The sequence below is a fragment of the Mus musculus genome, chromosome 10, assembly GCF_000001635.26.
Source record: "Mus musculus strain C57BL/6J chromosome 10, GRCm38.p6 C57BL/6J".
NCBI classification, from domain to species: Eukaryota; Metazoa; Chordata; class Mammalia; order Rodentia; family Muridae; genus Mus; species Mus musculus.
Window position 1 is genome coordinate 37,518,189 of NC_000076.6, and position 72,089 is coordinate 37,590,277.

The following is a 72,089-nucleotide window of genomic DNA, read 5'->3' on the forward strand; positions in this document are numbered from 1 at the left end:
GCAATAGTCATTTGCTTGTTTTACATGCTTAGAACACAGGGAGCTAAGATATGCCAGCAGCAATTGCTTAAGTTTTTTGATTTTGTAGAGGAAGTATGTCTCTAGTTTCCTGGAAGAAGGGCCATAAATTTAGAAGTATGACAAAAAAAATGGATGATCATTATAATACCCATGGGTATGAGAAAATTCCAGTGGACATTTTTAGCTGTGGGCTCTAATTAAGGACAGCTTGGATCCTAGCCATAAGAAAGAGAAGGTCCAATTGATGTTAGATCTTCTAGCAGTGATTACTGATAAGCCCAAATTTAATAAAGATAGTACTATCAAGCCTTTCTCTTTATGGGGATACTAAAAAGGTTATAATAACACTGAAAGAGGAGTCTTTTGATCCTGAGGAAGAAGAAAACTTAGAGGAAGAAGCCACAAAATATCATAATAAGGATTGGCCTTTACAGGCTTTTGTGGTAACTCATAGACATAAGCATAAGGATTAATAGAAGGAGCAACTTCAATAATCTATACAATATCTTACCCATTTAGTGGAAAAAAAGTTTAGGAAAGTTACAGGCTGAAGGAAAGGATAATGACGATCAGGAGGAGGATATTATTACACCTAGTATTATAGCAGGTTTGTATCCACATATAAAGAGACAGGATCCTTTGGTAGCATTGATGCATCCTATGACAAGTTCCTTGCCTTCAATTAAAAAAAAAATTATGTCCTCATTGCAGGCAGGATTGAAGCATGCTGTAGAGCAGGGAGAAGATATACAAGGATTTCATTTACAGTGCCCTGCATTTGAGGAGCAAGATGTACAGGGAAATCTTGTTATCATTCATTGATCTATACTTTTTAAACAATTAAAGGCTGAATGTGCCCAGTATGGGTGTACTGCGCCTTTCACTATGGCTGTACTTGAGTATTTAGCTAAGGATGCTTTACCTCCTGATGACTGGAAACATCTGGCTAGAGCTTGCTCAAGTGAAGAGGATAATTTACTTTGGAGAACAGAATTTGATGAACATTGTCAAAGAACTGCTGAATGGAATTCCCATGTTAATACTGCGGGGGTAAATTATGAAATACTGGCTGGAGAAGGACAATATGCAGGGATATCCCAGCAATTGATGTGTAAATCTGGAGTCTATGCACAGATTAGCACTGCTGTGCATAATGCTTAGGGTACTTACCTACAATTGAGATGCTTCATCACGTGTCAAAAATATGACAATGGCCAGATGAGCCTTTCAAGAATTTGTGGATCAACTCCTAAAAGGTGCTGGCAGAAATTTTCATGATTCTGATGCTGACATTTTACTAGTAAAGCAGCTAGCCTATGAAAATGCAGATTCCATTGTTAAGGAGCTATTGACCATATAGAAAGAATAGAGTTATTTCTGAATATATCCATTTATGCATAGATGTAGGACCATTGTTTACTTAAAGGATTGGCTACTACAGCTGCTAGCTTGCAGGGGAAAACTATTAAACTTTGTTTCAGCAACAAAAGCCTTGAAATTTTCATAGACACCCTGGACCTCCAGGGAGTTGTTTTGGATATGGAAGAATGGAGCATCAAATAAAGTAATGTCCATAGAGGAGTGATAATGTAGTCTAGTATTGCTTTGATAAAGAATCCAGGATTGTTTCCCACTGTAAAAGAGAAAAACATTGGGCTAAATAGTGCAAATCTAAGAGAGATAACCTTAGGAAAGCAGGGGCAGAGACCAGCCCCAGTCCCCAGAACAATGCTATATGGTTATAAGTCTGTCCCAAAGTAAGGAAATCTATTCAAGACCTCTGTTGAGCCACCTCAGGAAGCCCTGAATTGGACCTTGGTCCCTCCACCTATAAAATACTGACCCTTGAAGTGGGTACACAGCATTGCCTACTGATATCTATGGTCCTATCCCATAGGAAACAATACTTTTTCTTAGGTAGAAGCAATACCACCATGAAGGGGATTATTGTAGCCCCAAGGGTGATTGACTCAGATTATGGAGGAGAAATAAAAATTATGACTTCCTCTCCAGGAACCATATCTGTGCTGCAACCAGGGCAGAGACTAGCTCAATTACTCTTATTACCCATAATAGATACATATAATAGAAGTAAGATAAAACACAGAGGAAATGCTGGTTTTAGATCCTCTGAAGCCTATTGAGTGCATACTATTTCTTCTAAATGACCAGAGATTATTTTAAAAATAAATGGGAATAAAAAAAATCTATTCTTTTAGATACTGATGATGGTGAATCTGTCATTGCTGCTGAACAATGGCCTGGTGCCTGGCCTAAGCAGGCAAGTATGATTCTAATTACAAGAGACAGGGAGTAGTCAAAACCCTGAAAAAGCAGTGATCTCCAAAATTGGGAGAATTTAGAGGAGGATAATAGGTAATTTCAGCCATATATTATTTCAGGACGACCTTTAAATTTATAGGGAAGGGATTTAATGAACAAAACGGGTGTTATATTGTTTAGCTCTAGTGATGTAGTAAAACAACAAATGTTTAACCAGGGATTTTTTACCAACAGGAGGTCTAGAAGTACAGGACCAGGAGAGAAAGGACCCTATTATACCTGGAACTTGGTGATCCCAAACCAGGTTGGAGTATTTTCAATAGAGTTCATTGACCAAATACACACCATGCTGATAAGATTACCTAGATCAATGATTCACCTGTATGGGTATATCAGTGGCCTCTTGATGAAGAAAAAAGTCACTAGAACAGCTAGTGCAGTAGCAACTTGACATTTGTCTTATTGAACCCTCCAATTCTCCTTGGAACTCTCCTATATTTGTGATTAAAAATAAAACTGAAAAGTGGATACTATTGCAAGATCTAAGAAAGGTCTATGAAACTATGGAATTAGTGGGGGCTTTGCAACCTGGATAACTTATACCCTATGCTGTTCCCTCTAATACAAGATTATACTAGATTTAAAGGACTATTCTTATATCATTCCCCATTCATTCCCAAGATTTTAAGGAATTTGCCTTTAGTGTCCCATCTACCAACTTTAAAGAACCTATGAGGAGATACCACTGGAAAGTTTTGCCGCAGCACATGGCTAATAGTAGCACTTTATGCCAAAAGCCTGTAGCTCAAGCACTTGCCATTGTTAGACATTTATATTCACACATGAATATAACTGATTATATGGATGATATAGTGTTAGTCTAAAAATTAAGGTTCTTTGCTGCAAGCCTATGTCCAATTACAACAGGCTTTGAAGAAAAAAAAAGAATTGGTTATTACTCCAGAGAAAATTCAGCATGAGCCCCTATATGTACATGGAACATCAATTATATTAAAGAAAAAACAATTGTACCTCAACAATACAGATGAGAAAAGATAAATTAAAAACTTGAAAGGATTTTCAGAAGCTATTAGGAGATATAAATTGTCTTAGAACATTCCTAAAAATAACTACAGAAGAATTAAAGCCATATTTGACATTTTAAAAGGAAATCCTGATCCTTTATTTCCACAGTCTATAATTGAGGAAGGATGTCAAGCATAATCTATAGTTGAAAAGGCTATAGAGCAACAAATAATTTATTATATTAACTATGCTAGACTACAGGGAATTTATATTTATCCACTTCACATATGCCTACTGTGGTGTTGTGGCAGAATGGACCCTTACTCTGGATACATCTACTGGGTCTCTCTTGCTAAAGTACATTGCATGATAGTGCAGCTACCCAGAGGAGAATCATGCAAATATGTTGGAAAGCATCCCAATGAAATCCTTGTGCCTTTTACTAAATTGCAAATTGATTGGCTCTATCAAGATACAGATGTATGACCTATATTTTTTACCAATTTTTCAGAAAAAAATGATAGTGATTATCAATTTAGTGCCATAAATTTTTACAATTGGCTAGTCAGCATGAGTTTGTATTTGATCACAATTTGAGCAGTACTCCTATAAAACAAGCTGCTTTTGTCTTTACTAATGGATCCTGTAATGGAAGAGCTGCCTATATATTGGATTCAAAAAAGGTAACTTTGCAATTTGACCTTGCATCTGCTCAGATCATTGAATTAAAAGCTGTTGTTGTTGCAATTATGTTCACACTATTAGCATAGTCTCCTTTTAATTTATATGCAGATAGCCAATACATTGCTCAACCTTTATAAATGCTGTAGACGGTCTCTTATCTAAATTCTCAGAACAGCCAAATTTTACAATTGTTTCAGCAAATTCTATCTAGCATGAGGAACAGAAAACATCCACATTATGTGGGACATATCAGGGCCTATACTGACATCCCTGGACACCTGTCAGTGGAAAATTCAGTGAATGTGTTAGCTTGTGTTGCTGCTATTTCTCTAACAACGTTTGAACTTGCTCAATGATCACAAGCTCTTCATTGTCAAAATGCTACAGTTTAAGAAAGCAATTTCTTTATATATATTGGATATTAGTCCCCTATCTGATTTAAAATAGGTAAAGATCCTTTCCCAATCTGTTGGTGGTCTTTTTCTCTTATTGATGGTGTCTTTTGCCTTGCAGAAGCTTTGCAGTTTCATGAGGACACATTTGTCAATCCTCGATCTTAAAGCACAAGCCATTGCTGTTCTGTTAAGTAGTTTTTCACAATTGCTCTGTAGTAAAGCTTTAGGTCAGGCATGGTGATTCCACCAGAGGTACTTTTATCCTTGAGAAGAGCTTTTGCTATCCTAGGTTTTTTGTTATTCCAGATGAATTTGCAGATTGCTCTTTCTAATTCATTGAAGAATTGAGTTGGAATTTTGATGGGGATTGCATTGAATCTGTAGATTGCTTTTGGCAAGATTGCCATTTTTACAATGTTGATCCTGCCAGTCCATGAGCATGGGAGATCTTTCCATCTTCTGAGATCTTCTTTAATTTCTTTCTTCAGGGACTTGAAGTTTTTATCATACAGATCTTTCACTTCCTTAGAGTCACGCCAAGATATTTTATATTACTTGTGACTATTGAGAAGGGTGTTGGTTCCCTAATTTCTTTCTCAGCCTGTTTATTCTTTGTGTAGAGAAAGGGCATTGACTTGTTTGAGTTTATTTTATATCCAGCTACTTCACCGAAGCTGTTTATCAGGTTTGGGAGTTCTCTGGTAGAATTTTTAGGGTCACTTATATATACTATCATATCATCTGCAAAAGGTGATATTTTGACTTCCTCTATTCCAATTTGTATCCCCTTGATCTCCTTTTGTTGTCGAATTGCTCTGGCTAGGACTTCAAGTACTTTGTTGAAGAGGTAGGGAGAAAGTGGGCAGCCTTGTCTAGTCCCTGATTTTAGTGGGATTGCTTCCAGCTTCTCACCATTTACTTTGATGTTGGCTACTGGTTTGCTGTAGATTGCTTTTATCATGTTTAGGTATGGGCCTTGAATTCCTGATCTTTCCAAGACTTTTATCATGAATGGGTGTTGGATCTTGTCGAATGCTTTTTCCACATCTAACGAGATGATCATGTGGTTTTTGAGGGTGGACTCCAGAAAATCAAATAGCCCCCTTAAAAGATGGGGCTCAGAGCTGAACAAGGAATTCTCACCCGAGGAATACCGAAAGGCTGAGAAACACCTGAAAAAAATGTTCAACATCCTTAATCATCAGAGAAATGCAAATCAAAACAACCCTGAGATTCCATCTCACACCAGTCAGAATGGCTAAGATCAAGGATTCAGGTGACAGCAGATCCTGGTGAGGATGTGGAGAAAGAGGAACACTCCTCCATTGTTGGTGGGATTGCAAGCTTGTACAACCACTCTGGAAATCAGTCTGGCGGTTCCTCAGAAAATGGACATAGTACTACCGGAGGATCCCGCAATACCTCTCCTGGGCATATATCCAGAAGATGTCCCAACTGGTAAGAAGGACACATGCTCCACTATGTTCATAGCAGCCTTATTTATAATAGCCAGAAGCTGGAAAGAACCCAGATGTCCCTCAACAGAGGAATGGATACAAAAATTGTGGTACATTTACACAATGGAGTACTACTCAGCTATTAAAAAGAATGAATTCACGAAATTCCTAGGCAAATGGTTGGACCTGGAGGGCATCATCCTGAGTGAGGTAACCCAATCACAAAAGAACTCAAATGAGATGTACTCACTGATAAGTGGATATTAACCCAGAAACTTAGTATAGGGAGATATAAGGTACAATATGTAAAACATATGAAACTGAAGAAGAACGAAGACTAAAGTGTGGACATATTGCTCATTCTTAGAATTGGAAACAATCACCCATGTAAGGAGTTACAGAGACAAAGTTTGGAGCTGAGACAAAAGGATGGTCCATCTAGAGACTGCCATATCCACGGATCCATCCCATAATTAGCCTCCAAGTGATGACACCATTGCCTACACTAGCAAGCCTTTGTTGCAAGGACGGTGATATAGCTGTCCCTTGTGAGACTAGGCCGGGGCCTAGCAAACACAGAGGTGTATGCTCACAGTCAACTATTGGATGGATCACAGGGCCCCCAGTGGAGGAGCTAGAGAAAGTATCCAAGGAGCTAAAGAGATCTGCAACCCTATCGGAGGAACAACATTATGAACTAACCAGTACCCCAGAGCTCTTGACTCTAGCTGCATATGTATCAAAAGATGATCTAGTCGGCCATCACAGGAAAGAGAGGCCCATTGGTCAGGCAAACGTTATATGCCCCAGTACAGGGGAATGCCAGGGCCAAAAAATGGGAATGGGTGGGTAGGGGAGTGGGGGGGGGGGCTTTTGGGATAGCATTGGAAATGTAATTGAAGAAAATACGTAATAAAAAAAAGAAAAAAAAAAAGAAAGCAATTTCAAATTTCTCCAAAAGCTGCTTGAACCATTGTTAAACAATATTATCAATGCCCACAACCCCATTATGATGTGAATCTGTGAGGACTAGTGCCTAGTCAACTATGGCAAATGGATGTTACTTGTACTCCTGACTTTGGGAAGCTAAAGTATATTCATATCATTATCGATATGTATATATTTAGGATTGTATGCACATCTTTCTTGACAGGGAAAACTACTAAACATGTTATATTGCATTGCTTAAAATGCTTTACTATTTTAGGCTTCCCTAAAATCATTAAAACTGACCTTTTGACAGCAATTCAGTATTGTCCAAGAAACAGAAATTGCCTATAATCCACTGTTGGACCATGAATAGCAATCTGTGTTCTGTTCCAGTTAGGTTTATTCAGGAGACCCAGTAGGAAAATCTGCAAGAGACTGAACCATAAGCTATGGTCCCAGCCAGACACAAGCACCTGACACCACATCAACTCCTTAACTCCATAATCTTGTGACTATCAGCCACATAGACAATGTCCCAAGCTCCTGGTATTCTGGCTACAGCCAGGTAGTCTCCTCCCCACAGTTACCTGGCAATAGCAAGGTAGCCCAGGCCACTATAAATGGGGCTGCTTGGTCCCTCCTCTCTCTCTTAAGCTCTTGATTTCTCCTTGTCTCTTACCTTTTGCTTTCCTTTTCCCTGTCTATTCCCTCCCCCTCCACATGGCCATGGCTGGCCTCTACTTCTTTACCTTTTCTCTCTCTCTCTCTGTTTTCTACAATAAAGCTCTAAAACCATGGACTGTCTCTGCTCATCAAGACCCACTGTGTTAGAGCAATGGTACAGGTCTCCCTATAAGGAGCCACATGTCTAACCTCCCACTGAAAAGCATTTCTGTGCTCCAGCCATGGTCAGCAGCCAATCCAAGCTGCCAGCCCAGCTAGCAGCCTGAGCTAGCCAGACTCTCTCACCCCCACATTAGCCTGCTAGAACTCTCCCCCTTTGGCTCCCGAGTCCGTCCGTGGTCCTGTTCTCAGCTAATCTGTGACATACAGAGGTCCAGGATGTCCAAGAGGGAGAACCAGTTGTCCCGGGCCACTGTGAGGCCCAGGGACCCCCAAACCAGCTCTCCCACTATACCCAGTGGTCTGTGGTGCACGAGAGTTGGACCCAAGATTACACCTTCCCCACCTCCCAGAGTAGGGTTGTGCGGCCTGAGAGGCCTGACACCTGTCCCGGGGTGGTTCCATGGGGTCCCTTGTTATTCTACCTGAGCTCTGGCAGTATGTGGGTCTCCCACCCCTTTATTTCCCCACATGCAGCACCCCACAATCCACAAGCACAAGGAATTGATGAAAGACCTCATGAAGTATGGAAACAACAAACGCTAAAGATAAAAAAGGCATAGTAACCCCACCACCACCACCACCACCACATCACATAACTATCTTCATCATGTTCTATTTATTGTAAATTTTCTGATCTTGGAAAGAGCAGGTAAATCAGCTGCTGCTTTCTGGCATCCTCAAACTCAACATGATTTTGCTTATATTAGATGAACATATCCTCTGACAGGATTATGACATCGACCTGATCCTGTATTAGTATGGGGACCAGGGGATGTTTGTGTTTTGATATTTTGATTTTTTTTTCAGGATACTAAAGGAGCACAGTGGCTGTCAGAGTGATTGGAGAGACTGGAGAGACATGCTGATACTAGAACAAAGAATGATGCTAACTTTGATCTTGCTGAGTGTCATATGATGGTGAATGGAAACCTACATTAGAAATTTGTTCCTGACCCACCTTTGCTACATTCTTCTTTATGGTCAAGGCCAGAAGTACTGGTGACCTCTAATAATACTCAGCTATCAGGATTCCCCTTGTCTAAGAGTAAAAATATTCCAAATTGGTGAATTGCACTGCTATGGGTCAGGACCTCCCTATTTGTTTTACTAGAAATCGTATCAATGTTGGATGTGTTTCTGTGCATCCCATGACATGGAAGAAGAATATAGTGTAAAGCATTAAGATGACAATGCCTATATCCCAAACTGGACAAGCTGCCGTGACTCAAGTGTTTAGAAAATATGTGGGTCAGAAAATATGGAGACTGTGGATTCTGCCTTCAAAAAAACAAACAAACAAACAAAAAAAACCAACCAACCAAACGAACAAACAAAAAAACGAATGGAGAAATCGTTACAATGATCCTCCTCTTTCCTTTAATGTGACCAATTATTCAGTTATTCTACCTCAATCATGGCCTGCTCTGGAAATCAATCAAATATTGAATAAAAGATTAGGTGGGATAATGCAGGATGTCACATTTACCTTAACCCCAGAACCTGTTCCATTTTCATCTACACTAAGCTTAACATCATACAAGGCAGTTGCCATTTTCGAAATATGTCTCTGAAAATGTCTAGAATCAGCTCTCCAAATGCTCACTGTAATTCCCTTTTTCTCAGTAACTGGACCAGAGGAAAAAAATCCACATGATATTTGGCATAATGCTAATACACGTAAGTGTATGGTGCTCACAAGTGCTGTGATTAAACATGTTCACCACTATACTCAACTTAACACTTTGTATGTACTGAAAGATATTTAGGCTCCACAGCAATCTTATAAAGCTAAGAGTATTATCCTTTCCTTGAAATAATAAAGTAAAGTTATTTTATTTTCTTTAATATTCATTTTATGAAATTCATTTTAAACCTCGTGTTCTCCATAAATTTAACATCTAGTGAAGAAAATCGGTTTACAAGCACATATATGGTTATATAGAGCAATACTGTGAGAAAGGAGAGAAAGAGACCAAGTCAGAAGATACAGACATGGGATGTGAGACACAGGGTCATTAGAAGATCTCCCCAGAAGAAGCATGCTTAAAAAGAACTTGACCTTGTAAGGTTGTCCTTTATTGCAAATTTCTCTACCCTTTCCAGAAGGAAGTTCCATTATTTTGCAAAGTCAGATTTCAGTGTGTTTTCTACATTATGCTAATGGTATAGTTTTAATTTGTGAGGGACCACAGTTAGATTAAATCTAGATTTGATAATAATGAGGCTGCTGGGGAAAAAAATCACTTAAATATTTGGACCTAAGATTTTCTCATTTATGAAGCAAAACAGGTTTGCTCATTGATTCTGTAATAACATCTTTCCCAAACTGAATGGCAAAGATGCCTTTAAATCATACCAGCTATCTCTATAGACACTGTCATTCTATTGAGTATCATAGCCCAGAGACTGTGGTCAGTTGTGAAGCAGTGCAGTTGGGTAAAAAGGGAGCTGGTCACATGGTGAAATTTCATTACATGATGTTTTGATCATTGTCAAGACATCAGAATTTATATGCCCAGATGTATTTACTTAAATATAGTCTTGGAGAGACAGTAATATTTGATCTTCACTAACAACAGGGAGACAGTTTCACCAAATGCCAGAAACTTGAAGACTAGTGAGCTTCATCAGATATTTAATTAGTATCCATAGAAGTTTTACATATAGAGCGAACCAAAAGGAAGCAGCAGCCAACAAACACATTTTTACTGAGAAAGGCCAAAGACTGAAAAGTGGCTCAAAAAATCAGTCTTTGGATTCAGATTTTCCAAGAAATCAGCCTTGTTTAAAACTTATTGTTTCCAGAGTGCTTGTACCAGCTTGCAATCCCACTAACAATGGAGGAGTGTTTCTCTTTCTCCACATCCTTGCCAGCATCTGCTGTCACCTGAAATTTTGATCTTAGCCATTCTGACTGGTGTGAGGTGAAATCTCAGGGTTGTTTTGATTTGCATTTCCCTGATGATTAAGAATGCTGAACATTTTTTTCAGGTGCTTCCCAGCCATTCAGTATTCCTCAGGTGAGAATTCTTTGTTTAGCTCTGAGCCCCATTTTTTAATGGGGTTATTTGATTTTCTGGAGTCCACCTTCTTGAGTTCTTTATATATATTGGATATTAGTCCCCTATCTGATTTAGGATTGGTAAAGATTCTTTCCCAATCTGTTGGTGGCCTTTTTGTCTTATTGACGGTGTCTTTTGCCTTACAGAAGCTTTGCAGTTTTATGAGGTCCCATTTGTTGATTCTTGATCTTACATCATAAGCCATTGCTGTTCTATTCAGGAATTTTTCCCCTGTGCCCATACCTCCCAGGCTTTTCCCCAATTTCTCCTCTATAAGTTTCAGTGTCTCTGGTTTTACGTGGAGTTCCTTGATCCACTTAGATCTGATCTTAGTACAAGGAGATAGGAATGGATCAATTCGCATTCTTCTACATGATAACCACCAGTTGTGTCAGCACCATTTGTTGAAAATGCTGTCTTTTTTCCACTGGATGGTTTTAGCTCCCTTGCCAAAGATCAAGTGACCATAGGTGTGTGGGTTCATTTCTGGGTCTTCAATTCTATTCCATTGGTCTACTTGTCTGTTACTATACCAGTACCATGCAGTTTTTATCACAATTGCTCTGTAGTACAGCTTTAGGTCTGGCATGGTGATTCCATCAGAGGTTCTTTTATCATTGAGAAGAGTTTTTGCTATCTTATGTTTTTTGTTATTCCAAATGAATTTGCAAATTGCCCTTTCTAATTCGTTGAAGAATTGAGTTGGAATTTTGATGGGGATTGCATTGAATCTGTAGATTGATTTTGGCAAGATAGCCATTTTTACTATATTGATCCTGCCAATCCAAGAGCATGGGAGAACTTTCCATCTTCTGAAAATCAGTTTGGCAGTTCCTCAGGAAATTGGACATAGCACTACCAGAGGATCTCACAATACCTCTCCTGGGCATATATCCAGAAGATGTTCCAACTGGCAAGAAGGATACATGCTCCACTATGTTCATAGCAGTCTTATTTATAAAATCCAGATGCTGGAAAGAACCCAGATGTCCCTCAACAGAGGAATGGATACAGAAAATGTGGTACATTTACATAATGGAGTACTAGTCAGCTATTAAAAAGAACGAATTCATGAAATTCCTAGGCAAATGGATGGACCTGGAGGGTATCATCCTGAGTGAGGTAACCCAACCACAAAAGAACTCACATGATATGTAGTCACTGATAAGTGGATATTAGCCCAGAAACTTAGAATACCCAAGATACAAGTTGAAAAACACATGAAACTCAAGAAGAACAAAGACCAAAGTATGGACACTTTGCCCCTTCTTAGAATTAGGAACAAAATAGCCATGGATGGAATTACAGAGACAAAGTTTGGAGCTGAGATGAAAGGATGGACCACCCAGAGACTGCCACACCTGGGGATCCATCCCATAGTCAGCCTCCAAACACTGACACCATTGCATACACCAGCAAAATTTTGCTGAAAGGACCCTGATATAGCTGTCTCTTGTGAGGCTATGCCAGTTCCTGGCAAATACAGAAGTGGATGCTCACAGTCATCTATAAGATGGAACTCAGGGCCCCCAATGGAGGAGCTAGAGAAAGTACCCAAGGAGCTAAAGGGGTCTGCAACCATATAGGTGGAACAACAATATGAACTAACCAGTACCCCCGGAGCTTGTGTCTCTAGCTGCCTATGTAGCAGAAGATGTCGGCCATCATTGGGAAGAGAGACCCCTTGGTCTTGCAAACTTTATATGCCTCAGTACATGGGAACACCAGGGCCAAGAAGTGGGAGTAGGTGGGTAGAGGAGTGGGTGGGGGAGGTTATGGTGGTCTTTTGGGACAGCATTTGAAATGTAAATGAAGAAAATACCTAAAAAAATATTGTTCCACTCTAATAACATAATGATGATGATGATGATGAAGAGGAAGAGGAGGAGGAAGAGGGCAATGAGGAAGATAAGGAGAAGGAAGAGGAGGGGAAGCAGAAGACAAGAAGGAGAAGGAAGAGAGAAAGGTTTGTGTGTGTGTGTGTGTGTGTGTGTGTGTGTGTGTGTAATATAGCTCTGTAGCTAAAATACAGAAAATATTTCCTTTCTGTCTTTACTTTTTTGAAAAATTAACTCCGATTTATTCCTTAAAAATCATTAGCATATCATCTTTGAAATGATGGGTTTCATTGGGACATTTTTAGTTATCTATGTCATACATATGGCTCTTGCTCATCATGCATTACCTCTCTTGTCCCTTTTAACCTCTCTCCTCCCCTCCGCTCCCAACCTTAAATAGTTACCCTTCTGCTTAAATGTCATATGTATACTATTTGTTGATATATATTTATTATATCAATATATATATAGCGTAGATTATACAAACTAAAAAGAACACAATAGTTCCTTCTGAGCCTGGCTTATTTTGCTTAGCATGATGTTTTCCAGTTTTATTCATTTACGTGCAATTGAAATACTTACATTCTTTATGTCTTATGTACTGGGCTTCCTTTATGTGGTCTGTTGGGGGAACAAAGGTCCCCACACTAACAGAGAAGCCCTAAGAGAACCAGGAATGTTAATCAGGTAGGGGTGTCTCCTCAATAGAGGAGATAAAATCAAATGCCTGCATTTCATTCAAAAACCTGAGAGTGGATTTTGTTAATGACCTACTAATCTTTTTACCATCTGTGGAGGCAGACATCCCCCACCTTTTGCTGTAGATTCAGACCTCACCCAAATTCCCCAAAATAATTATCTCAGACTCTTTCCTGCCTAGACTATTACCCATCCTTAGGGGAGATGTACTTTGCTTTCACATTGACTTTAGAATGTCCTGCTCTCTATGCTATTGCTCAGATACCAAATCAGATTCTAAGTCTTTTAGCTATAAAACCACCCTCATGGTCACATGTACATTGTAAAGGAGTTTCTATATAGTCACGGCTTAAACTTTATTGTTCATTAGAATGATTGTTGCCTGGAAACCTTTTCCCAAATTCTACTGTGTTTTAAATATGCTGACAGTGAGCCACCTGACATTATACTCTCCAAAATCTGATCCAGGTTAACTAAGTCAATCTGTACCTGGGTTGTCATTCTTATATCTTTTCATGGTTCACTTCTTGGTCTGATACCTTTAGGGATCCCCCTCAATAGTCACCCAATGATTGATATCTAGGCATTTCTTGACGAGTATTATGAATAGTGACAGCGTTCATAATAACATGGATGTACAGATGTCTTTGTTGTATGCTGACTTCGATTCTTTATAACAGAGCGATCATTTGAAATTTTTATGAAAAACAGTGGGAAAATCTGGCTGTTTGATGACATTTTCGGGCAGTTAATCACTTATACTGGACTTTCAGTACTATTTTCTCAGCATTATCTATTGACATAAATTAAAATACGTAATTATATATCCAGAGGACACTGTTTTCATTCCTGACCTCTTATTCTTGCACTCTTTCTACCCATTTGTAGTTAGGTAGGCTACTGATACTTCTTCTATCACTTTGCCATGGTGTGGATTTCTGCATGAAAAAGGCCACAATCATTTTATCTGTTCATAAAGCTGAGCAAACAAATCTTGCAAGAACAATTGTGCCATTTAGTTCAGTCTCTTCCTCTTTGAAATTAATCTCTATATTAGCAATCTGCAAAGCCCTTAAAATTGAATTCTTGCACAGAGTAGCACCATGGACTATGGTGGTAGTACTGCTTAATTGTCACACAGATGTCACCTCTGCCTGTCCTACAAGGCAGTGAGTAAAAGGGATTTAGACTGGTTCCTTCCTCACTGTCAAATCAAACACTAAATTTGAGTGTTGATAATAGTCTGGAGGTGCAGCGATATGAGCTATAGGTTATTTACTATGTGGAGTCCACTGAAGTTCATTCAAACATTTGCCTGTTTTACTGCTTGTTTGTTCCTGAATATTTACTTCCCTGTAGCTTGCTTGGTCATATCTCACCTATCTAAAGTTCATACAATTTAGATCATTCATCTAGGGGTTGAAGAGTAGTGTCAAGCTTGCCCCAACTTTGCACAGCTAGTCCTGTCCTGTTACCTTACCTAGTGCCATTCCTTAGACACCATGGGAAGAAAAATCAGATAATCTCCTTTGTCTTCATTAATTTGATATAAACTTCAAACTTGCTACTTGTAAGCCTTTGTAATTTACTGTGAAAGCCATAAAGGAGTGTTAAACCCTGCTCTTATTCCTAAAAGGTCATGTCTGTTTGTATATTTTTGTCATCTTGACTTAAGTTTATGAACAAACCATAGAAGATGCTTGCTCCCATGGAAACTTTTAGTATACTGAATTACAAGCTGAGTAAGTTAGGGCTCAATGTCTTCAAACTTTGCCCCCTTTTTCAGATTAGTTTTCTCTTACTCCCCTAAGGACACCACACATAATAACTGAAGTATACAGACTTCCTTTTTTTGCCTGCGTGGCTAATATCAGGCTGATGCCCTCTCCTTTCCTAAAAGTTCCCCACTAGGTATATTGTATTTCAATTGGGTAAAATTCTCTTATGCTTGGAGGTGCAGGGAAAACTAAGTGGAAACAAAAATTTTTGAAACTTAAAGATCACATTCAGATCTTGGGCTCTTCTGCCCACTGAATGATGTCTATATGAAAATTTCATGGATTTTTTTTTTTGAGCTTCAGCATCTGCATCTGAAAAATAGAGTGATGATACCGCACGAAATCCAGCTCTACGTTTATTTGTTTATTTATTTATTTACATCCTAAATGCTGCTCTCCCTCTTGGTCCCCCTACTCCCCAAATTTTGCCTCTGAAAGGGTAGCCCCTCCAGGTATACCCCACCTTGGGGGATCAAGTCTTTACAGGATTAGATGCATCCTGTCCCACTAAGGCCACACAAGGCAGACCTTTGCTACATTTGTGGCACGGGTGTGGAGGGAGGCTCAGACCACCTTGTATATGCTCTTTGGTTGGTGGTTCAGTCGCTGGGAGCTCCCAGAGGTCCAGGTTAATTGACACTGTTGGGCTTCTTGTGGGGTTGCCATCTCCTTGAGAGCTGTCAGTCTCTCCCTTAACTCTTCCACAGTGGTCTCTGACCTCTGTCCAATGTTTGTCTGTGGGTATCTGCATCTGTCTCAGTCAAGTGTTGGTTAAAGCCTCTTAGAGTTCTAGGCTCCTGTCTGCAAGTACAACATAGCATCATAAATAGTGTGAGGGATTGGTGAGTGTCCATGGGATGGGTTTCAAAAAGCCATTCCTTTAATCTCTGCTGCATCTTTGTCCCTGCATTTCTCCTAGACAGGACCAATTTTGGGTCAAAAGTTAATCAGGAGGTTTATGTAATCAGAGTAACCCCATACTGACACTCCATGGTTAGTCTATAACTGCTGTAGAACAATGGACATTACTACTATGAACTGTTCTCTCCTGTGGACCCCCAGGGATTCATCTTTTATTAGACTCAAGGTTGCATAAGAGTCATCATGGTTGTCTTGCACATGGTTCCCTGAAACTTCGCACAGAATTCTGTACCTAGCAGATACTCAGGTATATCAGATCCCTTGTGGTTGCTGTAAAGCTACAAATGGTCTAGGACCAACAGGGTGAACTGATTGAGCAGTTCCAAGACCAGGCTTTTGCCTTAGCTGGAAAGACTTTTAAAAAAAAGGGTAATTGTGCAGAGGAAATGGCAGGTTTCATGTGATTTAAGACCATAAGGTGACCCCTTTCTGTGGTCATTCACAAAATGAATCAGAAAAAGAGACACAAGAAATGAGGCGAGCTATTCTCAGGTTCTTAGACCTTTTAAACAAGGAGAAGCAACCCAGTTATCAGTGATTAATCTTTGATGATTTTTCCTTTGGATGTCATTTAGAAAGGGAATTTTAAATGAAATTAGTTGAACTCACATGACCTTTTGCCCTACTAAAACCATCAAAAGAATTTGGATCTTGAATTTCAAAAACTATTCAACTCATCAATTTGTTTTTTCTTGAAATTCTAAATTTCCAGAAGTATGTTGAAACATTCAACGTTTTGGCAAATGAATGTTAAGTGAAAGTGTCCTAGAAAAGGATAAACATAAAATCAAACCACATTAAAAATGAGCAGTGTTGATCAGGTTCAAAAAGCCATTTTCTCTTTTAGTATATGGAAGCTGATAATATTCCTTGGTTTTCTCCTTTTTAACATCATGAGTAGATTGTGAATAGGGTAAGCCACCCTGGTATTGTTGTCAATAGATCCTAAAATCAATTTATTGGTTAAAATCAGTATGATTTCAGAAGAGAATAAAATAGAAGAGAAAAAGTGAGGATCGGTCTGGAAGGACAGATTTTATGTAACAATCATCTGTGTTTTACGGATGCATATGCAACCAACTTATGTGTGTACCAACATACAGTGTATTTCCCACTGTGAGCATTATTCAAAACTTTTGAAATGTCCTAATTATCTAGTATATGCCGCTTTGTTTATAAATTATTGTTTGTTGATGGCAATAATTGGTTCTTGGGAAAGCAAAGACCTATGGAACATCAAAAATATCAAGTTGCAGGTGTTGAGGTAGGAGAAAGGGGAAGGAGAAAGGACATGATCCTTCACTCAACAGTGTACTGCGCACAGAACCATGGTCTCTTTTTCCCCATGTCACTATTGTTATGTCTATACATGGATTCATGTGATATCATGCAGCTCACAGAAGCAAGAAAAGTGAAAGGAATCTTATTGACGTTTGGCTATGGTCTTCAAAATACCTGGAACTATCCTACCATTGTTATATAAAATCCCCTTATTTTGAATATACTTGGATTTGTTTTACATAGTTGAAAGCATCCTTCTTAAACCGAGAGTAGGCCTTCCTAAACTCTGCACTTATGAACCCTTGCCATTCATCACATGCATGCATATATATATATGTGTGTGTGTGTGTGTGTGTGTGTGTATGTGTGTGTGTATGTGTGTGTGTATGTGTGTGTGTGTGTGTGAGTGTGTGTGTGTGAAATAGGTATAGAAATCAGCTATTAAAACAATTCTTTGATATATATAATTTTACCATTTATTAAAAGTGGAAGTGAATTTACATGATATTAATATAGCCACATGTATTCATTTTTACATTTAGGATTAAATATTTGCTGAATATTGATACTGTAAGACACAGAACATCTTTAGTTTTGATTGTATAATTGTCAGTGTTAAGCACACTGCTTTACATCAATTCACAGTATAAATAAAACTGTAGATGTATGCTTAGGATCATTTTAGAAATCATTGGAAATTTGGAAATTCTGTCCTAATTGCAAGCAAAAATTAAAATAAATAATTTTTTAAAAAGTGTGTGTGCATGTGTGTGTGTATGTGTGCATGTGTGTCACCTAGTGTCAGTGACCCCAGAGGCCAGAAGAAAGTGTCAGATGTCCTGAGGCTGGAGTTATAATCTGTTGTGAGCCATCTGATGTTGGTGCTAGGAGTCAAAATCAAGTTCTCTTGAAGAAGAAAAAGAACTCTTAGCCATTACGTCTTCACTATAGCCCCTTGTTAAGTTATTTTGATGAAATACAAGTTAGCATTTTAAGATAAAATATTCCAATACAAAGTTATACTAAATTGATACTTCATGCTGAGGAATGACAGTAGGAAAACATTAAAACTTTGCTTTCTGTAATTAAACCATTATGTTTCTAGTAGAGCAGAAAATTTCTCTGGTACAGTAAAATCACTGGAATAGTCCCAAATCTGAGCTCAGGTGAGTCGGGCAACCTTTCCTGGTGCTGTGCGGTGAGTGGGCTTGAGCACTGCAAAATGCACGGGTTGTATGTTCAGGACTGAGGTTGCAATCAAATCACAAGAAGCAGCATGAACATGTGGTTCTGGGGACAACATCAATTCATTTCGTGTTTGATTGTGAATTGAGTTTTGGGGTTGTATGCTTATAAATCTTTTACTGGTGACAACTTCTTCATGATTTCCACATTTAGTCAAATAACTAGAAGCTGTGTCTTAAAGAATAAATAAAACTTACTTGAGGAAGACTGAAGAAATTGTTGCCTTGTACAAGTCTGGAGGGAAGTCTCAGAAAGCTACACTAGAGCAGATCTCATATGAGAATGAATCCCACTTCTGGCATTTATTAGTTGTGTTAAGGCTTCAGTTTAGAAGACTCAAAAATCAGAGAAGATGTTCAGCTTTTCTCTATATTCTACTTTATGTGACAGCAGAAAATGTGTGAGTATGCATAGGCTCATGAAATGGGCTACTTAGGTGTGCAACTTCTTTTAGATAGTAATTACTTGAAGTAAATATTTAGACTATTGACTTGCCATCATTGTTAAGGATGGATTGAAAGTAAGGAGAAATTGGAAGCAAGGGAGCAATATGGTAACAGATAGGGGTGTCTACACATTGAAGGTTTCACAGAAAGCACACTGGGAAGGAGGGATGCAGGATGTGCTATTGAGATAGACTTGACAGATAATCTGAACGAAGGGAGGGTAAACAAAAATCAATCAGATCTCAGTGGATGATTTCAACCCTGGGAGTTTGGATTTGGGAAGCAGTGATCTGTGCAGTGGAAAGAGGGGAGATGGAGGAGAAAATATTCTGAATTTCCCTCAGGGGTAACACTGTGTTTCTCCATGGTTTATGTATTCATTTCTCACTTTATAGGTAACAAGACCAAGTTCAGCAAAATGAAGAGGCTTCTAATGAGTGATATAAATTCTTCAAAACTTCAGATTTCCTATTGGTCCTTTATCCGATGCTGCCTCTGGCCTAGTCTATGCATGACCAGGACAAGAAAAAGAAACCATAAGATGACAGGTCTCAGGAGAAAGACAGAAGAAGCAGGTTACAAATTTTTCATGCAGATGGGAAGAAAAGAATGGGAAGCCAAGAAAGTTATATTGAGCGTAAGAACAGATCCTTTTACTTTCTTCTTTACTTTTTGAGACAGAGTCTCACTGTGTAGACCAGATTGGCCTTGAACTCAGAGGATTTCTCTGCCTCATGGATACCAGAATGATGAGGTTTTTAAATGAAGAAAAATATGGTATGGAAAAGATGAATGGAAGTACATGAAGAAGTATGAAGTGAGAAGCCAACTGGGAGGAGCATTCAATAGGGCATTTGAACTGAAAGCCAACCAGAAAATGTGCAGATGGAGACGAGCTCATTGTGCTGCCACTTGAGAGAATAATGGAGCAAAGATCACAAACAGGTCAGAATTGTATTGTTGGACACCAGAAAGATACTGGCAACTACTATATTTCAGGAAAACGTGAGTCCATGAAGATTCACAAAGGCAAAAAAGGAGGATTTTTTTTTTTTTTAAAGAAATAAAAAGTAAAGAAGACAATTTGAAGATGTTTTCATTACGGGAGAAAAGAAACAACAGAGAAGATAGAGGTAAAGGGAGAAACAGAAACAGGAAGGCAGCATGTGGTGAGCTCCTGGGGACATAAGGAAGGGGTTAGCTACAGAGGAAAGAACCAGCCCACCCACCTAGACTAGGAAAACACAGACAGAGTTCAACAGTCTGGTGTGTAGGAGGAAGCTGCTTTGTAATACTGAAGAAGTAAGGGCAAAGACTGGGAGATCTTGACATGCTGCATCTTCTTCCTGAAACACCTAATGACTCAGGGAGGAGAAAACAGAACTTTGGAGCACTAGAGTTTACAATTAGTGACCATGTACAAAGGACATTGCCATTATGTTCATAGCAGCCTTATTTATAATAGCCAGAAGCTGGAAACAACACAAATGTCCCTCAACAGAGGAATGGACACAGAAAATTTGGTGCATTTACACATGGTGTACTACTATTACTATTACTATTACTCAGCTATTAAAAACAATGATTTCATGAAATTTGCAGGCAAATGGATGGAACTTGAAAATATCATCCTAAGTGAGGTAACCCAGCCACAAAAGAACACACATGGTATGTACTCACTGATAAGTGGATATTAGCCAAAAATAAACTTGAAATATCCACAATACAACTCCCAGACGATATGAACCCAAGAAGAAAGATCACACCAAAGTGTGAATGCTGCATCCCTACTTAGTAGCAGGAAGAGAATAATCTCTGGGATGTAGAGGGAAAGAGGAATCTGGGAGGGAGATAGGAGGGGGAGAGAAAAAAGGGGAGCAGTTCAGATATAGGACAAGATGGAGGAGAATTACAGAGGGTCAGGAATTTGAAAGTAGGTGTCTAGCAGTCAGGGAGAAAGAACTTGGGGTAGCCACTAGAAAGTCCCAGATGCCAGGGACCCAAGAGGTTCCCAGGCCCCAACAGGGAAGACTTTAGCTGAAATATCCAACAAAGGGGAGATAGAACCTGTAGAGACCAAATCCAGTGGATGGGCATGACCCCCAGTTGAAGGACGGGGCCATGCACCCACCTCAAAAATCATTAATCTGGAATTCCTCCTGTCAAAAGGAAATGCAGGGACAAAGAGTGGAGCAGAAACTGAAGGAAAGGCCATCCAGAGACTGCCCCACCTAGGGATCCATCCCATCTGTTGACACCAAACCCAGACACTACTGCTGATACCAAGAAGTGTTACTGACAAGAGTCTAGCGTAGCTGTCCCCTGAGAGTCTCTGTCAGAGCCTGACCAATACAGATGCGGATGTATATGGCCAAAATTTGGACTGAGCGCAGGAACCACAATGGCGAAGTTAGAGCAAGTACTGTAGGAACTGAAGGGGTTTGCAACCTCATAAGAACAACAATATCAACCAAAACTAGACCTCCCAAAACTCCCAGGGACTAAACCAACAACTAAAGAGTACACAGGAGGTACCCATAGTTCCAGCTGGATATGTAGCAGAGAATTGCCTTGTCTGGCATCACTGCGAGGGGAACCCTTTGGTACTATGGAGGCTTGATGACCCAAGATAGGGGAATGCTAGGCTGCTGAGGCAGGAGTGGGTGGGTGGGTGGGGGGGGGGAGCACCCTCATAGAGACAGGGGGATAGAAGAGGGGATGGGGGCTTGTGGAGGGGAAATTGGGAAGGAAGATAACATTGGAAATGTAAATAAATAAAATAAGCAATAAAAAATTAATAATTCAGCCAGAGTTCAATCTCAGTGATCTGGATCCAGAGAAAAGATTTTGAAAATAAAAAGTCATAGTTTGCAACATCTTCTTGCAAAAGAAATAGAATAGGCTCTGCATGCCTTGTGAGAGTGGAGATATTAAGAGTGTATTCAGTGCTGATTACTTTAAGTACCTGTTTTGCCAATCCTCTAGTCTTACTAGGCTCTTAATAACAATGTACATTCATCGTGCTCACGCCTTTTCTTTCCTGAAAATCATGGCCCTCCACCTTTATGTACTTCCATAAGGAAAATAAACCTCTGATGCTTCTCCTTCACGTTCATTTCTGTGAGCAGCAGCAGGTGGGTGGACACATGATTTATAATGAATGGCTGCTAGGAATAAGAGGTGCCAGCCAATTGGCATATCAGGAATAATGACTAAAGTGAGAGGAAAGGGGCTATTGAAAAGCAAGAGAAAATTCTTTACTATATCACAAAAATGTGGCAGGAATTTTTAAATATTTCCTTGGTGTCGCCTTAATGATCTCTATCTCTAGTAGTTGTTGTAGAAAAATGTAGTCAGATTTCATAGCTGACATGTTATGCTGAGAGTAGCATATGGTAACAGGTAATATTGGTTTATTGTGCTGTTCCACACAACCCACTGTGCCTGGTAAGAGCCCACTGCTCTCAATTATGTGGTGGCTTAAGAAAGATTATTTGTGGCATCTTCTAATTCAACTGCTCTTCTAATTCAACTAGGTAGTATTTACAGTTGCTGTCACTACCTAAGAATTTGTCCAGAAAAAAAGGCCAAAGACACTGAGTCAAGGTGACATTAATAACTGCAGATTCAGGGGGCACAACAAGAAGGATTCTGGGTTTTATATTCCAGAACAAGGTATTGGATAGAGATACATGGAGAGTCACAAATGGAGACAATTTGTTAGATCCATTTTAAGTGTGTAAATAGGATGGAATGGATGGAGTTCAGCATTCAAACACGAACCATTGTGCAATGTTCTTTATTGATTCTTGGCAGCCATTGACTGTCATGCTGGAGTCAGCATACAATATGTCAGTTCACTGTTGTAGGGCTTTGAGACCCTTGTCAGGTGTGATTAGCAGATTTTATTGTTACTTTCTACCAGTCTCATCTTATACAGCAGCCATCCCAGGTTAGTTCTACAGCACAAACAACAATGTATTGAGAATATGAAAAGTACACTTCTACTTTGAAAATTATCCATGTGCTTTTTAAGAAAAAGTTTGGTTAAAAAAGTAGTTATTGATTCAGAACCTTAAGAACAAGGAAAGAAAAAAACAAACCAGTGTGGGATCATGGAATCTGCACAGCAAGCGTGGAGATGTCAACATCAGCCCACACAACAAACTCAGGGTCAGCTGTGGTTTCAGTTAATAGGACAATCTGGACCCAACTGAAAGAAAGTCGATTGCAAACTCATAGGGTTTCAGAAGTCTGAAAACTGCCTAGACTTTTTGCCATAGCATTACTGCCTCCTGGATGTGTTTCAGCTTGCTGCTAAGGTACTTTATTTGATCTGTTTCATTTTTATTCTAAGGTCTGCTTGACATTAAGGATAAAATTGATCTATTAAGGATAATGGATCTATTAAGGCCTATCTTATTGAAAAATAATTTATAGATTAAGAAAAGACAGAAGGGGTCTCTGATACAAGACTGAAAATGTATCAGATATATTAGACTAGAATGAGGTAGTCTGTAGCCTTGTTCATTTTGCTACTTCATGGATAAATACATATATTACATGCTTTATAAATATCTTATCTGTCATACTGGAACAGTGTAACACACTACTCATGTCTCTAGAGATACCAGTATAAACATAGGTATTTAGTTATGTTTGGGAACACAAATATTTGTCATTGGGTTATTTTGAGTGTAAGATGTTGAATAGATAGGGTTGATATCATTCTAGCTCTTGGAAGGAAACTCTAAATTTTTCCAGATTTATTTTTTATTAACATAATATCCAAAGTAACCGTGTCTATACAGTGAATGTGCTATGTATTTTTTTTCCAATCCCTCATTTTTGTGCTATATTTCCAGTAAAGCCAAAAGCCTATCTTGGTTAATAAAGTCTCCTTGATATTTCACAACTGTGACATTTTCTCCTTGAAGTTTTGTTTTGGCCTTTTTATTACAGATGGTAAAATGCAAAGTTTCCTATACCTGCTTAAGAATCTGCAGGGTTTGGACTCCTTGTCCTTAGAAGCAACTCTTCTGATTTCTGCCCTATAAGCAAATAGGCTTCTTTCCATTTTTCAAAATCTTTAGGCTGTTTTCCTAGTCCAGGATGCTATTTCACCAAAATGATTTCCTTTTACTTAAAGTCACATTCTCTAGTCTCTCCCCTTATTGTTGCATATGGAACTCTGCATGTCCTCTCCTCGCCTATCTTAGGAACTACTTTGCTTCCTTAGTAATACTTACAGTGTATTTATTAACCTAACTGTTATCATCACTACTTAATTATGAGCTATGCGAGGTGAGGGACCGTATGCTTATTCCTAAGCTTAGCAGAATGTATTAGACATGGTAGCTATTTGACAATGGTGTAATTGATGGATCCTTGAGCTTAGGAAAGAAACTACGATAAATGTGCCACCAAGGTGGCATAGGGAGACAGAAAAACAAAATAAAGCTGTTAGATGGGTTGTATTCAGATTAATAGTATTTTATAGTAGGTCAAGACCAGTGGACTGTTTTAGAGCAGGGAGTGTATGTCATGTGGCCTATGGTTGGAAAGACTGATTTGCCAAGCACACAGCAGATCAGGTTATAATAAAAAGGTAGTCTTTAGAGGACCAATTAAAAAAAGGGGGGGGGAGGAGATAAAGACACTTAGCAGAGCATGTGGGGTAAGGAGAAGTGTGGATTTAAATGTTGAATATACTTACACAGATAAGATCTGGTTTTGTTTCAGGAGATAATTTAGTCAAAACACTGTGTTTGGAAGTAATTAGAGAAAGCACAGTGAAAATGATTCTTTACCTCAGGACATAGTCTTAAGGGCACACCTTCCCAGAGACACCGGAGCACAAGAAGCAGTAGGGCTGTCTTTGATTTGAGGGCTCTCTAGTCTCATCTAGGATAAGAAAATTGAAGAACTGTTCTGTTATTTTTTCACATACTTAAATATTTCCCAATACAGCGTCACACAGAACCCCATATATGGTTTCCTAATGGAGTCTTGTGGGAAAAAAGGACCAAGTTTCATATCTTTCACAAAAGCTGTCTCATTCGATAGAACACAGAATTTTGAGCCACAACTACAAGGCTTGAGTTTTGCTTCTGTCCTACACAGGCTGTGTAAGAGTCCCACCAACCATTTAACCAGTGTATTCTGATCCTGAAAGTAGAAGTGACTTTTATTCTAACATAATAAAGACTTCCAAATTAGGAGCTGGTTTACAAACCTTGTGGGGTAAGAGTCACCTGCATGATGGCTCTTCATCTTTCCCAACCACCTCATTTTATCCTGAAGTCAGTGGAATGGGGTGAGCTGATAGGATGGATGAACAGGAAGAAAACTAAGGAACTAAACCTCAGCAGTAAGCTCGCTGCCCCAGAAATGGTGCCTCACTAGTGTAGCAGTTGGCTTCACACTGTGTTTCACATTTAAAATCACTAGGGGATGGTCAGCATCAGATAGCTAATGTTGTCATTTGAGTTTCCTTGGGGTGTATCTATGGACCATAGCCAACTGATGATTAGGGGACCTTCCTATTACATCATCACTGTTATTGGTAACAAACTGATACATATTTGGTATTAAATGGATCTTTACAGTGTCTGCATGAAAGACTCTTTGGAGTCTTGAATGTGATAAACAGACTCTAGAAAATTTCTCAGGCATGTATTTATCACTACGTTCGATTACAAATCAGAGGACTCATGAAATCTCTCCAGAGAAATCAGTCCATGGTCCCAGTGTAATATTCCTGCCCATAAAGTAATAACTGAACTTTGCATATTAACATAGTGTGTTTTCAATTTTGTTTTGCTTGCCTAGTTTAATTTTTTGTAGTAAGATTATTTTATGTTATAAATAATCCTGGAGAGTCTGGCATGGAGCTAGGAACAGTTTTAAACAGCTTTTCTGTCTTCTTACTAACCACTGGGTAGGCTACTTACATTTCTAACACTGACTTGGGGATCATGGCAGGCGTCTGGGTTGCTTGTAGATGGGATCTTGGAGGTCTGAGAGTAGAATTTCCAAGATCCATGGCTTTGTGATGCCTTTCAGCCTCAAACACACAGACACACAGACACACACAGACACACACACACACACACACACACACTGTTTATCACATCTTTGAGGAATCTACACAACACCTTACAAGCATGTCAGACCACCACAGAACACAAAGATGTAAATGTGAAGTTTTGAAAATATGAAGTCTTTCTATTAAAATGCCCATATTAGAATTACATCAAAATGAATAAATCTTATGTCATGAGACAGATTTTCCCAAAATATCTTTTTTCTTGATAACTAAAATTTGAATTCTTCACTTAGAGAAGATGCATATGACTATACTTATTTTGGTATCTCTTACAATAGCAGATGTTTAACTGTGTTAACACCTGAAATTAGTTCTCAAGTACTACTTTAGAAAATCAAAAAATGTACCAATGTTCTTTAAATTAACCAAGTGCAAAAATGATTGAAAAGCTAAAGTTAAGGGGCTGTGTAAGAACAGAAAACACTCCTACTCAGCCACTTTACACTTAATGTGAACATGACTAATGCTGATATTAGGTACAAGTTTATAGATGTGCATATGAATCTAAAATCAGGTTTATTTAGGTAAAACAAAATATTTATCAATTAAGTCAGTTTCTAAGATGCTGAATAAAAGCCACTATAGGGACATAAATTATCATCTCCAGCACCATTACAGCTATTAATCCAGCTAGTTTGCTATTCTAAAGGTCTTCTTCAAGTTGCTTTCTTGCTATTTTCCTTTGGTCTTCATTACAAATAGAAGCATCATAAACTGTTTACCAAAATATTTTCCTGAAAACTTATGTCTCTGGGTCGTGGCGAGGTGGCTGAGTAGGAGTGTTTTCTGTTCTTACGCAGGATCAGAGTTCAGTTCCTAGCACACACATGGCATCCCACAACTGCCTGTGCGATAACCTTTAGAACAGCAGACTAGCTAGATTAATAGGTAGCTGTAATGATTGGAGATGATACTCTATGTGCCTGTAGTGGCTTTCATTCAGCATCTTAGAGGCTGACTTTATCGATAAATAGTTTTCTTTTATGCAAATGGATTTTTAAACCACACAGTATCATTTCTCTCTCTTTTGGTGTGCACAGAACTATAGAGTGATTTATTGGATTAATGACAGCCTCAGATAAAGCACCATTTCCCCAAGGGAAAAAATGATTTTAGTCCCAGGTTAAAAAAACTAAAAAAAAAAAAAAGATAAAATGTTCACTAATATAAAGTTGATATTTCTAAATATTTATACTTATTATTTGTGGTGTGTGTGTGTGATATATGTATGTGTAGGAATATGTAGGGGTTAGAAGGAGTATCATAACTCCCAAAGCTGAATGCTCAGGCAATTGTAGGATACCATGTGGGTGCTGGAAACTGAATTCTGGTCTGTTATAAAAACAAAAAACATGCCTCAGCTACCTCTCTATGGCCCAGAGACATCTTTTCAGGGGAAAATCTTAGTCACAAAAACAGGAAAAGAAATGTTATAAGTTACAAAGTGATTTTTAAAATTAGGTTAGGGCAAGTACTTCTGTGTAATTTTAAAAAACGTTACAATCCATTTTTTTCTGAGTGCCCCAACCCAGATTTTTGGGTAGCTAATTTCACTATGTAGCCACCCAATTACATGCGTTAGCAACTGGCCTCCAGAAATAAAAGAAAACATTGGAGTGTTTGATAAAGTACAATTGTTGATTAAACAACATTTTAAAGAAACAGATCTACAATTAAGAAATTGTCTTATAGAAATAAAACTCAATTATAAATATCGCCACACAGATGGTAAGTTCTACTCAGGTAGGTGTTTTCTTGAAGAGCCCAATGTATTTAGGGAGTTTTCAACACCTTGACCAGTTGTGAACCTTTATATTAATCACTGTCCAGTAGCTTCAAAAGAGAAGCTCCTTTAATGAGGGATGAATGCTGTACTAATCTACAATCAATATTTATTGCTTATTAAGGTTTTTAAAGTAAAGCTCTACATTTTATAAGTCTACTTGCAAAAGTCCCAACATATAACTTTATAGTTGAACTCATTGAGCAGTGTCTTTAATAACTATAAAGATAGTCTTTCCTATTGAAATGATTGAATATTGGTAATATGCTTAATTTAACTAGCTTATTTATCTAGGGTAAGATGAATGACACCCCTTTTTTATAGCACTGGTCTCTTTCTTATATATTTCTTATACATTTTCTTCACAGTACAGCCACACAACAAATAACATCTTCATGTAGGCCTCTCCATACTCCTTAAAGAACTAGGAAGCAGCTCTTAAGGAAAGTTATAGTGTGTCAACATTTGCTCATGGATATTAGTTCTGTTTAGTTGAATATATTTTAAAGCTATTAATATTTTTATTGATTAAACTGCTCTAAGTGTTACTATAGTTGGGAGAATGAGATTTTTCCCTTTTTATAATCTTTTTTATTTAATCTTTTGTTTTTTTTTTTTTTTACACTCCAGATTTTATTCCCTTCGACTTTCCCACATCCCATTTCTCTTCCCCATCCCCTGTCTCCACGAGGATGTCCCCACCCCTACCCCCCAAACCTCACTAGACTTCTAATCTCCCTGGGGCCTCCAGTCTCTTGAGGGTTAGGTGCATCTTTAGTGACTGAACTCAGACCCTGCAGTTCACAGCTCTATGTATTGGGGACCTCATATCAGCGGGTGAATGCTGCCTGTTAGGTGATCCAGTGTCTGAGAGATCTCAGGGGCCTCAGGTTAATTGAGACTTCTGGTCCTCCTACAGGGTTGCCCTCTTCCTCAGCTTCTTCCAGCCTTTCCTTAATTCATCCATCAGGGCCAGCAGCTTCTGTCTATTGATTGGGTGGAAATATCTGCATTTGACTCCGTCAGCTGTGTGTTTGGTCTTTTGCAATGCAGTCATGATAGGTCCCTTTACATGAGCATTCCATAGCCTCAGGAATAGTGTCAGGCCTTTGGGCCTCCCCTTGAGCTGGATCCCACTTTGGGCCTGTGGCTTGACCTTCTTTCCTCAGACTCCTCTCCAGTTCCATCCCTACAGTTCTTCCAGAGAGGAACAAATATGAGTCAGAATTTTGACTGTGGAATAGCAACCCCATCCCTCAATTCATGCCCTGTCTTTCTGCTGGAGGTGTGCTCTACAAGTTCCCTTTCCCCACTGTAGGGCATTTCATCTAAGATCCATCCCTTTGAGTCCTGAGAGTCTCTCACCTCCCAGGTCTCTGGTATATTCTGGTAGGTCCTCCTAACCTCCTATTTTCTGAGGTTGCCTGTTTCCACTCTTTCTGCTTGGGCTCAAGTTTTCAGTCCTTTTCCCCTACCCAATTCAAGGTCATGTACCCTTCTCCCCCTACCTTGTCCCCTTTCTCTCCCAGGTTCCTCTCTCCCTCCGCCCTTGTGGTTGCTTTCTTCTCCCTCCCAAGTGGTACTGAGGTGTTCTCCCTCAGGCTCTTCAGCTTGTTGACCTTTTTGAGTACTGTGGACTGTATCTTGGGTATTTTTTACTTTGGGGGGGCATTATCCACTTATTAATGAATACATACCATGCATGTTCTTTTGGGTCTGAGTTACCTCACTCAGGATGATATTTTGTAGTTCCATCCATTTGCTGGCAAAACTCAGGATGTCATCTTTCTTAATAGCTGAGTAGTATTCCATTGCGTAAATGAACCACGTTTTCTGGATCCATTCTACTCTTGATGGACAACTGAATTGTATCCAGCCTCTAACTATTACAAACAAGGCTGCTATGAACATCATGGATCATGTGCCCCTGTGGCATGGTGGGGCATCTTTTGGGTATATGCCCAAGAGTGGTATAGCTGGGTCTTCGGGTAGATCTATTTCCAATTTTCTGAGGAACCTCCAGATTGATTTGCAGAGTGGTTGTACCTGTTTGCAATCCCACCAGCAATGGAGAAGTATTCCTCTTTTTCCACATCCTCTCTAACATTTGTTATCACCTGAGGTTTTTAATCTTAGCCACTCTAATTGGTGTAAGGTGGTATCTCAGAGTCATTTTGATTTGCATTTCTCTGATCACTAAGGACTTTGAACATTTCTTTAAGTGCTTTTCAGCCATTAGAGATTTCTCAGTTGTGAATTCTCACTTTAGTTCTATTCCCCGGTTTTTAAATTTGATTGTTTGGTTTTTTGGTGTTTAGCTTCTTGAGTTCTTTGTATATTTTGGATATTAGCCCTCTATCAGATGTGGGGTTAGAGAAGATTTTTTTTTCCCAATCTATACGTTACTTATTTGTCTTATTGGTTATATTCTTTGCCTTACAGAAGCTTTCCAGTTTCATGAGGTACCATTTATTAATTCTTGATCTTAGAGCATGAGCCACTGGAGTTTGGTTTAGGAAATTTACCCTGTGCCAATGAGTTTAAGGCTCTTTACCACTTTCTCCTCCATTAGATTCAGTGTATCTGCTTTTATGTTGAGGTCCTTGATCCACTTGAACTTGAGTTTTGTGCAAGGTAACAAATATGTATCTATTTTCATTCTTCTACATACAGGCAGCCAATTAGACCAGCACCATTTATTGAAGATGCTTTTTTGTTATTGTTGTCTTACTGTTCTAGCTATTACTTTGAGTATTATATTGAATAGATATGGGGAGAGTTGCCATCCTTGTCTTGTCCCTGATTTTAGTGGGAGTACTCCAAGAATCTCTCCATTTAATTTGATATTGGCTGTTAGTTTGCAGTGAATTGCTTTTATTATGTTTAGGTATGGGCCTTAAATCCATGATCTCTCTAATACTTTTAACATAAAGAGCTGTTATATTTTGTCAAATGCTTTTTCTGCATCTAAGGAGATGATCATGTGATTTTTTTTCTTTGAGTTTGTTTATATAGTGGATTCTGTTAATGGATTTCCATATATTGAACCAACCAACCCTGGGATGATCGTGGGGAATGATGGTTTTGATGTGGATTCGGTTTGCAAGAATTTTCTTGAGTATTTTTGCATCGATATTCACAAATGAGATTGGTTTGAAGGTTTCTTTTTTGGTTGGACCCATGTATAATTTAGGTATAATAGCAATTGTGGCATTAATGCTAGCACTAGTTATACAGTTTATTTTTTGGAGACTGTTGTTGCAAGAGGTACATTAAGGCGGATGTAGCTAGGTTGAACAGGTGTTGTCCTGACACTGATTTTACCTAGGGGTAACAGCACAAATGGGACAGGGGAATCTATATAGGCATTCATCCACAGCCAAAAGCTGAATCAGGTGAAAGGAACAGGGTTTAAAAAACAGATGTTAGAAAAATTCTTAGCTCAAGTAGATTTTTGTTGTGCGTGGTTCCTAGAAGTAAGAATGGTAAATATACAACTGACTTGGGAAAGAGAAAAAAAGAGAGGCAGAGAATGAAGGTTCAGAAAAGTAGTTGTCCCCTGTTCAGGACACATTAGCAAAAGAAAAGGACAACTGATATAAGCTATATCAGAACTCTCCTAGGAACAGGAAGAAATCAGGAGATTTCCTGCTTCCTCTCTGGCTCCTACTGGAGATATCCTTAGTTCAGGTTATATTTAGGTCCCTTTGGGACATAAAGTCCTCTTCCCTCTCTGTCTATTGTTTCTCCTTGGTGTACCAATCTGTCCACGTGTTAATTTATGTCTGTTTTTCTTTTGTTGTTTGAATGTTTGTTATCCTGTGTTTCATGTTGAAAAGAAAAAAATGGGTTAAAATTATATCTGCTGGCTTCCCATCCCATGATTTAGTTTAAATTGTTTAAAAAGGCAGTCTCAATAGGCCTTTGGAACCCTGCACTGTAGCTGAGAGTCAAACACACCTGGAGAAGCCCTCCTAGGGGCTGATGAGAAAAGTCTCTGCAAATGTGTCTATTGGATTCAGCAAGTGACAAGGTGCTTTTTCTCTTGAAATTACAGCTAGAAATAATAAGAAAGTTTTGTTTGGTCTAAATATATAAGATGTGTGTAACCACTTCGTTTTTGTTTTTGACTGGCTTTAAGGTATAAATATGTTCTACATGTCTTGGTTATAAAGTGTTAGTTTATCAGTGATTGGGGATGACTAGAAATTTGTAACATTGATAATGGAAAGTTAGCTTAAACTGACAACTCAGGGTTGGAGTCATTCTAAACAACAACATGTGGCATGAGCCAACTCAGGAAAGCAGGTCTCTTATGATACTTCTAAATTGAGACAATATTTTATGTAATTCTTATCCTAGAAACTATACTTATAAAGGATAGGATTTAAAACAATGTCTCTTTAATGATGTATTAAAAGCTGCACTGTAATGCATTCATTTTTAAGAACTGGCAGCCAAACTTTGTAATATGAAAGTAATGCTCTTAGTATTGATTTTTAAAGAGAATGGATGGTTTACACTGTTAAAATTTGGGTTTTGTTTACCAAAATTATGGTTAAGCTCTATCATTGCAAAAGAAACTTAAAATTTTTAGTTAAACTGTCAGTGTTCCATTGGCTGCAGTTTGTTGTTTGATCTCAGGCTCAGGATTTTTAACTCACACATATTTCTAATTCTGTAAAACTATCACACAAGTGGAAATGCTTGCAAGGGTGATGGGGGGAGTTGAAAACATCTGTAGCACACTATGGGTCTGCTGCTCCTTTTACACAAGCTTTTTGGATATAGTGGTAGTGATAAAACCTGGTGGGGAAACCCACACTCAATTCCCAATTTGGCGTGCACCCAAAAAATCACAAATAGACCTTCTTGATGTAATTACACAAGGTAGTTTAATGACAGAGCTCTGGACCAACATCCATCCCACACAGGAGATAATGGATGTCGGCCACAAGGCTCGAAAGCTAGGGGTTTTTATGGGTTAAGGGGCTTAGGGGTGTGGAATTCAGCATAGTGACACACTATTGGCTTATTCAAACATCAGCAGAAACATTACATGTACGTGCAGGGTGTCAGAGTTCTGTGAGTTGTTGACTCAGTTCAGATAGCCCTGTTATGTCCTCACATTCCTCTTTATCTTTATGGTCAAGCTGTTCCCAGGACTATTTTAACTACTGTGCATACGCAGGTTTGTTTTTCTTTGTTCTCAGCCCCAGGCAGCCTCTAGGCTCATAAACAACCAGCAATTTCTGAGCACTTTATATGACTTATAGGTCTTGAAATTTCATCTTTCTTTCAGTAGAAGCAAATTTAAACCCCCAAGATTGGGAAGGAGATCTCAGTGGGATTTTATCTAACAGGGTCCCACACAACTGCTAAAAGAAGCTGATAGATTTTTTTGGAGACAGAAATTAGACCCTCATACAATCAGGGTCTGACTATGGATGCTTGCCTTGTACGGGACTACAGTACAAGCAATGCTTTCTTAGCACAGAGGTGATAAGGAATGTTTTAAGTGTGGGGGCATGGGTTATTTTAGGAAAGACTGTCCAAAATATAGAGGCATAGACAGGCAGGAGAATCACTCCCCTGGAATCTGTTCTCACTGCAGGAAGGATAATCATTCAGCCAGGCCACAGGAAATAGGCCCAGATTAAGCAACATTTACAATTGAGTTAATGCAATGTTCAGAGCAAGCTCAGTGGAGGCTTGTGTGGCATTCCTTTTGTCTTTGTCATACTGACTAGCCCAGAGAAAGGTGGACCTGCTAACAAAAGAATTGCTCAACTTGTTTTAGTTCCCTTACATCTGCTACATTAACAGTAAGAGAGGACAAGGTAGCTTTGGTTCCTCTAATGTGTACTAGGTTCAGTCCATTACTAATAAGAGATATAACCTTAAATTACTAGTTGAAGGAAAAAGGCTTTGAAGGATTAATAGACACTGGAGCTGGTGTATTCACTCACTTCCAAGGGATTAGTTATTCCATTAATCCAAAACAAATTTCAAAGTTAAGATTTATGAAAGGTTACTGAAACTAGGGACTTAGGAAGGCATTACAGTCTGGCTTGCCTACTCTAGCTGCCATTCCAGGAAATGCATATAGAATTATTATGGGTTTGGAGGATTATTTTTATACTGACCCTTTGCATCCTGGGACTGGGAAGTTTGCATTTAGTGAGCTTGCTTGTAATTTTAAAGAGCCCATAAAGTAAGATCATTGGAAAGTTTTGCCTCAAGGAATGACTATTAGCCTTACATTATGTCAAAAATTTCTTTATACTTCAAAAAGTTAGGACTTTGAATCTTTCAGTGTATATTATTCATTATATGCAGTGTATTTTATTAGTTGATCCCTCTGGAGTTTTACTACAAGCCTTTGCTCTTCTTATACAACAAGCTTTAAATTTTTGGATTAGTTGTTGCTCCAGAAAAGATTCAAAGACAATATTTTTTCAATATTTGGGGCCTCAGTTATATCCTAAACAAATTGTGGCACAGGAAATCCAAATAAGAAAAGATAGTTAACCTACTTCAAATTATTTTCAAGAGCTTTCAGGAAATGTTAATTGGTAAGACTCCACCTTAAGCTCACCACAGGAAGACTTAAGCCTCTGCTTGATATTCTCAAGGGTGATGCAAATTAACTGGTGAGGGATGAATACCTTTGCAAAAAGTAGAGGAAGCTATTAGCCAACAACAGATACATTATATAGACTATAATCAGATGTTGGCTGTTTGCATTACTACTACTCATGTGCCCACAGTAGTTCTTTGGCAAAAGAGATGATTAACGTGGATTCATCTCTTCATCTCCAAAGAAAGTTTTAACACCCTGTTCTGAACCTGTTGCTGTGTTAATTCAGAATTGTAGGCTAGAGTCATGAAAGTATTTTGGAAAGAATGTCTGATGAAATGTTTATTCCTTATTTCAAAGAGCAATTAAATTGGTTATTGCAGAATACTGATATTTGGCCTATTGGATGTGCAAGTTTTTCAGGCAAAAAAGACAAGATGTTACAATTTGCCTTTATTCATGCTTTTGTATTTCCTGTAAATTTACATGTGCAGCCAATAAAGAATGCATTTAGTGTATTTATAAACAACTTGTATAATTGGGAGAAAAGCATATGTAATTGAACCACATTTTTTTTCCTCTCAAGTTCCCCTCCTGCTTCACAAATAATTGAAACATGTGTTGTAGCCACTGTTTTTGAAATGTTGAAAAATCACACTTTTAATTTATATACTGATAGCCAATGTGTAGCTCATGGTTTACAGTTATTTATACAAATACAGCTTAATTTAAAAAATATGTACTGTTTCTTACTCTATAGGACATTTAATAGCTCATATTGGATTGCCTGGATAGACTCCTCAGGGCAATGTCACAGGAGATTTGTATATCAGGCAGGTTATACAATAACAATTAACAATAACAATTGGCCATGCAATTTCATTCTTTATATTATCAAAATAATAATAGCTTGAGATAATAATTTGGTAGCTTTAGAGAATGTGCACATCAAATTGTAAAGACTTGTCCTCAATGTCCTCAATATCTATACCAAATAATATTGTTAATCCTCGAGGAAGACTTATACCTAATCAATATTTGCAAATGGATGGTACTCATATATCTGATTTTGGAAAATTAAAATATGTACATGTGACTAGACACCTTTTTAGGCTTTCTAATTGTAACTGCTTTAAAATGAGAAGCAACTAAAAATGTAATTAGTCATTGCCTGCATTGTTTTTCTATGCTTGGTGCTCCAAATCAGATTAAAATAAATAATGGAACTGGCTATTACAAACAAGCATTTGAGATGTTTTGTAGGCAGTTTAATATTACCCATATTACTGGGATACCTTATTATCCCTAAAAGACAAGGTATTGTGGAACAGGCTCATGGAACTTGTGCTGGCTAGTTTTGTATCAACTTGACACAGGCTGGAGTTATCACAGAGAAAGGAGCTTCAGTTGGGGAAATTCCTCCATGAGATCCAGCTGTAAGGCATTATCTCAATTAGTGATCAAGGGGGAAAGGCCCCTGGTCGGTGGGCCCATCTCTGGGCTGGTAGTCTTGGTTCTATAACAGACCAGGCTGAGCAAGCCAGGAGAAGCAAGCCAGTAAAGAACATCCCTCCATGACCTCTGTATCAGCTCCTGTTTCCTGACCTGCTTGAGTTCCAGTCGTGACTTCCTTGGTGATGAACAACAGTACGGAAGTGTAAGCCGAATAAACCATTTTCTCCCCAACTTGCTTCTTGGTCATAATGTTTCTGCAGGGATAGAAACCCTGACTAAGACAGAACTTTAAAACAATATCTTCATAAAACAAAAATTAGGGAATTATATCACCATACACCACATTATTTAAATCATGCTTTTTATTTGTAAAATTTTAGAATTTGGATGTCAAGGAACTCTCTGCTGAGTATTTATGTCCCCCTACAACTAGGCATACTTATGCCTAGGTGAAATGGGAGGACCCACTTACTGGTATATGACATGATCCTGATCAGGTATTTATTTGGGGAAGAGGCCATGTTTGTGTTGTTTTCTGCAGGATTCTGCAGGAGCATGCTAGCTGCCAGAGTGATTTGTGTGACATTTTGATTCTAGGACAAAGAATGATACTGACCTGTGAGCTTGCTGAATGCCCTGACAATGGTGACTGGGAAGCTGTTCTGGACGAATGTTCCTGACCCATCTTTGCTTACCTATATCTCAGATTGGACCAGCTGCCTTGCTTCAAGCTTTTAGACTTTGTGGGACAGAGAACATGGAGACTGTGGAAACTGACTTAGAAAAATTAAACAAAAAGGGAAGTTCTCTTTCCTTTAATATGATCAGTTATTCTGACTCAATAATGGACTGATCTAGAAATCAATCCAATATTGGAAAAAAAAAAGAAATGCCAGTCTTCATTTGGAAGGCTGGTTCCAGACATGCTCAGAGACATATTTGGAATTTAGTTGCAGTTCTTTATGAAGTTACATTTGCAGTGGAAAAAAATGGATCTGGACTTTGAGTAACTGTTAGTGCATGTGCTTAAGCTCCTAATCTTTTCTTCCTCCAACAGGGAGGACTATGTACAGCCATCCATGAATAATGTTACTTTTACATCGATCATTCAGGAATAAAGGATTCTATGGCTACAGTTCAAGAAGGTCTAGCCAAAAGGAAAAGAGAAAAAGGACAGAATCAGGGATGGTTTGAAAACTGATTCTTCAGTTCCCCATGGCTTACAACTTTAATTTTACACTACTTGGACCATTAATTATGATCTTGTTGCTTTTAACATTTGGACTTTGTATCTGAAACAGATTGGTTGCCTTCACACAGGATTGCTTTCAGCAAGCTCAGCTATTTACCATGGCAGTTATTCATCGCTGTGAAGAAATGCATTGAGTGCATGTTCATATGTCCTTTGTGGCTTTGGCCTGAATGGGAAAGAGTGTGCTGTAGAAGGCCAGTGGCCAGAGACAAGTAAGAGTGTTCTTGAGCTCCTGTCAACCTAAGACAGAGATGTACATCAAAATGTTATGTTTGTGCTCCATGACAGTTGTCTTAGTTAGAGTTTTACTGCTGTGAACAGACACCATGACCAAGGCAAGTCTTATAGAAACAACATTTTATTGGGACTGGCTTACGGGTTCAGAGGTTCAGTCCATTATCATCAAGGTGGGAGCATGGCAGTATCCAGGCAGGCATGGCACAGGCAGAGTTGAGAGTTCTACATCTTCAACCAAAGGCTGCTAGAGGAAGACTGACTTCCAGGCAACTAGGGTGAGGATCTTATGTCCACACCCACAGTGACACACCTACTCCAACCAGGTCACACCAATTCCAACAAGGCCACACCTCCAAATGGTGCCACTCCCTGGTCCAAGAATATACAAACCATCACAACAGGCAAGAAGGAACAATATAGACACCTACCTAAGATAGGCACTGTTGCCTGGCCACTCTTTACCCTAGATGGGATTATGGAAAACAAGTAATTCTTATGCTCCCTACAGCTCATCTTTAAAAAACAACAAAGGGGGAAATGTGCCCTTCCCCCAGCCTTGAGTAGGCTAAATAGACCTTAAGTGCTTGCCACAGTTGGGCCATAAAGACCCAGGTGAAGTCTTCTGCCTTGCCACACCTACAATTCCCTACAGGAGTAGACTTCCTGCTGAGCTTGCTTTGCAACACTATCCAGCTGAAACAAATGATAGGTCTGTGGGCTCTCCCTACATAAACACAGTGCTGAATATTATACATTGAGCCTTGATCAGAAACTTTGTCTTGGCTTCATCTCCTTCCCCATCCTTTTTTATTTCCAGTCCCCCTTTCAAGTAACCCAGTTCATCCATGGCTGCTGGATGGCTACAAATATTCTTTCTTTCTTCTGTGCATTTAGTGTTTTGGTTATTTTGTGATGAGAGGGTTTTTTTTTTTTCTGGTCCCATTTATTTGGTGTTTTATAGGTTTCTTGTACATTTATGACCATCGTTCTTTAGGTTATGGAAGTTTTCTTCTATGATTTTGTTGAAGACATTTTCAGGTTGTTTGAGCTGGGAATCTTTATTCTCCTCTATTCCTATTATTCTCAAAAAGGACAGGGTAGAAGAGGTGTGGAATTCAGGTGGTAGGGATTTTGGGAGGTAATATGTTCCTGAGTCCACTAGGCTTCCAGCAGCAGCTGGGGGATTTCAGGAGGGTTCTTACCAAATGCTGAGAGCAGCAGATCTTCTGGGGTGCCTCAGGATATGGTGTCTTCAGGGAAGCGGACTAGTTAGCAGTCTCTCCCAGCAGAAAGGACCAGGCAGAAGTGTGAGATTTCCCCTTTTAATATGTTTGCTTTTCCTTGTCTTCATCCTCATCATTTTTCTTTTTCTATCTCTAATTGTTAGTATTGCAAGATAGAACAAAATTATTTGAAACTCTAAATCCAGTAGCCCCACATCAATGAGCTAGGTTTCTTCATATTTATCAGTGTATTAACAATTGATATTTGGATGTTAGTTGTTTGCCTTGTCATTAATATATCAATGTCTCTAGAAGATGGTTAAATATTTAGAAACTATGTCATTTATTTAGGAAAAAAATCCAAGTTGGTTCTTTCTTAGAGCCTATGACCTCTTCAGTCATAACTAAGAGTTAAGTTTATAGTATTTGAGTTGAGTTTACTCCTGTGAACATGTCTTAAACCTCATTAGAAAGTGTTTTGTTGCCCTGTAACATTCATACCATTATTGCACCAATGGGAGAATCTTGCCAGGCTTTTAATCATTATATCTCACAGGGCTTACATCTGGGTAAGAATATTGGTGACTATCTCACCCAACTCTCACCTCAGAGCCTACATAGAACTTTGCAGACCAATGGAAGCTACCCAGCAGGTGGAGAGTTTCTGATCAGCAGGTACTTGATATCTCTGTGTGAGACTAAAGTATGTGGTAGTTTTTAGCAGTAGGGTCTTACCACAAAGTTATTGTAGGCAACAAAGAGGAACGACAATACCCTATATAGTTTTGGGATTTCGGAGACCTCAACCCAACCAAAAATCATAGGGAGATATCACACACTTGTCCCAGGGCTCCTGTGGAGTTAAGAAGTTGGGTGTTGTATGTGAAGCCATAACACAAAAGGAACAGAGAAGAAAACATCAAAAGCAGAGTTGCACTACATGACCAATTTGCAAAGCTTTGTTCTGTGAAAGACAAATCATTTGCACCCTGAATACAGTTTTACTATATTTGTTTTTAAAAGAAGTTCTGACACAGGAGAAGAGTGTACATGAGCTCCAGCAGTTGGCACAATGCCCTTGGTATGGTAGCTCTATACAGTGGCAGGCGTGAAACTTGCCTCTGTATGAGGAGCCAACAAAGGCCAGCACAGTAAAATGAGGGCATACCAGGTATGAGAGAGAAATGCTTGGTTTTAATGCAATGTTGGCTTACCTTTACACCACTGACTGTTTGGATTTTCTCTCAAATGTCATTTAAAACTGGACCACATTGAAAATGATTGCAGAATACCGAAGCTCAAGAATAACTGATCTAGAGGCCTTCAGTTTAATTTAGAGGGACTCTTAGATAAAATGTAAACATTTAAAATGAACACATTTTGCTTTCATCCTGCTTCCTTCCCTTTCTTTCTCTTGTTCTGCTCCCTCATCTTTTTTCTCTGTGTCCTCATTTATAGACACTCTGTCTGTCCTCATTTTCTCTCTGTTCTTTTTGTCTTAATCCCACTCACTTTTATTGAAACTTAAGAGCAAGATTCAAGAGGCTTCTAATTCAGAGGACAAGCATGCTTTTTTTTTTAACACATCAAGAGAAGTCTAGTGTAACTATACAACATATTTTACTTTATCTTGGATGTTCTAGTGTAAAGTATCAGGAATGCTTTAAGGTTCAGGACATTTGGCCTTGTCTTCCCTCACACCCACAGAGACTCACTTAGATCCCATTCATGAGAAAACCCATTTACATGTTGTGAGAGTTCATTACTCATCAAGTACCCAGGTGTTCCTGTAATCAATGCCCCGTATAAAATCCCAGTATTTTGAAATACCAAATTAAGTTCAATTTAAAAATATTTCAGAGCACACTATGTACAAGACATTGTACTGAAGCCCTAGAATAAAAACAAACAAATTAGGTATGATTTCAGCTACTGAAGAGCTTAAGGTTTGACCTAGAACAAGTATAACGGAAAATGTTTTTTTTATTAAAAATTTAAATGTAATTTTACTTTTTATACTATTTCCAGTATTTTATAGTATTACTTTTATATAAAAGTTTCTTGATATTTATTTTCTTTTTATTTTCTGAATTTCTGAGCTTCTGATACTCAATAATGTAAGATAAATGGTGTCATTATTACATGGGATATTTTTGAGAAACAAAGTATTTTGTAAAACAAAAGTATCCCTAGACTGAGACAAGTTGATGCAGTGAATTTGTACAAATGGACCCTCAGTGTAGAGGATTGAGTTTAACCCAGACACAGGGTCCAGTGTTGACTGACACAGGATAACAAGGCTTTGTCATTTTCAGTGATTCAGCAGGGGGTAGCGACATGGAGCCCAGGAAAGGCATTAAAGAACCAGACAGCTGTGGGTGGTGTCACTGAAGGCAACTTTCTTGAAAGGTCTTTTAACTCTCCTTCAAAAATAAATATATGAATCCAAACAACACAGCTTTATTTTTTCAAAGACCAAAACTGTAAACTAAATCTTAAAATAACATGGCCTGAATTGCTTTACTTTAATTAAGAAAAGATGCCCAGTATTTATGGAAAGGGGATATTTAATGAGCATTTTAGGGAATGGGTACACATGATTTAATCAAATGGTTATTTCAGAGGCAAAAAACAAGGCAGAAATAAAAAGTCTTCTTCGGCTACTTTGGTTTTGCCAAAGTGAGTGAGTATGGGTGAGAATATTGGTGAGGGTGGGGTACAACAAAAGGTGATGAGCTCACAGTGACCTCTTTAGACCTGAGTTTATAATGTGTGCCCATGTCAAGAGAAAAAAGAAACAAAACAAATAAACAAAAAACAATGCCACAAAATAAATTATCCAGTGTGTTGTTTTTCCAAGCCCTTAAGGTATGCATGTTCTGTGCAGTCCCACAAACCATATAATTTTCAAAGTTCACATTGAGGAGTCAATTCCGTGGGACATCTGTTTATAAAATTGTATGCTAGTATTGGGTGAATAAAAGAGAAAGAATTCAAGTCATGTGGTATAAGTATTGTCACCAATGGAGAATAACTACAAACAAATAAATATGAGTTAGATTTCATTAAATGCAGGAGATACTGCTTAACGTAAAGGACGCCAGTGTGAAAACTTGGGCAGCCTGATGCAGATATGATGTCATCTTAGAAGTTTAAATCTGGTGGAAAGCTGAAGCCTGTATGAGTCACTTTGGTGCAGCAATGTGCCTATGAGATTCACATCTTTGCTTCTGATCGTGATATTCTCTTTCCATGAACCAGAGACTTCACCCCACACCCGTCCCATCAATCAGAAGTGTCAACACTGAATTTTAAGTTGTTTGTTGTAAAAACACATTTGAGACCCACCTGCCTTTATTTGGAACTAATTGTTCTCTATACTATGTGCCCACAGCATTAGCTTTTCTTACACTGATGCTCTTGTTTTTAGTTTGACTCCCTCTAGGATCTGTTCTTTGTTTACTCCCCAGAACTGAGAGTATCCCAAGGCATAGCTTTGTCTTTGGTGTTCTTATTTTCACAACTAGTGAAACAATCCTGGACTCTGTAGTAATATAGCAATCCTTCAACACCTTTTGTTTTGTTAATAACTTGTTTGTTTCTTAAATAAAATAAAGTTTTTAATTTGTAAAATTATGTTAAAACTATTAATAATTTTAACACCAAGAACATCCTTAAAGATAAAAAGGGATAGAATGTAATTTCAAGACTTTTTAATGTTAGTTTTACTTCACTTTTTAAAACCTACCTTCACTTTGTCATTAAGTTAAAGAATATTAGGAAAAGTCAGAAGAAGTAGGACACAGCCTATCTGGATTTTTGGATCATTGAGAAACCCACGGAAGTACCTCAATAAGCTTTATATGGCAAAAGAGGTACATGGAAGACACAAAGGGAGTCCCTAAACTTCAGGGTCATCAGATGAAACCTGAGAAAAAAAACCACGTTAAATCAGTATGATTAAGTTAAACACAATCCAGATATTTTCTCTTGTCAGATTTTTTTTCCAGACCTTGTAAGATGCTTAAGTATATAAAAGGTTTATTGTTTGAAATTAGTTGGTTAATTAAAAAAAAAACAAAATAAAACAACAAGAAAAACAATTGAAGTAGAGAAATATAGCCACAGATGCTTCTGGCTCTTGAATGTTTAGAATGAATGTAAAGTCTAAGTATTTATTCTTAAATTAACATGTCTACATGGGACAAGGCAAGTTGTAAAATATAAATAAATTGACTCATGTATTTTTACTTTGGGAAAGTGGAGATATAAACACAGTGTCTCAGTGTAACTACAGTAATAAATATAAAAGCAATTTTCCTTTAAGGAAAACATTTAGAATGGTATGACCATTTCTTTTTTCCTGCTTAAGCCAGATTTGAAATATATATATTTATTTCCTTGGGGAATAATTCAAAGCAGAGGTTAACACCACTTTTTTTTTCCTTCTGTAAAAAATTGGATAGTAGAGACATACTTCAGAATCTACTATATGATAAAATAATGTCTTAGTTAAGGTTTCTATTGCTGTGGTAAAACATCATGATCAAAAACAATTTAGGGAAAAAGGGTTTATTTTACTTATTCTTAAAATGACAGTCCATCACTAATGGACATCAAGGTAGGAACACAGGGCAGGAATGTGAAGGCAGAAACTGATGTAGAGACTATGGAGGGGTTCTGTTTATTGACTTGCTCAGACTGCTGTCTTATAACACCCAGACCACAAAAACAGAGTTGATATTGCCCATAGTGAAATGGGTCCACCCACCTCAATCTTCAATCAAGAAAATGCAACACAGGCTTGCTCATAGGCCAGTCTGGCAGGTACATTTTCTTAGTAGAGATTTCCCCTTCCAAATGATTATAGATTATCTCAAGTTGACATGAAACTAGCCAGCACAAGTAACTATTTAGCAAAGCCATCATAGACCATAATAGCCATAGGCTATAGGAGAATGAGCAAGGCCTGATTATAGCAGGTTGCAACTGCTTTAAAGTTCCAAGTATTATAATCTGGATAATACTACTACATATCAGGATTAACTTTTAGAAACTGAAAGGAGGGATGGACTTTTGTAGAAATTCTTACTCTACATTTACACAGTGAAGCGGGATTTCACATTTCCTCTTTTCTGCACCTGGTGGAATTTGACGTGCACTGGCATGAGTTATTTGTCTATTTACTATTCTTGGGTGGTATCTACAAATACAGATGACTAGGAACCACAGAGTTGGGGTGCAAATGGAAGAAAGGTGACCCAGTGATCATTTCTTTGTCTTCCATGATTGATTAAGTTGAGTTGAAGGCACTAGATACTCTTCTTTGGCTCCCAGATAAGATCTTTCTGAGAATACACAGCTGGTTGAAGCAGATGCTGATTTCAAATGGAGATGATAACTGTAGAAGAAGAATAATTGTCCTCTTGCTCAAACTTCAAAGAGCTTGGGTAACTCTACTCTTGGGCAAATATCCAGCTCACATCTCAGAGAGAAATTATGAGTTCTTTACTGAGGTTGGTCTTTCCTCTACATGCTATTGAGATTATCATTCCACTGGGAAGCTTTTATAAGCAAGATTTCATTTTTCATGGTAGACTTTGGTTCCTCTTCACAATTCTAAGCAGCCCAGCTTCTGGACAAAATTTAGCAAAGGTGAGCAGGAGATATCCCAGGTGGTTCTGACATTTATTTAAATTATTGTGTGTGATGGGAGTCCCAGTCCACTCTTCCATGGCTGGTGTGTTTCTCTTTCAAGTTTTGAGCAACATGAATGTCCTCAGTGATTTGACTAGGTTAAGGGTACTGGGTAGGGCACATGTGGGATATTCTTTGTCAATGTTTACCTATTTCTCAGTGTACCCAGCTCATTCTGTTGCATATTTACTGAAACAGTTCTGTTGTTTATCAAAATACAGCCAAAGGTTGATGCTTACTGTTTCCTCAGACACCACTACTAACACAAATACTAGGCTGATGGCACAGACAGAGAGACTAATGTGCATCCAAGCTGTGGGTGACCAAAGAGACACGTCAAAGCCACATCTGCAGAGAGCTCTAATTATCTGTAGATCATAGTATGTGGCACTTTAAATGTGTTCCAGTTAACAAGATATGTCATTCATGACTGGCTTAGAGGTTAAACAGAAGGGATGATGTACCTACTTCAACTAATTGTATAACATAATAATAACTTAGGATTTATTAGGGATTAGTAAGTATGAGGATTACGATGCATTCCTTTTAATTAATCCTTACCACAACCCTTTGAATTTAAATTGACTCCATTTTGTATCAATAAGTGGGACAACAACAATAGTAATAAAAGTAGGGGCTCAGAGAGGTGAAGTAAGCAGCCTATGATCACCCTAGTGATAAATGATGGAGCTTGGACCAATTCCAGTAGGTATGAAGGAGAAAGGAAGGACTCTTTTTTTCCCCTTTTCAATGGACTCCAAGTAAGTTTGTACCTTTGCTGAATAAATCTGTAAGCATAAAGTATAGTTTATTTGAACATGCTCAACCAAGGTTTTTTTTTTTTCAGCCAAGGTTTTATTCTGTAAGCAGTACATGTGTAAGAAGAATTTCCCTCACCCCTACTTTTACCTTTTGCATTATTAACAGCTGGAAGGGAACTGTTATTAGAAACTTAAGTGTAAAGGCCAGAGGTGTAGTAAACAACCTAAAACATACAGGACAGTCCTCTTTCAACAAAGGGTTATCTCCTTAAAATGGCAATGATACGTTTCAGAAGGTTTTCAGGAATATTATGGGAATTAAAGAAAAAAAATCTTTTGAAAGACTGAGTACTTATTCAAGCAGAGTTAAGCATCTTATGTTCATAGAACATTCCATCCTATCTTTAGAGGATTTTCAGCATTGGCCTTTTAGGATATGTCTCCAGAAAAACTGGTTTGTGATATTAGTGAATATTATTTTAAGAATGAGAAAAGATGGGCTGATGTTCCAGTGGAATACCTGCCTTCCAATGATTCAGCCTGCTTTCCATGTTCTTGAGTTGCTGTTCATAAACGAGCATGTTCTTTTCTTATTTTTCTCACACACTGAATTTCTTTCCTAACAGAGTGGCAACTTCCTCTTCTTTTAAACACAACATATGCTTCTTTAAATGTTCCATGTGGCCAGAGCGCCAAACAGAAAGCTCTCCACATTTGTTTCTCATCATTTCTGACAATTAACCTCCCGTATTTCAATAAACAGCTCACTCTTAAAGAGTACTTCTTAAGTATCATTTCTCTTTCTTTGAGTGGGGTAAAGATTTCACATGAACAAGTATTTCATATTATTCTTTGCAAATTATTTTCTCAGGATTTTAAATCTGTTGATAAACCTACAAAAAAGACAAAAAGCTGAAGTTAAATTTAAAAAAAAGAAAAACTTATCCATGAAGCAATTCCCACTTCCTCTAAGAATAATTATGATTTAACTTAAGAAGTGTGGTTCTACTCAATATGAAGGAAACACAGCTCCTGCTATGAATTATCACTAATACAGGGATACAGTTCCACTCAATTCAAGCAAATGCTATTCTTGTTCTAAGTTGATAATCCAACTTATCTCTATCAATACTCGATTTCAACAGTGGTTCATTGTATTCACCTCACTATATCATATCTCAAACAGAAAATAATGGAGGAGATAATTAACTTATCCTTTTTATTGGCAGCAAACTTTTATTGGCATCCTGTGCCTTTGGTGGCCAATTAATTTAACCAAATAACATCATTTGTTCTGCATCCCAGAAAGCATGAAATGATCTGATAATTTTTTTAAGCTTCACATCATCCTTAGAGTCACCTCTAGGTTCTAGAATGGTATTCAATGGCATGCATGTAAAACAGGAATAACTTGGATTTCCAGTAGGTATTTAACAATATAAAACCATGTTTAAAACATAAACCCATATTTGTCCACTTTATCCTACCTTTATAAAACCAGGAAAATAATGGAATAGAGTATGTATCATTCCCATTATTAGTACTCTGTGTGCCCACTAATAACAATATCAGTTAACATTAAATGAAGGCAATGCCAAGTTTGCTTCTGTTGTTTTTTTCCTTCTTCTCTTCTTCTTCTTCTTCTTCTTCTTCTTCTTCTTCTTCTTCTTCTTCTTCTTCTTCTTCTTCTTCTTCTTCTTCTTCTTCTTCTTCTTCTTCTCCTCCTCCTCCTCCTCCTCCTCCTCCTCCTCCTCCTCCTCCTCCTCCTCCTCCTCCTCCTCTTCCTCCTCTTCCTCCTCCTCCTCCTTCTTCTTCTCCTTCTTTCCTCAAGGGCCTGCCTGACAAGCAGGGTTCTTACATTTATGGTATTTCCCCAGTTAAACTAAAGTGAATATTCCTGTAGCTGTATAATCAATTATACAACGTATAAAAGTGTCTATTAAATATATGATAGATTCTAAGAGTGTAGTCATTTATGTGATGTTAGAAAGAGATATAATATGTACCTATTATTTATGTTATCTAAGAAAAATTTCAACTAAAAACCTGATTGCTAAGATTTATTTTTAATAAAAGGAGTTGATTTGAGCATAGATGCAATCTTTTTTTTTTTTTTTTTTTTTTTTTTTAACCTTAGTCTCAGTATGAATTCTGCAAAGGGATGTGTTACATTCTGGATTTCTTGGTTTTTACTCTTATTGGTTTATAGGTCAGGTCCCTCCTTCCTGGAAAAATTAAGTCTTTACACTCTGGTCAATTAATCTTGGGAATTCTCTGCTCTGCCTTCCTTGGAAGATGGAAATATCTCAGGTTTATCTAAGTGATTTCTCTAATAATCAATGTGTTCCTGATTAATGGAGAATCTCAGTTGGCAGGCAGGCATGGATGGCCTAGTCAACTAGCAAGTGTCTTTTCAGTTCTTCCTCTTAACAGAATAGTGTAACTGTAGAACAAAACATGCTTCCTGGATCAGGTGGGAACTTATGTATTAAAATTAACTTTCTGGGGCTCAGTGAAAACGCCAAGACTGGTAGAGGCAGTGCTTAAGTCCTCTGTACCAGTCTCCATATATCCTTCATCAGACTAAATATACTTGACCTCTAAGCCAAGCATTGAACTGACTCATGATGAGTACTAAATTTTAACATTAATATTCTTCATACATTAGCAAAGTAATAGATTGCAACATACACTGACCCTCTTTGAGTTGTAGAGCTTCTAAACAAAATCTTCATGCAAGTGAAAAATTTACAGAGGCCTCATATTATCTTCGATTATAAGAAACTGAGAAAAGAGTGACTAGAGGCATTTTAGATAAGCAGAAGAGGCATTTAGGATCACAGAAGATGACAAATGGTTGGTAAGCTTGGAGAAGAAAAGCAGTCATTTTTCAGGAAATGTACTCATTCACTAATTTAAAAAAATCATATGAAGAAATATAATTTCCCATTTAAATGAGCTTTATGAAGTGGGAGATAAAATACTGCAGCTATAGTATTTCAGTTTAGTAAGACATTTGATAGTCTCAATTAAGTGAGCTGCTATATAACAAAGCAGGCGGATAACTGAACTTAGATTCAGAAAACACACTTAGTTCTATAAGCTTCTGAAAGTCATATGATTTCTGGAAATAAAGCTTTTGCTATAAAAACAAAGCATATTTAGTTACATTTTTTTAACCTCATGCCATAATTATTTAGCGTTTGTTACCAAAGTTAGGAAGATAAATCGTGATGAAACTCCAGAATACCAGTCTCAAAGGAAGAAAAAGAATCAAGGCAACGGAGAAAAGAAAAGGAAAGAAAAGAAGAGAAGAGAAGAGAAAAGAGAAGGGAAGAGAAGATAAAGACTTATAAACAAAGATACAAACCTTCTCAATTAGGTTCTTAAGTTTGAATTTAAGAATGCATTAAGAAAAGTAAACACCATGATCAATTTGCTATCATTTAAAGGATGATATGTCTAAAGCAAGTTAAGGACAAAAACCATCTCACAAGACACAGAAATAGCCTTTTACAAAGTTCTACATCTCTTTTTGAAAGAGTCAGGAAATATGACTAGGATGGGCATCTCAGAACACAGTAAAGGCTCTATCTTGTAAACAAATACCAAACCTTATATAACATGAAGACAGATCAAAAGCATCCCCTTTAAATTCAGGAGTGAGACAAGAATGTTCCCTCTCAGACTTATGCTGTACTTGAAGTCTTAACTAGGGGACTGTCTTAGTTTAGGCTTTATTTCTGTTAAGAGACAACATAACCATGGCAAGTCTTATAAAGGAAAGCATTTAATTGGGCCCATCTTATAGTTTTAGAGGTTACTCCATTATCATCATGGCAGGAAACATGGTGGCATGCAGGCATACATGGTGCTAAAGAACGAGCTGAGAGTTCTACAATTTGCTCCATAGGCAGAAGGAGACTGTATGCAACAGTGGGTACAGCTTGAGCATATGTGGCCTCAAACCCCACCTCCACAGTTATTATATACTTCCTCCCACAAGACCATACCTACTCTAAGAAGGCCACACCTCCTAATAATGGACCAAGCATTCAAATACATGAGTCTATAGTGGCCATACTTATGCAAACCACCACAGGGACTAAGACAAAAGAAAGAAATAAAGTGACAACAAATAGAAAAATGCCCAATATTCAAAGGTGTGCAACCCTACACTTAAACTACCCGAAAGACACTACCAGAAAATAGTTATATATTAAAAAAAACTCCACAAAGTACCAGTATACAAATACCAACATATCTAAATCAATATTTTGTTATACCAAATAATGAATTTTCTAATAAAGGAATCAGGAAAAATACTGTTTATAATAATATAAAACAATACCTAAGAATAAACCTAACCAAGTAACTGAAAGGCCTATATAACAAAACCTAAAAGACACCGAAGAAATAAATTGAAGAAGACAGTAGAAAATTGGAAGATCCCACATACTCATAAATTGATAAATTGATATCCCAAAATGTCTTCAGAATCAGAGAAATTATCATCAAAATTTCAATTACGTTCTTCACAGAACTAGAAGAAAACAGTCTGCAAATTCATGTGGAAGCACAAAGCTTCCTCAAATTCCAAAGAAAAAAGATTGCTGTATGTCTTGCAATGCCTGATAACAAACTACTATATAATCATAGTAACAAGATCTGTTTATTATGATATTACTTATATTGTACTTTGATACCTTCTGTGGACTTTTCAGAGTATCATGGAAAGAAATATCCAAACTGGAAGATCTGGTCTGCCACGAATTGGGAATGGAAATGGTCACCTTGCTTTAAGATTATGACATGTACCCTTGCTTTAAGATTATGACATGTACCTCAGAAATATAGAACTTTAAGATCCACAATGCTGAGCTCAGTGGGCAGCTAACCCTCTCTAGAACAGTTCAGCCCAGTGCATGTTTGAAATGTTTGTTTTGCTTGTTTGGCAAACTTTTGCTTCAGCTCTATCTACAAAATTCTTTCAAATGAAAAGACAAAAGGTCCACATAGCCTTGCAAAATAGAGTTGGGTCTTGAGGAAGTAAATGGAGTTACTTATGTGAGTAAGATGAGACAGTTTGGCATGGTGCAATTTAGACGAATTTATAAATTGTGTGAGCCAATTTATGAATATGTTTTAAGAGAATAAACTCCTACAAACTTCATGGCATATGTGATGAAGAATTATAACTAATTTGAAGTAGTGACAACACTGGATTTTTGCCTGAAATAAATGACTAAAGTATCCATGAAGAACTGATCAAAAGTGGAAGCCAGAAGACTTGTTAACAATTAAGTTAACCAGCCATTTTTCTTCAAGGATAGAAACATAAATTGATCCAGTTTGAACGTTACAAAGAAACGACTGACTACTGTAACCAAGGGTTCAAGTAAAACTAGCTTTAATAATGATTCTGTAGAAATTAGTGCCACCAGCATATGCTTTATCTTTTTTGACGTGTGTGTGTGTGTGTGTGTGTAGTGTTATGTGCTTATTAGTGTGGTTGCATTTGTATATACCTGCAGATCCATGTACATGTATGTGTGTATGTCAGAGGTTAGTGTTAAATGTCTTCCTCCATCACTCTCCACATTTGTATATTTATTTATTTATTTACCTATTATGAGACAAAGTCTAACTTTACTCGAAACTCATCAGTTCATATAGACATGACGGCTAATGAGGTCCTGTAATTTGTCTGTCTTTAACCTATGAGCATTGAGTTCCTGTAATTCATCTGTCTCCATCCTATGAGCATTGAGGACCTGGATGTGTGCTATTTATTTTTTTTTAACTTTTTAATAGGCATTTTCCTCATTTACATTTCCAATGCTATCCCAAAAGTCCCCCATACTCCCCCCACTCCCCTATCCACCCACCCCCACTTCTTGGCCCTGGAATTCCCCTGTACTGAGGCATATAAAGTTTGCACAACCAATGGGCCTCTTTCCACTGATGGCTGGCTAGACCATCTTCTGATACATATGCAGCTGGAGACATGAGCTCCACGGGGTACTGGTTAGTTCATATTGTTGTTCCACCTATAGGGTTGCAGATCCCTTTAGCTCCTTGGGTACTTTCTCTAGCTCCTCCATTGGGGGCCCTGTGATCCATCCAATAGCTGACTGTGCCCAACTTTTTCACGTGTTGAAGATTTGAATTCAGTACCTCATGACCTCATGAATGCTCAATCTCTTTGCCCACTTTTAAACTATCTTATTTTTTTTTTTACCTCATGTTTCTACTTTCCTTTATGTCAGCTTTCTTCTCTAACACAGTGTTGTTTGTTTAGCCAAATTCTGTGACTATAGGAAGTTTTTGAGCCAGAGAATTTAAGCAACTTTTGGTAAAGGCCCTTATGGCTAACCTTGAATCATAGCCCAGCCTACAGACAAATCATTGAAGTGGCTTAATTACTTCTCTTGTTGCTATTGCAAATTATCAATACCCGATGAATGCAACTTAGAGAGGAAGGTTTTTTAATCCCACAGTTGAAGGGTATAAGAAGTCATAATGGCAGGAACTTGCAATAGTTGGTGACTTTACATGTGCAGCCAAGAGCCAGAGGAACGTGAATATTTGTGTTGAGGTCACTTTCTCTTGTTGAATTCTGTTTGATACCTGGTCTATGGATTAATATTTGACTACATTTGGGATGGGTCTCACTTTATTAACCCAAATCTAGATAATCTCTCAAAGTTGTGTGCAGATACTTGTTTCTATGGTGATTGTAAGAGTTATCAAGTTGACAGTCAGGATTAAACATTAGTCCTGCCTTTCTGGATCCGTTTTCAAGTCCACAGTTGAAAATAGAACCCTAAGTCCATTTGCAGATATCCTGGACCAAACATGCAGTCAATAATGATTCCTTTAAGCAGAATGTTCTAATCTTTTATAGTATTTCAGTGTCTTCTGTTTTCAAATGGAGTTATCCCTGAAATCCACCTGCCCATGAAACTTCAAGAAAGCATGGTGTGGGAAAAACATTTTCTCTGGTGATGACAGTTCAGGGGATGGGAGGTGTTTGGCTAGGACCTGCTTGGAATTGCAACAAGCAATCATAACCAGGAGCAGATATCAAGGTGAGAAATTCTAATGAGACCTCACACATAAGCACTAACATTTTGAGGCCCTATACCCAACATGGGCAACTGTTTGCCTCCAGAATTCTTATAATATGAGGAAAATAAACTCTTCTTAGATAACTTTTAAATATTTGTCATTTACTAGCAGACATGCTAATAAATGCTGTATTAGCAATTATAAAAAAATAATACAGCCATGGAAGCAAGGTCAGACAAGAATTAATAGGTACTATTCATTACATGTGCTCCATAGAAAGGAAGGCAGGTGAGCATCATTCAAGGGCAAAGTGGAAATAGTCACTGTTGGAATCATAGTCAATGTGGCTGAAACTCCATTATGAACTAATTGGGAATTACTTGGAAAACCTATTATTTTTACTGCTTCTCGGATTCTAGATAAAGAGTGGTAACAGAGCCAGAGATCTTATGAGTCCTGATTTCAGTTGCTTTGGGTGGATGGTGGTGGAGAGCTAAGGTCATTTTAAACAGAAGGTGGTAATAAATATATAAACAAGTGAAATTTGAGTTAACAGTGTTGGGATCAAAGTAACTAAGGAAGTTTAAGATCACACCTTGCCTAAAAGTCAACTATTTATATATTCACCTCTGCTCCACCATGAATGTGTCTTCAGATGAATGTTTGTATACAGCCCTGATGGCACATATTAGTCTCAGTACCTAGGAGGGAAAGACACAAAGAGTTAAAAATCAGCCTGCATTACAAAGTGAATTCATGGCTTGCCTGGGCTACAGAGTAAGACATTATCCCAAAAATAACTTAATAAGTACCATCAACCAATCAATATTTCTGAATACGTTTGCAAAATATAGTAAAATTTAAGAACATTTATTTGGATATTTTACCATAGTACATGCCAGAATATTTAAAGACTTAAAAGTAAAAACAGAATAGGCAAAAAACACAGCTAGACTTAAAGTCTCCCAAGGTATGAAAAATTGCAGATTAGATGGGTCATTAATAAATGAGTAAAACATGAAGCAGGCTTCCAGCATTTGTGAAAAATTACTCTTGGAAGCAGATAGGATGGGAATGTGGTATGAGTTTATGTATGCATCTGATCATGAGCCAGAAGCAGATTCCAGGCATAGCCACAAAGTTGGTCACATATGTGAATGTCCTGGAAAATCCAGCCGTAATTCTATTTTCCCACATTGCTCAGGCTCTGACTGAAATGTTCTTGGAATCATAAATGTGCCGAACACTGTAGAAATTAGAGCAATTTGTATTTAGATTGCTATTCTAAAGAGCACCATTTTAATCTCTGCACCATATAGGATTAGTATTCCCCAAGTATTCCTCATCAGATGCTAATTAAAACTTCGATAGTACCAAGAATTAATTCCCTTCCCTCTGAAGGACTTCTTTCACAGCTTGTATCTCACCTAAAGCCACTTGAACAGAAAGGAAGCAGAACTGGAGAGAAATATTTCCATGAAGACACAGTAAGGATAAACAACCGCATTCAGCTATATACAAGTGTTTCATGCAGTATCTTTGTTTTTCCCTGGGTCTTCAAGAAAACAAACATACAAAAATGATCCTTGCTCTAAAATCAGGATAGTTTGTAAAGCCTAATATATTTCCACTTAGAGATTGACAGAGCCTAAGGGTGAAGGGAAGCTTTGGAAATCCCACCCATATGGAAACAATTTTCACAGCTCAACTGCCAGGTGTCTGCTGGACCTTAGCTACACCTTCCTAAGAAAATGGAATAATTTCTTCTCAATAGAAGTCATGTCATCATTGGGTACATCTGAGACCAAGAAGCTCCTCCTTATGTAATTAAATGCCATTTGTCCTTAAGGCTGTGAATTCTTGTAAGACCATGCTTGCAAAAATTCCAAATTATGATGGCTGTCAGTTCCTATGGGCTCTTAAATAAAGTGTCTTTTGTCAGACCACTTCTTTGGTACCTTTGATCCCCTATGGCATGTGTGTTTTCAGCCAGATCTAACCCAGTTCTTCACAGGGGTCCTCTAATCAATCTCCCAGGCTACTGCCTCCCACACTAACTGTGTCCTATAAGTGCTAATGGTTTTGGCCATGCCTTGTGACATGTATACAGAATTTTTATAAAATTTTGTATAACCCAGCCTCCCTCTGATTTTTCATTGAGACTTATGAAAGTTTTGGGACAATTTGGATTTCCTACAGGAAAGCATTCAAAATCTCCATGTGCATGATAGACCATGTGGAAATACATACAGCAATAGATGCAATGGCAATGAAACTAGTTTGTGCTAGCTTTGAGAAACATGTTCAGAAATTATCCTACCAAGAGACATATCATGGCTTTCTCCCTTTCTAGCCCATGTGCACTTTGTTCCCTAGGTTTCAGTTGAGTATTAAAACACTGGAATCAGGAATTCTGGGTTAGAATTCCAGCTTACTTAACAGTTCAAAGGCACCCCACCCCCACCCCAGTAAGCTGTTCAATATATAAGGCATAGTACTTTTGTTATTTTGTCTATACAAGGGTCTGGAAGGAATCCTTCATTCAAAGAGTAGAAATGTACTATTGTACAGAAGTATGCTTTTTGATACATGGTGGTTTGCATTTCTGTCACTGCTATAAGCATAAAGGCATATTCAGTAAGAGACATCCTGGATCCTTACCACTACCACAGGGCATATGGGTAGATGTTGTCTTAGGGTTTTATTGCTGTGAAGATATAACATGACCATGGAAAATCTTATAACACATGTAATTTGGGGCTTGATTATAGCTCAGAGCTTTAGTCCATTATCATCATGGTGAGAAACATGGCAGCACATAGGCAGACATGGTGCTGTAGAAGGAGCTTAGAGTTCTACATCTAGATCTGCAGGCAGGAGGAAGAGAGAGTAAGCCATGTGGCCTGACTTGGGTTTCTGAAACCTCAAAGCCCTCTCCCAGTGACACACTTCCTATAACAAGTCCACACCTCCTCTATTACAACTGTGTATGAGCCTATGGGAGCCATTTTTATTCAGACTACCACAGATGTCAATTAAGTTTGTAAAAGTGAAAATATAGATAGTTCCCAGAGTTAAAGATGTTCAAAAGTTGTCTGAAACAGCAGCTGGACTTGAAGAAGGACACATTTTACCTTCTTAAATGTTTAGGAATCTACTTTGCATGGAAAATATGTCTTTGTAGAAACAAGTAACATTTTTTTAGTGGCAAAACGTCTACTTGATTTTTCAAAAGACAGAAAATATTCAAAATCCTCAAATTTAGGGTAGTATATGTGGAATACATACAATGATGAGCACAATGGAAATGGGATGAATTTGTGCTGTCTTTGACAAACACATTAGTGACTTTAGAAATTATCCCATCATTACATTGAGGGTTTTTATTTTTATAAAAACAGAAATAAAAACCATGCAGAAGAGAACTATAACACAGATCTTAACAGAAAGCTAAGAGGAAGCTTAACTTTGTCTTCAGCTTTGTGGAGAAATACAAGAAGCTTAGCTCACCTTGCACATACACAGCGTGCTTGAAGCAGATCATGTTTAGATCCCTGTCTTCTGTTTTAGGAGCTGTATTTTTTTTTTATCCTTTACAAAAGAAAGTTAAAATATTATAACATTCTATTCTTAGATACAATTTCTTTTGTAATATGGTTTCAAATAAAATATAAGGAAGGGCCTTACTGTGTTCTGCGTTGTATTATCACACAACTTCTACAGCTTTCCAATTGGCATTTTGGAAACAAACATACCTTAGTTCTCTAGTGTGTGATAACCAAAATGAAAATATAAATAAATAAATAAATAAACAAATAAATAAATAAATAGATAGATAAAAATTCATAGAAAAAACAACCTGGAGATTTCATGTGCAATCAATACACTTGCATTCCTGTGCAAATGTATATAAATTGTTTAAGTCTTTTTCCACATGTGTTTCCCCAATGCCACTAGTTCACAGAAAATTAAAATTCCCAAGTTTTCTAGCAACCAAATCAATAAGACATGGAATCTTCATCATTCAGAATCAAGTACTTTGAAGTGTTCATACATAGCAGCTGGAAGGAACACACCATGCTATACTTAAACCTAAATATGTATACCTTATGGTATTACTACTAGATTGGTTATATTAAGGCTCACAATTTTGCAGTAGAAATTGAATATTTTATGCAATTTCTAGAGTGATAGGAAATTTAGCAAATAGATACAAAACTGATTCATAGGCTTGTTTAATTGCTGATTTTCTAAAAGCATGTGACACATATGGTTTTTAAATGTATGTACATTTTGAGTTGGTTTTCTACAGTGGCCATGGTCATGGCCTGACTTATTGTTAATGCTTGTGCCTAGTAGTTTGAAGTATTGTAATACATATTTATGAGGAAGCTGGATGTGGTAAGAGAGTGTTGTCACTCATGAAAATCTATGTGATCATTTATTAAGCAACCCACAAGTTCACCCTAGCACTGTCTTATTTAATCTTGCTTGGGAAATAGGAAAAAAATGAAGGAACATCATTTGAATTATTAAGCATACAGTCTATTGATATAATAGAGTCTAGAAGAGGCTGCCAACGATTCTGTGAGTGAACTGCAACAGTAGGGGTTTCGAAGGCCAACAAATAGATTTTGAAAGCACACATATTCTTTAAGACATATGAATGGAAAGCCAGATATGGTTCTGCACACCTGCATTCACAGCTCTCACAAGGTAGAGAGGCAGGAGGATTGTGAGCTCAAGGACTATCTTGACTCATAGTAAGATGGAATTGGGGGGAGGGGGCTCCATTTCCAAATGAATGAATACAATAAGAGCTTATAGGTTCCTTAACAAATGATCATGTAGGTGTTCATAACTGAAAAAGGTCTCTTACCTCATCCAGCTGCCTCATAAATACGTGTTATGGACAATAAAATGCCTAGGCATAGGTGTTAAGTATAAGTCATGCCAGGACCAGGAATGGCCATTGTAGAAAACCAATTCAAAGCATTAAAAAAAAACACAACAACAACAACATATTTGACATGTACTTTTAGAAACTCAGCAACCAAAGAAGTCAAAACCTCAGTTTGTCATCTGTTTGTTAAATTCCATGTCACTCTAGAAATGATATGAAATATTTATGTAACACATTAGCAACTAGTTTGGAGGGAACATTATGGTTGGTTATATGACCCATTTCCTTCTGAAACTACAGACAGGTTAGTTACTTGAATATCTAATTTCTCTACTTTTATTGTTCATGTTTAACATATGCATATAAGCAAGAATACTTGCTACACATAATTTATTATGTTATTAATGTCACACAAGTGTGAACAGTTATTTTGGGCAATCCTCTCGCAATCCAATCACAAACAATATTTCAATCTGGGGTTATTTTTTAACACAAGCATTTTACTTCTCTTGTTACTATTCATTCTGAATTCTTGAACCCTAAGAAACCCAATGTAGTCTTTCAAACCACAAGTCCACAGGCCATGATACTCCTCTTTCAGGAATATCTTTCTAACTCCACAGGAAGATATGAAAACAAGTATATTACCCATTCTTGAGAAAGTCCCCATGAAACCTTCTAATGTCAGCTGCCCCATGCTGGGAGCCTCTAGACAAGAGCATCTTACTGAATGAAAGTAGCAGTTGAAGCCCTGAATGACACCGTCTATTAAAATGGACAACAGATGTGCACACAAGAAGAAATAGATCAAAGAGGTGACATGCATCTGGGAGGATATTAGCTAATGTGCAGTATTGTAGGATTTTGTTATTTTACACTTGCATCCATGTAACCAAGGTAGAGGAGTAAGTTACACTGAGAAGGAAAACAAAGGAAAGAGTAGGTAGCTACAGAATACAGAGCTGTATCTGAGGGCTGGGTGGGGCTCAGAAGGCACTTCCACACATATTTTAAGCAATTTGTTTATGTAAGCATCAGTAGGAATGCCAGGGGCACAGAAAGTAGTACTCAGGGTCTCTGCCTTATGAAACTCAGAATTCATTTGAGAAATAGAAAGGTCATGCTTCAGTCATTATTGATATTCTGCAGTAGTCATCTTCATGATTAATATACCTGAGCAATGATAACTGTCTTGTAAAAATTGAAGCAGTTTGCAAACACAAGTATGTATTTGGTTTTATTTTTTTTAATTAATTTATTTTTTATTAGGTATTTTCCTCATTTACATTTCCAATGCTATCCCAAAAATCCCCCATACTCACCCCCCCCCCCCCCGATCCCCTACCCTCCCACTCCCCCTTTTTGGCCCTGGCGTTCCCCTGTACTGGGGCATATAAAGTTTGTAAGTCCAAAGGGCCTCTCTTTCCAGTGATGGCTGATTAGGCCATCTTTTGATACATATGCAGCTAGAGACAAGAGCTCCGGGGTACTGGTTAGTTCATATTGTTGTTCCACCTATAGAGTTGCAGTTCCCCTTAGCTCCTTGGATACTTTCTCTAGCTCTTCCATTGGGGGCCCTGTGACCCATCCACTAGCTGACTGTGAGCATCCACTTCTGTGTTTGCTAGGCCCCGGCATAGTCTCACAAGACACAGCTATATCTGGGTCCTTTCAGCAAAATCTTGCTAGTGTATGCAATGGTGTCAGCGTTTGGAAGCTGATTATGGGATGGATCCCTGGATATGGCAATCACTAGATGGTCCATCCTTTCGTCACAGCTCCAAATTTTGTCTCTGTAACTCCTTCCATGGGTGTTTTGTTCCCATTTCTAGGAAGGGGCAAAGTGTCCACACTTTGGTCTTCATTCTTCTTGAGTTTCATGAGTTTAACAAATTGTATCTTATATCTTGTATATCCAAAGTTTCTGGGCTAATATCCACTTATCAGTGAGTACATATTGTGCGAGTTCCTTTGTGATTGGGTTACCTCACTCAGGATGATACCCTCCAGGTCCATCCATTTGCCTAGGAATTTCATAAATTCATTTTTTTAATAGCTGAGTAGTATTCCATTGTTTAAATGTACCACATTTTCTGTATCCATTCCTCTGTTGAGGGGCATCTGGGTTCTTTCCAGCTTCTGGCTATTATAAATAAGGCTACTATGAAGATAGTGGAGCATGTGTCCTTCTTACCAGTTGGGGCATCTTCTGGATATATGCCCAGGAGAGGTATTGCTGGATCCTCCAGTAGTACTATGTCCAATTTTCTGAGGAACCGCCAGACTGATTTCCAGAGTGGTTGTACAAGCCTGCAATCCCACCAACAATGGAGGAGTGATCCTCTTTCTCCACATCCACGCCAGCATCTGCTGTCACCTGAATTTTTGATCTTAGCCATTCTGACTGGTGTGAGGTGGAATCTAAGGGTTGTTTTGATTTGCATTTCCCTGATGATTAAGGATGTTGAACATTTTTTCAGGTGCTTCTCTGCCATTCGGTATTCCTCAGGTGAGAATTCTTTGTTCAGTTCTGAGCCCCATTTTTTAATGGGGGTATTTGATTTTCTGAAGTCCACCTTCTTGAGTTCTTTATATATGTTGGATATTAGTCCCCTATCTGATTTAGGATAGGTAAAGATCCTTTCCCAATCTGTTGGTGGTCCTTTTGTCTTATTGACGGTGTCTTTTGCCTTGCAGAAACTTTGGAGTTTCATTAGGTCCCATTTGTCAATTCTCGATCTTACAGCACAAGCCATTGCTGTTCTGTTCAGGAATTTTTCCCCTGTGCCCATATCTTCAAGACTTTTCCCCACTTTCTCCTCTATAAGTTTCAGTGTCTCTGGTTTTATGTGAAGTTCCTTGATCCACTTAGATTTGACCTTAGTACAAGGAGATAAGTATGGATAGAAACGCATTCTTCTACATGATAACAACCAGTTGTGCCAGCACCAATTGTTGAAAATGCTGTCTTTCTTCCACTGGATGGTTTTAGCTCCCTTGTCGAAGATCAAGTGACCATAGGTGTGTGGGTTCATTTCTGGGTCTTCAATTCTATTCCATTGGTCTACTTGTCTGTCTTTATACCAGTACCATGCAGTTTTTATCACAATTGCTCTGTAGTAAAGCTTTAGGTCAGGCATGGTGATTCCACCAGAGGTTCTTTTATCCTTGAGAAGAGTTTTTGCTATCCTAGGTTTTTTGTTATTCCAGATGAATTTGCAAATTGCTCCTTCTAATTCGTTGAAGAATTGAGTTGGAATTTTGATGGGGATTGCATTGAATCTGTAGATTGCTTTTGGCAAGATAGCCATTTTTACAATGTTGATCCTGCCAATCCATGAGCATGGGAGGTCTTTCCATCTTCTGAGATCTTCTTTAATTTCTTTCTTCAGAGATTTGAAGTTTTTATCATACAGATCTTTCACTTCCTTAGTTAGAGTCACGCCAAGATATTTTATATTATTTGTGACTATTGAGAAGGGTGTTGTTTCCCTAATTTCTTTCTCAGCCTGTTTATTCTTTGTATAGAGAAAGGCCATTGACTTGTTTGAGTTAATTTTATATCCAGCTACTTCACTGAAGCTGTTTATCAGGCTTAGGAGTTCTCTGGTGGAATTTTTAGGGTCACTTATATATACTATCATATCATCTGCAAAGAGTGATATTTTGACTTCTTCCTTTCCAATTTGTATCCCCTTGATCTCCTTTTGTTGTCTAATTGCTCTGGCTAGGACTTCAAGTAAAATGTTGAATAGGTAGGGAGAGAGTGGACAGCCTTGTCTAGTCCCTGATTTTAGTGGGATTGCTTCCAGCTTCTCACCATTTACTTTGATGTTGGCTACTGGTTTGCTGTAGATTGCTTTTATCATGTTTAGGTATGGGCCTTGAATTCCTGATCTTTCCTGACTTTTATCATGAATGGGTGTTGGATTTTGTCAAATGCTTTCTCTGCATCTAACGAGATAATCTTGTGGTTTTTGTCTTTGAGTTTGTTTATATACTGGATTACATTGATGGATTTCCGTATATTGAACCATCCCTGCATCCCTGGGATGAAACCTACTTGGTCAGGATGGATGATTGTTTTGATGTGTTCCTGGATTCGGTTAGCAAGAACTTTATTGAGGATTTTTGCATCGATATTCATAAGGGAAATTGGTCTGAAGTTCTCTATCTTTGTTGGGTCTTTTTGTGGTTTAGGTATCAGAGTAATTGTGGCTTCATAGAATGAGTTGGGTAGAGTACCTTCTGTTTCTATTTTGTGGAATAGTTTGTGAAGAACTGGAATTAGATCTTCTTTGAAGGTCTTATAGAACTCTGCACTAAACCCATCTGGTCCTGGGCTTTTTTTGGTTGGGAGACTATTAATGATTGCTTCTATTTCTTTAGGGGATATAGGACCATTCAGATCATTAAGGAGCTTGTTCTTTGAGAAAATCAACAAGATAGATAAACTCTTGGCCAGACTCACTAGAGGGCACAGGGAAAGCATCCTAATTAACAAAATCAGAGATGAGAAGGGAGACATAACAACGGATCCTGAAGAAATCCAAAACACCATCAGATCCTTCTACAAAAGGCTATACTCAACAAAACTGGAAAACCTGGATGAAATGGACAGGTTTCTGGACAGATACAAGGTACCAAAGCTAAATCAAGATCAGGTTAATGATCTGAACCGTCCTGTATTTGGTTTTATAACTGGCTCTGATTCTGGACTGGAGAACCTGAAACAGTTCTCTGGGAATGCAGTGTAGGCCATGAATTTGGAGCTTGTTACTCTCAGTACTTTAGTACTGTACCAAGCATCACTTCCTACAACTCTGACCACATCTCGGCTTCCTTATTGACTAACAAATGGTCTAATTAACGGTCACACTGTAAGCACAGTATCTTTTATTTGCTGATTGGCTTTCTCAATCCTAATTTATTACTCATGAATTTGGACTGCTTAAGGAAGCCCTCATAATTCTTTGGGTACAATATTGAAGCTTCTGTTTTAAGAAAATGATTATTATATAGTTTGAGGCCAGCCTGGTCTACAGATTGAGTTCCAGGACTGCCAGGGCTATACAGAGAAACCCTGTCTCAAAAAAAAACAAAACAAAACCAAAAACCAGAACAAAGTGATTATTGAATACTTGCTAATAGCTTTGATGATTGTAATGGCATGTTAATGCTACTGGCAAGTGTTAATAACACTCCAAGGAAAATAATTATGTTTACTATTTTCTGATGGTCCTTCAGAGTTCTCACTGTGATGATCGATGGCAAGTATAACCAAATCAAGTAAGGATGTTGTTTCAAATTCTAAATCAAATATATATTCATTATTATGTTTTCATATTTGGCACATTTTAGTTTAGTGAGTTTTCCATATATGAATGTATCAGCAATCTCTACTCACTCTCTGACCTCTAATTTCAGGCCTTTTTTTCCATACATAAAAGAAAACATGTAGGATTTGTCATTGTTTCAGTTAATATGAAGTCTCCCACTTCTACCCATTTTTATGAAAGTGAAAGTGGCAGGACCTCATTCTCCACGGCTGATCAATTCTATCGTTTACATACCATTTCCTTCACCCATGTTTACATATCATATCCTTCAACCATGTGTTGACTGTACATGAGCTTATTCTACATGTTGGTTATTATGAAATGTCACAGGAAACAGACACTGTCACATATCTCTTTTGTATATAACTCCATTTTCATACGCAAAACAGAAGCAGGATCCAGGCGCCTGGATGGACTGGGGGTGGGGGGGGGGAAATGGGCCTACCCTCTCTATAAGCTGAGACTCTAAGTAAACTTTAAGGTGCCTTGAACAGAATACTTTTGTCTTGGTATCTTTATTTCTCACCCCGTCTGCCTTTCAGGAGTACCCGGGTCATGTAAGCCGCAGGTGGCTTACAACTACACTTCACCAACAATTTTAATAGTATCCATTTCAACTGCACTTGTAATTTACCTGACAACCAAATGAGCAGGCTTTGTTTTAATCAAATTATTGGCTGTTTGTATTTCTTCTTTGTTAAATATCTACTCAGATGGCAAAGACCACTTCACTTTGTGGGTTGACTTGACAGTACCTGCTTTGCAATCAAGACCTTACAGATGTAATCTCAGTTAACAATTTTTGTTTGCGTTCTCTATGTTTGAATTTTACCCAGGAACTCGGCGCATTTCCCTATGTCTTATACTTTATTAAATGGATTTATTTCTGGTTTACATTTGTATCAGTTCTGTGCGAGTTTGCATTACTTTCATTCTCTTACTCTTCTGAGGTCCAGCATCCCTTCCTTATCCGCTCATCTTTTTGTCACTTTTATTCAAATCCTGCAAGACTAATTTGTTGTCTCTAACACTCTTGGATATTGATCTTTCACTTAAGCTACATTATTAGAGCAAACTGACCCTTCCTCTCCCAGCAACTAACAATTGCCAATTACCCTATTATAGGGGAAGGACTGTGTGCATGTTCACTCTGTATGCTGGGATTTGGATTGGCTTGATCTTGTACAGGTCTTGTGCATGCTCTCACAACTACTATGCAAAGGTACAGCTGTCCTACTGAGTCCAGAAGGACTTCCTTGTAGTCATCCACTGCGTCTGGCTTCTGTACTCTTTCCACTCCCATGATCCTTTAGGGTTGAGTACATTCTCTTATCTTCTACACCTTAGCAAGTTGTGGGTCTCTGTTAATCACCAACCAGTGCAAAATGAAGCTTCTGAGAAGAAAGGTAATAATAATAATTCGATAGGAGTTGGTTTAATACTATGTCCGTTTAACAGCATATAGTATTAGCTTCTCCACTAGGAGCCATGATCTGTCTAGCCAGATTCCTGAAACAATAAGTTACAGGTATGGATTTCATCTTATGGAATAGGACCTAAATCCAACCAGAAACCAATTGATTACTCCCTGATTATCAGCTCATTATTGTACCAGAGAATCTGTGCTGATAGTCCAGTCATTATTGTAGCCACAGAGTTCACAGCGGGTATGATTGACCATTATGTTTTTCCTTTGGTAGAAGACATCCATTATATCTTACTCCAGTAGTTTAAATTAAGTTTTAGATAGTAAAGCCTCCTGTGAGATAAGTGCCTGGTTTCAATCCTCTACACATGAACATCCAGTTTTCCTATTAGCATGGGAAGCTATCTTTAATCCAAACAATATAGACACAAATATTTTCACCTCAGATTGATGAGAATAGCAATATATTTTAAGGATAAGTGTGGCTTGAGGGATAGAAGCAAAAATCTGAAACAGTAGCTAACTGTATGATCAGTTCTTGAAAATTCCTGTGACAGTTGATGACAGTTATTAAAAATATTTGAAATGACAAGAACATACACAAACCATTAGGGTCTATAAAAAGGCTGATGTTCTGTAGCTGAGTGTTAGTTTTGATATGCAAAGAGAAGTAGGGGTCTTCTTGTGAAGGAGACAAGTGGGAGGGAGTGGAGAAGCAGTACTGGGCTAGAGAATATATGGTCAGAAATAGGAACAACAATGACAATATAGAACCATTCACTCTGTATAATCAATAAACAGTAATAACTAAAAAATGATGCATTGGTGCCTGATTCGCCATTTTCATAAGTAAGGCAAAATACCCACAAGGAAATATTTTGCTTATCATGTTTGAGGACACTCATTATAGGTTCGTTCTTAGCTGCCATAAGGGAGGCGGTAGACTCTTCTGCTGGCATGTCCTACCATCTCACTCTTCAGAATGGTGCCCAATATCTATATCTTTCTTATTCTCCTATCCCATTTCTCAATATACAACTACAACATGCCAATTCTCAAAAATTCTCCTCTATGAAAAAAATTTTCACATCATTGCTATTCATTCATCATTTAATATGTACTGGTCTGCATCTTGTTTCTAGTAAACACTGGTCCTACTTGGAACTAATTTCCTCTCTGGGTCTGCAAAGTTCTGTACAATTATGACATGGATAATATCCACTTTCTTGTCTCTTGAGAATTATGAGGAGTTAACAAGATTTGCTAACATCTCAAACACATGAGTGCTTTAATCGCCTAATCTTTCAGCATGGCACTACTCAGGATATACCTAGTGAGACAAAATTGAGCTGAAAGCCAGAGTGGGTCAATATTATTTAAAGTATGTACAATACAAAGATGGATGATTGTGCATTTCATGATTTGTAATATGCACAGAACTTAAGAAAAGACAGCAAGATATTTCTTCATTTAACATTATCATGTTTTTCTATGGTGTGAGTCATAACATTGTACTGAGTTTAGATCAATTTGACTATTGTTGAACTTGGATAGTGAGTCACATGCAATGTGATACGTAACAATTATAAACAAAATGAATATTTCAATATGTGATAGTGGCAGGTTAAACAACTTCATCTACAAAACTGTATAGACAGGAGAAAAATATAAATATTTGTTTTTTCATAGAAAATAATTAAAACATGTTTAGTAATTTAAAATACATCATTTGGTGCTATTAGTTAAGTAATAGAGATAAACATTGTTTATCTGCATGTCTAGCTAGTACATGGTAAAATAAGCTTCACTATGTTTTCTGGGTTCTCTTTAAATATTCATAAAGAAATGGATGAGGATAATGACAGTGATTTCAAAGGAATTAAAACTAAAACAGACTGCATTCCCCTTTCTTAGAAATCTGGTCCCTCATGAGCAGTGTACCATCTAGTGAGTATAGATGAGACTATGATATTGATATAACACAAATATTTGTAAGCTCTACACAGCTTTTAGGCTGTGCAGCACCTATATGGACTAGGTTCAAACAAACCAAACCAATCAAACAAACAAAGAACCAGAACTCTATGAAGTATGCAAGTTGATGGTTTAAATAACGATGCTTTCTGATTACAGTTACAATCTACAGTACAAAATAAGCAGGGTGTCTAAATGGCATAGCTTTAATATGAATGAAGAAATAGAAGCAGATCTAAAACCTACTCCTCCTAAAACAGCACCACTTCAATTCCTACATATACAGTGTCATCATGTCAGTTGTTGTAAGCTATTTTTTTCTGTAAAACATATGTTTGAAAAATCTACCTTCATACTAACTTGCAGTAGCATTTATTGTAGAAAGAAAATAGAAAAAGAAAAATTGAAATGGCAAACTCCATGAATAAACATCTGATTTTATTTTGAGTACCAATATGAATATTTAGAGGAACACTTTTTGAGTCTATAAAGCAAAGTTAAAATGCTTTTCCTTTTGATTATCTTCTCTAAAGAACCTTCTACCCATGATTATATATAAGAGATGTAATTAAATGGTATTACCAGTAAATTTTGGAACATTCTACTCATTTCCAACAAAGCAAACTTAAGGATAGGTTGTGCTACTCTTCATGGCAGCAATAGATAACCAGCGAGAAATTCTCAATCTGACGATCACCAAATGTCACTACAGATAGATCCCTCCCTCATAGTGAAGTTCAGGTCCCATCTTTTATATTCCTGGTAACATACTGATTTTATAAGTAAAATACAGTGAACAATGAAAGAAGGGAGGAGACATCACCATTAGCCTTCCTTAAGATGTAAACCACATGAAAAAGAGGAAGGTGGAGGCATCTGGGCACTGTTGAAGATAGTTAAGGGAAGGCTATTTCTTTCTGGTAAAGAATGGCTATATTATATATATAAAAAAACAATTCACATATTTTACTTCTTGATGAATGGATTAATTAACTGTGTGTGGCGGGGGCTTGGGAGTGCTATGACATGTGTGTGGAGGTCAGAGGACAATTTTTAGGAGCTGGCTCTCTCTACCTGGCATATGGGTCCATAGGACTAACTTTAAGTTGTTAGGCTTGGTTGCAAGTGTCTTTACCCACCGAGACATTCCATCACTCCCCAAATGACTACTTTTATAGATTTTTTTCTTTTAAAAACTCTTTGCCTTTTTCCGATAGTACATATTTTTGGGCAAAAGAATGAGTTCTAACTGTGGCCCTGAATAGAAACTGCCAATCTAGATTATAGTATCACTACTCTACAAAGGCTTTCTGCTGCAGAAAAATGATGTACCACTGTCCCCTCCCTAAGACTTTACCCCACTGGGGTCATCAGAGACCTTAGGATGTACTCTAAAGTCTACTGTGCATATGAGTCAACACAGAGGTGTCTCTGGTGATCTTTGTCTACTCTTTCTTCATGAGAGTATTTTTCCCCACAGTGATCTCTCTGAAAATTGTCTACTCTAGCCACAAGAGTATTTTTCTCTGCTGTAGCAGAGAAAAGTTGTTGTGTACTCTCACCTTTGAAAGTGCCTCATATTAAGTTATTCTATAATGAACTCTTCATGATTCCCACACTATGCCCTGTGACTCTTTTGAACTCACTTGAGAGTGTTCACAGAGACGGGGGAGCTGATAACAGCCATAGTGAAATAGCTTGTATAAGCACTCAAAAATGTTCTTGACTTATAGAAATTGTTTATTGTCATTTTAAAATAATGTCATTGATGAAAATAAATAATGAATGGTAATGACAGTCCACTTCTAGTAGCATTCTCTGTTCTATAAAGAGACCAGGATGTCCACTAGTTGGTATAAGACATTGAAGTTTTCAAGATGGATATGGTGTAATTCTGGTAATTCTTCCCAAATGTTATTTGAAGTTTTATTTATTCCGAAATGGACTCGACTCTTTTTCTACATAATTGTTTATTCTTTCTAACGTTACATCAATAAAATTTGAATATTGCTTTCTGGTAACCAGCTGCTACAGAGTCACTGCGAATTAAGGGAGAACCAGAGTTGTCAAACACACAAGAGACACCAAGCTGCCTCTGGCTTGTTGTCAGAGGTCTCCACAAGGTGCCTTGAAGTAGATGAGGCCTGACAACATGAGAGTTACAAACATATAGAGACTAGTTCTTAAAAACCATTCTTTTCACAATGTCCTGAGGTAAAATTTATAGTTATGAACTCCAGAAATATTGCTACTCCCTTTGCTTTCTGATGTACCTGAGTTCATCAAACTGCCTTACAAAAACATTTTCTTGGGCTTACTGAATAAACAATGAATGTGAGCTATTTTTGTCTTTTTGTATAACCCAATATACACCACTTATTTCACTTACGTATATCTGTGTGTTTTTACCACGTTGTTAAGTAATCACATCCCTTTTTCATGTTTAATATTAAATATTTAATATTAAAGTATATCATATAGAGTTTTCTATTTTTAACTCAAGATTTTACTTCATTTATACAAAAGAATGCTAATACTTGATGTGGTCTAATTCAGACAGTCAAGCAACTATTGATTTTGCTCTGTTGAGATGCACTCATGGATTGTGTTGTTACAAGTATGCTCTCTTCTTTTTATTGGAAACAGTGGGACATTGTTATAAAAATTTCATTTTGTAGTGATGCTGTATTTTGATTCTTGTTAATACAACCTTCAAGTCTGCATTGTAACTAAGACTATGCCTCATAACTGTTATGAAAAAGAGAGCTAAGAAAAATATCACTATGTGTAAAGAAGGTAAGTCATAATACACGGAAATATTGTTCCCTTCACAGTTTGAACATGTCAATGGAAGTTTTATTCACTAGTCAATGAACCCTTGTTATGTTTCTGAAAGTGGTACCAGGGGTAACAGAATATATGAGTAAATAAAAAAAATCTTTGAGAAGATGTTTTAGATTCCAAGTACATGCAGATTTTGTGGTCTTAACTAGTGTTAAAACACACACACACACACACACACACACACACACAATGTTAAAGAAGGAAATAAATTAGACAAACTATTACTGAACATTATAAGAAAATGGAGTTATATTTTAGGAATATTATTAATTATCTAGCAACTTTTGAGCCCAACATGCTAATGTCTTCTATGTTTAGAATCTCAAACATAGAAACAAAGAATTGAACATTGTCATGACCTAGAGAGAAAGCTCAGCAATTAAGAGGGCTTGGCTTGATACTCTTGCAGAGGGCTACAGTTTGGTTCCCAGAACCCATATCACCTGAAACTGTTCCTTCAATGAATCCAAGATCTTTTGGCTTCTACAGAATATCAATCATATTCATTTGCACATGTCCTCACCCATGCAAAGGTACATATCTAATTAAACTTCAAAGTTCCTCTTTAAAAGTATATGGAGTGCTGGGGACGTATCTCAGTGGTTAAAAGCTCTTGTTGCTCTTCCAGAGGATCTGGGTCTGATTCACAGCTTCTACATGGTGATTCATGAGCACTTGTAACTCTAGTTCAAGGGGATCTGAAAATCTCTTCTGATTTGCAAGATCACCAGACATGAATGTGGTGCATATACACACATGCAGGTAAAATATTCATACACATAAGAAATTAATGCTCTATTTCCAGGAAGTCAAATTTTATTATGCTATAAAATCTGGATTTGTACCATTCAAGGAACGATCTGGCAAGTTGTTTACGTTGATGCTTAGCTGAACCTAGTTGTTATGTTGAGCCTCTCAAGAGGATCTTTGTTTTTGAAGCAGTATTGATATATGCAGGGTGTCAAAAAAATGGATTCAAGGTATTTTGAGGATCTTTTGTTTACTTTTGCTTTGGTTTTACAGTTTCCTTCCCCCTTTCCTTCCCCTCCCCTTCCCCTTCCCTTCCCCTCCCCTTCCCCTTCCCCCTTCTTTTCCCTTCCCCTTCCCCTCCCCTTCCCCTTCCCCCTTCTTTTCCCTTCCCTTCCCTTCCCTTCCCCTTCCCCTTCCCCTTCCCCTTCACCTTCCCCTTCCCCTTCCCATTCCCCTTCCCTCCCCTCCCCTCTCCTCCCCTTCTTCCTTTCTTTCTTTCTTTCTTTCTTTCTTTCTTTCTTTCTTTCTTTCTTTCTTTCTTTCATTCTTTCTTTCTCTTTCTTTTCTTCTTAAATTATTTCTTTCTCCTCCTCTTCTTCTTCTTGTCTTATTGGTATTTTGTAGCTTCATTTGCTTTTTTTTTTTTGTATATTTTCGGGGGTGTTGTTTCTTGCTTTTCTTGTTTTGTTTGTTTTTGTTTTGTTCTGAAAGAGAGAGACAAGAGAGAAAGAGACAGCAACAAAAAACACAAAGTTTGGAGTAAACTGAAGTGGGGAAGATCCAGGAGCAGTTGGGAAAGTGGAAAACATAATCAAAATATACTATATGCATATATTTTAATTAAAAATATGATAGATATCCTTAAATATATATATGTATTTGTTTGTTTAAAAAAAAAGCCAGAAAGCAACCATACAGAAACTACAACACTAGTGATGTGATTCAGTGCACACCTATAGTGTTAGACATGGTGTGATAGGGTCTAAGACCTGTCATACCCAACCTGATTTTTCAAGTCTTTAAAAAAGTCATCGACTTTTAAAAATATTAAAATCCTGCTATGTGACCTGAGATTGATTTGGGGAGAGAGCTCAGTGGTTAAGAGTATTTGCTGGTCTTAAAGAGGATTTGTGTTTCATTCTTAGCACCCACACAATGGTTTGCAACATCTACAACTCCAACTTCAGGAGATCTGATATTTTCTCTAACATCTGGGGATATGGCCATCTATATTGTGATATACATACATTCAGGCCAAACACTCACACATATGAAATTAAATAAATAAATAAATAAATAAATAAATCTTTTAAAAGATGAGTAGTTTATGGGTTTCTTGCTCTAGAATGATATTAAGGTAGAAAACCCTTATGAAAAAAAGCTTCTATGAGTGTTTGAGTGGCTTACTCTTTTGCCCTCTTTCTTACGAAGAAATAAAATAACCTCCCTGAAGGATACAGTGGAGTGGTTGTTACCATTTCCCAAATGCTGCTGTCTTAACTTTAGCCTTCTACATTGTGCAACAGTAACATGAAATTATCCCATTGATAATTGTATACTGCAGGAGCACAGATTAGTCACAGGCACAACTATAGCATGTTAGCATTGCTGCCATTAATTAACTTTTCTTATGATGAAATAGTGGATAGAAGCCACCTAAGGGAGAAGAGGTATATTGGATCATGGGTAGGGACTGAGCTAGTTACATTGGGGAGGGCATGGGTGTAAGGACAGGGTCCATTTTAAGATGGTCCCACACCAAAGGGAGTGTAGCAATGACCCGCTAGCTCATCTGTGTCAACCTCTTCTGCCAGTTAACCCAAAAGGTTTCACAATCTGTCCCCAATGTGCCACTAGCTAGCTGTTCAAATGTACAAAAAACCTTCTTTAAAGCTCAAGGCTTCATGAACACTAAGCAAATGCTCTACCAATGAAATACATCCCAGCCCTTATCTTTGTCTTGAGGATACAGGATGCAGTGGAAAGGGTTGAGAGACAGACACCTGCAGCTTCAGGGATTCTTTGGTTTCCTGCCTGAAGCTCTTACCCCTGGCAGCACAGCTAATGAATTATTTATTTTTTTGCTGTTACATTAAGTCAGGGTTCCTTAAAATATAGACCTTGTGGTAGGGACATTCTTACTCGGATCTCAGAGAAGGATTTAAAAATTTTAAACTGTATATGATTTAAAAAAAAGGCTTAAGAATTTTGTTGGGAATAGAGCCCCATTAGTCAAAGCATATTTTCATGATAGAAAAGGTCTAAATGACTTAAATTTGATTACTTAGAAAAGGAAGAAAAGAAAATTTCCTCTGTTTTGTAGTTATATGTGTATATATTATATAATTTTTACGTACATAAAATATGATTTACATGCTTTGATTTACATATGATTTACAGTGTACGCACTGGCAATAAATACAGATCAATACCAATCAAGGCCTCCCCATAATTCTGCTGAGGAAAAATCATATTTTTATAAAAGGAAAGAAATGAGAAAGAAGCATCCAGGTTAGCCAAATGGCAAAAGTCTGGCAATGGGTAGAATAAATCTGCCAAAGGCATCCTGCTGCTCTCCAGGATGGCTACCTGCCAAGTAGTTCTGCTTTGCATCCTCAGTACCTTTGACACGAGAAATGAAAAGGGATAATGCTATGGCTCAATTAATACACACTCAAGAAACCTTCAATTGTTTAAGTTAAGTACTCTTGTCTGCTGGAATGTTTGGGCTTGTAGCTTACCAACATGAGAGCTAATTCTACCTGTTCTAAGAA